General features: G+C 42.8%; 2 protein-coding genes across 2 annotated transcripts; one reads left to right on the top strand and one right to left on the bottom strand.

Moving 5' to 3' along the window:
* Positions 1 to 27,421: 27,421 nt before the first annotated feature.
* On the bottom strand, positions 27,422 to 37,033 carry LOC130852212 (GTPase IMAP family member 7-like). Its single transcript, XM_057733037.1, has 2 exons — positions 36,935 to 37,033; positions 27,422 to 29,296 (listed from the first exon to the last, which is right to left on the bottom strand). Exon 2 carries the CDS (start codon positions 29,258 to 29,260, stop codon positions 28,370 to 28,372), a length of 891 nt encoding a protein of 296 aa, XP_057589020.1. The 5' UTR covers positions 29,261 to 29,296; positions 36,935 to 37,033; the 3' UTR covers positions 27,422 to 28,369.
* Positions 37,034 to 47,717: 10,684 nt separating this feature from the next.
* Positions 47,718 to 53,155, top strand: LOC130852376 (GTPase IMAP family member 6-like). The gene is given in 4 exon segments (XM_057733372.1): positions 47,718 to 47,765; positions 47,767 to 47,880; positions 49,767 to 49,851; positions 52,183 to 53,155. Coding segments are annotated over 4 exon segments (1,038 nt in total). The 3' UTR covers positions 52,974 to 53,155.
* The last annotated feature ends 6,700 nt before the right edge of the window (positions 53,156 to 59,855 follow it).

Raw genomic sequence — 59,855 nt, 5'->3', positions numbered from 1 at the left:
GACTTCTTGGTTGTTTAATAGTGTATTGTTTAGCCTCCATGTGTTTGTATTTTTTACAGTTTTTTCCTGTAATTGATATCTAGTCTCATGATGTTGTGTTTGGAGAAGATGCTTGATATGATTTCAATTTTCTTGAATTTACTGAGGCTGATTAATGCCCCAAGATGTGCTCTATCTTGGAGAATGTTCCATGTGCACTTGAGAAGAAAGTGTATTCTGTAGTTTTTGGATGGAATGTCCTATAAATATCAATTAAGTCAAGATGGCCTACTGTCTCATTTAAAGCTTGTGTGTCTTTATTGATTTTCTGTTTGGATGATCTGTCCATTGATGTAAGTGGGATGTTAAAGTCTCCTAGTATTATTGTGTTCCTGTCGATTTCCCCTTTTATGGCTGTTAGCATTTGCCTTATGTATTGAGGTGCTCCTATGTTGGGTGCATAGATATTTACCATTGTGATATGTTCTTCTTGGATTGATCCTTTGATCATTATGCAGTGTCCTTCCTCTTGTAACAGTTTTTACTTTAAGATGTAATTTGTGTGATATGAGTATTGATACTCCAGCTTTCTTTTGACTTCCATTTGCATGGAATACATTTTTCCATCCCCTTACTTTCAGTCTATGTGTCCCTAGGTCTGAAGTGGGTTTCTTGTAGACAGCATATATAATGGTCTTGTTTTTGTATCCATTCAACCAGTCTGTGTCTTTTGGTTGGAGCATTTAATTCATTTATATTTAAGCTAATTATTGACATGTATGTTCCTATTACCATTTTCTTAATTGTTTTGGGTTTGTTCTTGTAAGTCTTTTCCTTCTCTTGTGTTTCCTACTTAGAGAAGTTCCTTTAGCAATTGTTGTAAGACTGGTTTTGTGGTGCTGAATTCTCTGAACTTTTGCTTGTCTGTAAAGCTTTTGATTTCTCCCTCAAATCTGCATGAGATTCTTGCAGGGTAGAGTATTCTTGTCTGTAGGTTTTTCTCTTTCAGGACTTTCAGTATATCCTGCCACTCCCTCTGGCCTGCAGAGTTTCTGCAGAGAGATCAGCTGTTATCCTTATGGGTTTTCCCTTTTATGTTATTTGTTGCTTTTCTCTTGCTGCTTTTAATATTTTTTCTTTGTGTTTAATTTTCATTAGTTTGATTAATACATGCCTTGGTGTATTTCTCCTTGAGTTTATTCTGTATGGGACTCTCTGCACCTTGTGGACTTGGTTCACTATTTCCTTTCCCATGTGGGGGCAGTTTTCCACCATGATCTCCTTATATATTTTCTCAGACCCTTTCTTTTTTTCTTCTTCTGGGACACCTATGATTTGAATGTTGGTATGCTTAATGTTATCCCCGAGACCTCTGAGACTGTTTTCCATTCTTTTTATTCTTTTTTTCCTTCCTGCTCTGTGGCAGTTATTTCCCCCATTCTGTCTTCCAACTCACTTACTCATTCTTCTCTCTCAGTTATTCTGCTGTTTATACTCTCTAGAGTATTTTTAATTTCAGTTATTTTGTTGTTCATTACTCTTTGTTTGCTCTTTAGTCCTTCTAGGTCCTTATTAAATGTTTCTTGTATTTCCTCTATTTTGTTTTTGAGATTTTCAATCATCTTTAGTATCATTACTCTGAATTCTTTTTCAGGCAGTTTGCCAGTTTCTTTTTCATTTATTTGGTCTTGTGGCTTTTTATGTTGCTCCTTTGCCTGCAAGATGTTTCTTCATTTTCTCATTTTGTCTAATTTATAGTATTTGCTGTCTCCTTTCCCTCTGCTGCCTAGTAGTATTTCCTCTTATCTCTGCTCTGTTTGGCTTGAGGTGTCAAGCACTGGAGCTTGCTGGCCTTTGGCTGGATTTGGAGCTTGATGTTGAGAATGAGAACTCTGGGGGAGCACTTGCTGATTAATATTCTATGGGATCAGGAGTTCTCTGGTGGTCCAATGTCCTGGACTCTGCTCTGCTGTCTCAGAGGTCCAGATTTGACCCCCAGCCGGGGCACCAAGACCCTGGAAGCTGTACAGCATGGAGAAAAAGGAGGTAGAAGGAGAGCAAAGAAAAAAAGGAAGAAAAAAGGGAAGAAGGGGAAAGGACAGACAGATCCCTAAGACTGGTGGTAAAAGCAACTCTAATCAGTCAAGATCACATAGGGAGTTGTGCACACTTGCACTTGCAAAAAGAGAAGAGGAAAAGAAACCAGAGAGAAGAGAAAAAGAGAGAGCAAAGAAAAGAAAGAAGAGAGTACTCATGCCAATTACAAGCAAATCTACATACAAATATATATATAGTAAAGATTTAACTAACAAATACCTAAAACCAGAAAGAAGACAAACATACCAAGAAGTCCTCCAATACCTCTAGGTAGGGCTCTGCACCTGCTGTGGAGAGGACTGTGGAGAGCTCAGACTGTAATCTAGTATTAGTCCTGTGTGTATTTGTCCCCACAGTCCCCAGTTGTCCCCTATGTCTACAGTCTCTATTGTAGAAACACTCATCTATTCAGGTGATCCACAGATGCAGGGTCTATCAAATCTATTGTGGGCATTAAATCTGCTCCTCCTGTGCCTGTTTCTCTTTCTCTTCTTTGGTCCTGCAGTCCTCAGGGATCAGTTTTGGTTTGGTCCCTACTTTGCATGTAGGTTGCTCTCATGAGTCGGTTCCCCACCCAGGCAAGAGGGGGCGAAAGAGGGTGATGGGGGCTCACTTGCAACTTCAGAAAGTGGGGTAGGGAGGGATATGGCAGTCTAACTGAAATCTGCAGGAGTGCTTGTAGCAGCAGAGGTCAGCATGAGCCTGAGGTGTGCTCTGCATTCTCCCAGGAAAGTTGGTCCTGATCATGGGACCCTTGGTGTTGGTAGGCTTCACCTGCTGCTGGGAGGGTCAATGACTTGCCTTACACAGAAGACCCTTGGTGGCAGTAGGTGGGTAGGCAGTGGGGCCCAGTGACACATGGTGGGGGTGGGGAGCAGAGCAGCGGGCAGGCTGGAAGGCAGTAGGTGGGGCTGGGTGGTGCATGGCAGGGCGGGGGCACTGGGCTAGGTGGGCGGGCTTTTCAATCCAGCAGCCATGGGTCGCACAGATTCACAGCCTGTGAGTTCGCAGAGAGGGAAGTTCCTCCCAAGCACTCTGAAACAAAAGTCTCCTGCCTCTCCATCTGGCCCAGGATTTTCCCCAAACTCACTCCTAGCTTGCTGGTGCACCTGCCCCCCAGGCTGTTCTCATGCAGCCAGCCCCAGCTCTCTCCCTGGTGTCTGTTCTCCAAAGCCCAAGCCTTGGCACCCGGCCCCCACCGCTACCACGGGTGAGCAGATGAGCTTCTCTGGCTGGGGAGTGCTGCCTGACTTCTCCGCGCAGGGATCTCTCTGCTCTGCCCTCAGCACACCTGCTGTTGCTCTCTCTTCTGGGACCTCCAAGGCTCCCCCTATCCTTCCCCACCAGTGAGCAGGCTCCCCAGTGTGTGGGAGCCTTCCCCCCCCCCCGCCCACAGCTCCCTCCCAGAGGGGCCAGTCTCCTCAGGATTCTTTGTCTCTCTTTTTCCCTTCTTTCCTTTGTGCTAACCAATTACATGGACATTCTCTTGCCTTTCTGGTGGTCTGAGGTCTCCTGCTGGCATTCAGAAGGTGTTCTGCAGGAGCCACTCCCCAAGTGGATGTATTTTTCATGTATTTGTGGGGAGGAAGGTGATTTCCACGTCCTACTCCTCTGCCATCTTTTTCGAGGTCTCTTTATTCATTTCTAAAACTAAGAAATTCTTTCCCTTTTGGTTGCCCTGGTTCTAGCTGTATCTGGTTTTGCGGTCTCATTTTCCTTCCAAACATATCAACCATGGTGTTTTTCTTGAATAGATACTTGCACTCTCCAGAAGAATTCTAGTTCTATCTTTTAAGAAAATAAGATTTTTACCATCACCACCTTTCCCCATCACATCTTCCTTTCTTAGGCAAGCCTGACATTGAACAAAGATATTAGCATAGTGAATGTTATTAAGGAAGGTGCCAGGGTGCATTAGGAATGTATAAAGGATAAGTTAAAATAATGGGAGGGGTGTAGCCGGGAAAGACTTCTGAGAATAAGTAACATTGTTTAAGTTGAACTTGAAAAGTGAGTGAGGGAGGGATTGGACGTGTTTCCAGGAATAAGTAGCAGCACATTCCAAGACAAGTGACAGATCTCAGGTATTTAAAGAAAGCCAAGGATGGCTAGAACCTAGAGGCAGGAAGTCAGATTGTGTAGAAATGAGACTGGAGATTGAGGCAGGGATTTGTTAAGTTTGGATCCTGAAAGTTTTCTTGAAAAACAATGGAAACTCACTCTGAGATTGACTTGGGGTTGTGGTGTCACGGCTCCAATTGTGAATTGTGTGAAGAATGGATTCGAGAGCCCTGTCCCTCATCCTGCTTTACATACACTTCATTTGGGTATCTTTTTTGGGGTCCTCCTCGATGTCTTCTTTTACTTCCTCTGCCTGCCCATCCAGCCCATCCCCTCAGTGCGTGCAAATAGAACTATTGTGATTCAAGTGAGCTGGAGAAGGACCCTGGCTGTGAAATTTGAGGTGAGCCCACTGAGGTCTCTGCCCCAACCTATTTCCTGACACCCTCCCCTGTGCTCAGGACTCTGTCCGCCCTTTGTTTCATTTCCAACCACTTCCTACATAAGACTCTTCCATTTTTTTCACTTCTGCATCTAAGTTCAACTATGTCTTGAGAAGAACTTGGTGTCTGGGTGCTTCTTTTTAACCAAGAGTGAGAATAACTGTTTGTGATTCTGTCTGTGAAGGGAAACCACAAGACCCAGAGCTGCTCCTGAGGCAAGTTCCATCCTCTGAGAGGGCAGAAAGCTGATTTAGCCAGTGTGATCTGAAGGGACTGAAACCCCCTGTGCCAAACATCACCTGCAGCTCACTATCCTTGAACAGTTGCTCCTCTCTTTTGAGTAAAGCTCTCCCACCAGGAGGGTGCTTAGGCAAAGAAGACAACACACACAGAGAGACTGAGAAGGAGGTCAAAGGGGCTGAATACAGACTGAAGTAGTTCAAGTGAAGATTTACAGCTTCAAGTTCTCAAACACCAGGTATATAGCCTGGAAGGTTCGGCTGGAAGATTTGGCTGAAAACCCATTGCTCTCAGATGTGCAGGATGTTTTAAAAGAGATGGGGACTTAGATCTAACTTGCTACCAGGTCCTGGGTTTGAATATTATCCATTGAAACTGTAGAGATGACTCTATTTGCTCTAGTTCTAACTTGCTGTCTTGCGTCTGCCCACCCCCACCACCCCCCTCATTTTAGTTACCCAGGGCCCATCAGTGACCACGGATGACTAAAACACATCCTCCATATATATACTCCATGGGGTTTTGGAATCTGACCATTTCAATTCCTGTTCAGCCACTGACCAGCTACATGTCCTTAGGCAAAACTGACTCTAAATTCCTTCATCTTCGAATGGGAAAAAACTTAAACTACTGATAGGGTTGTCAGAATTAAGTGGAAAAATGCATGTAAAGCATGTAGTCCCAGTGCCTAGCACCATGGTCTCCAAGCCTTAGCCTGCATCGGAATTGCCTGAAGAACTTGTGAAAACACATAAGGCTTGGCAACATCCCTGGAATTTCTGAATTAGTAGAATTTGGGTGGAGCCTGAACAGTGGGAGTTCTAACAGATTCCCAGGTGATGCTAATGCTGCTGGCCCAAAGACCTCACTCTGAGGACACTGCCCTAGGGCACTGTCATTATTTGTATTGTTGAAGTTGGGTTACCATCGTGTGCTCTGAACCCAACTATAAATAGAAGTAGGAGGTTTATCTCTGAGGCACCTTAACTTTCTGGCTTTTTCCCTACATAGGACATTTAGGATATTTCTTGATTGTCCAAAGCATCCTTATATTTTCTTTTAGGTCCATCTTAGATGAGAGGGTCCAATGCTGACTTTCTTACCCAAAACCTTTACATGTCAGATGTGCTTTGTCTATGCCCTTTAAGATCCCCTGTTAGCTGATTTAATCTGAGATGAAAGACCTTCAACAGAAAATGCCTCAGCCCAGTGGTTCTCAGGTTTTACCTTGCATCAGACTCACTGGGATGGTTTGCAAAAATACAGATTGCTGGACTCTACTTCCAGAGTTTCTGCTTCAGTACGTTTGGGATGGAGCCATGGACTTTGCATTTCTAACAAGTTTACACTTCATGCTGATGTTGCTGGTCCATGGCCCACACTTTGAGAAGCACTGGTCTAGTACACAGTAAGTCTGCAAAATAGCTCATAGTAGTAGTTTCCATGACTCTGGGTACCATCAGAGTAGGTGGCCATTTACATAAACTGTAAGTTGAGTCAGATGTCTCTCATATGCCTCTCATGTGTTAGAGGATATTGTAAGGGAAAAAAGAAGAAAGCAACGTGGCTTCATCTCTACAGGCATCCTCATATATTGATGAGAAGACAAGAACTGACACCTGTGGAAAAGTGGAGTCCAAGGAGGCAGTGTCTGATTGACAGGGGAGGAGGACTGATCGGTGATCTCAAGTTGCCATGTGGGATGTCATAGAGGAGGTTTTCTGAAAGGATGGGAGGATGGGAAACGTGGAGAGCTTTGGGAACAAATAGACGGGGGAAGGAAATGGCATGGATGATGGTTTGAAGGTGGAAGTAAACATTACATGGATGGGAAAAAGTGCACAGGTGTGCAGGTGAACGATGCTTCTGGCTAAACACTGTTTCATATCTTCTTCTCATTTACAACTTAACAGCCACACTGGGAAGGAAAGGTTATTATCTCCATATCTGAGGAAGTAAAAATAAGATTCAGAAAATTGAATAGGTTGAACAACGTTACTTAGAGAATGAGGGTGGGCCCAGAGCCTGGAAGGGAACTTTCAGGACCCCAAGCCTTTTGCTGTGTCCTTTATAAGGTAGCAAAATAGACGGAGATGGGACTGGAAGAAAGTTTGCAGCCTGATGTAAACCTGTGAATTCCAGGCCAAGAAGTATGAACTGTGACCTACAGTGGGGGGTCTCTTGAGCAACAGACACATGATAAAGCTGAGTTGCATAATGTTGATTTGGTAAATGGAGATTAAATTAAAGAAGTGATACTGGGACAAGAGGGAAGTTACTATCTACAGAAACTCCCGCATTTCTCTTCCTTCCCTCTTTTTCCCTTATTGCGCCCAATCCTGTGTTACCCAGTATCAGCCTGTGCCTTTCTTCCACTTCCCCTCCTTCTGTCTTTCTTGCACAATGATTTTTTAACTGATTATTGATTTACAATGTTGTCTTAGTTTCAAGTCTACAGCAAACTAATTCAGTTATACATACATAAGTATGCTTTTTCAGATTCTTTTCCATCATAGGTTCTTGTAAGATACTGAAAACAATTTCCTGTGCTATAGGATAGGTCCTTATTGATTATCTATTCTATACATAGTAGTGTGTATCTGTTCATCCCAAAGTCCCAATTTATCCCTCCCCCCTTCCCCCTTTGGTAACCATGTTTGCTTTCTATGTCTGTGAGTCTGTATCTGTTTTGTAAATGAGATCATTTGTACTATTTTTCAGATTCAACATATAAGTGATATCATATGGTATTTGTCTTTCTCTGACTGACTTATCTCACTTAGGATGATAATCTCTAGGTCCATCCATGTAGCTGCATAGACAATATTTCATTCCTTTTTACGGCTAAGTGGAATTCCATTGTGTATATGTACCACATCTTTATTCATTCATCTGTCGATGGACATTTAGGTTCATACAACGTCTTCTTAACACTCCTGACCCCAGTTCCTTACCCCACTACACGGGGGAGTCTGAAGTACCCAATCTTAGAACAGAACTTCCCTTCAGTCCTGGTTTGGGGTCCTGACACATTCCAGAATTGATGAGTCTGAGGGTCACAAAGAGTAGAGCAGAGGCACTAGCTTTTCTGGAAAGGCCATTCTAGACTCTGCCCAGGTTTCTGCTTAGAGACTGCTGCAACCGAAGTACACACACACACAGCCCCATGGTGCTCAGCCCCCAGCCCATGCCCAGCCTGTCCTGCTTTCAGGTCTTATCCTTTCTGAGGTTTAGTGCCACTATAGAGGAATTTGCTTCAGAGCTTAATTTAATCTGGACACGGGGCAATGATTTCCATTTGCAAGAGACAGAGGACTATTCAGGGAGCAGGCAGACTGTTAGGCTAGGGTGGTTAGAGATGGTTGCAGGGCCCTCTTTCCTATAAGCGTGACCTGCTGGCAGTGAGACATGCTCACACAATGACAGGAACTTAAATTTCTACCTAGAGAACTGTATTGGGGTTAACAAAGGGGAGTGTATTAACTCCAAAAGCCCTTGTTCCACTGCATTAAAAAATATAGGGGCTTTTTTCTAGCCTTCCCCTAAAGCCGCCTCTGCCTCTTCCTGCTAATACATTAGATCTTCCCTCTGTGAGTGTCACCACAGTACTCATTAGGCCTGTGAGTGACTTTAGGACTTTTCCATCAGCTCAGTGTTGCTGGTTTTCCCCTGTGAGCCCCCTCAGCGTTGGACTTTCCCATTCTCACCTCAGCACTTGTGCCTCCTGTTAATACACGAGTAGAGTGAAAAGAACTTGGGTTGAGGTCAGAAGATGAAGCCTGTGGGCACCAGGATGCCAAAGTGTTTTATGCGCAAGACTCTAAGGCCTCTGAGCGTCATTTGTTTAGGGTTAAAATGAGGGCTGTGGCTGACAATCTAAGGTCTCTTCCTACTGTGACATTAAAGCTCCCCAATACTTCTGACCACACCCAGTGAGCATGCGAGCCTGGCTCACCCAGGAGCACGGTCCCCAGCTCACAAACCCATCGAGGCTGCTTGATCCCCAGAGAGCTTGTTGGAATGCAGTTGTCACTCTGCAGGACTGGTTCAGAGGACTAGTGATCCCTGGTGGGAGACCCTAGGTGAAGACCAGACCAGGGGAGGGACCGTGACAAATCTGAGAGGCTTGGAGTCAGGAGCCCTGGCAGGCCAATATCAATAAAAGCCCCCTGGTCCTGGGGTTTTGACTCAGGTTCAACAGAGAAATGTTGAATTCAGACATTTATGGGTAAAATTAAGTCAGCATTATCCACCTTTAGGCACAAAATATCTGAGGAGGCAGGGTGTACACAGCCCCTTCCTGGTAGTCCAAGTCCCTTCTCACCTCCCCACAAAGCAGACTCTGCACTTTAATAATCCCTGAATTCTTACCTACTCCTCAAAGTCAATGGTGGGAGCTGACTCAGCCTAGGGGAGCCTGGTCAGGCATGGAAAGATCAACAGTCAGTGATGCTCCCTCCCCCAGGGCTCGACACTAGGTTTGGACAATGTCTCCTCTTGTCTCCAGTTCTCCCTTTTGCAACTTAACACCTTTGCTTGACACAGGTTCTCCATCACTCACCCAAGTTTGTATCCTTTTATTGGATAGTATCAAAAGTTCAGAGACAACAGGAGTAAAACCAATGAATCACTGAAGTAGTCATTGGTAAAGGTTTATCTTGCCCACCCCAAAAAGACAACTTGCAAGCCAGGAGCACTCAGACCAGAGCAGGGAGGGGGCTGCGGGGTACGTTGTTACAGGGCAGCTTATGTAGCAGGAAGGCAGTGGCTGTTTATTTTTCAACGTGATTGGTTATAAGATTAGGATTTTCTTACATCATAGGGAATTGGTGAGTGATTACCTCATAATCAGTTTTGGGGATCAATTTAAAGTTTGCTTGTGAATTCCAGAGGCATAAACAGGAAATGACCATTTCAAGTTAGTCTTATAAAATAAGCTAAGCTAAGCTTTGTATGACTACACTGGTTTTGTCTGCCCAGGGAATTTCCAAGCCTGCTCTCTGTTTTTGACTTTAACAGTATGAGGAGGGCTTTTGTTTGTGTGCATCTCAGCACATCCCCAGGAGGTCTGAGTATAAAATTGAGGTTAGACCATTTCTCAGAACTGTCTCACATGGTAGGAACAAGACTCTTGTCAATCAGTGTGTGCAGCCACTCTGCCTCCTGTCTCTGCCACAGCTGTTTTCTATCTCATCTCTTCCACTACTTGCCTTCCCCATCACAAAAGAGAGAGCTTCACAGGAGAGAGTTAGAATGTTGGACCATGTGCCCTACCCTTTGCATGAGATGGTGCTCAGCATGAGAGAAAGTGGGCAAGCTGGGGTGAGGAGAGATCTCACCATGGAGAGGAGATCTGATCTCACCATGGAGATCTCACTAACCTGTTTTTTTCCCCCAAATCAAGAATGACACCAAAGGAGGGGGATCAAGATTGCAGAGTAGGAGGACCTGGAGCTCCCTTCCCCCCACAAACAGATTAAATATACAACTACAGGTGGAATAATTAGCTACCATGTGATCCTGCAATCCCATTTCTTGACATATATCCAGAAGAGATGAAAACTCTAATTCAAAAAGATACATGCACCCCAATACTTATAGCAGCACTATTTACAATCATCAAGACACAGAAACAACCCAAAAGCCCATCAGCAGAAATAGGCTTAAGAAAAATATTCATATACACAATGAAATATTACTCAGCCTTAAAAATGAATGTAATGTTGCCATTTGCAACAACATGGATAAAGCTAGAAATTATCCTACTAAGTGAAATAAGTCAGACAGAGAAAAGCAATCATATGATATCACTTATACGTGGAATCTCAAAAATAATACAAATGAATCTATACACAAAACAGAAACAGACTCACAGACATAGAAAACTAACCTGTGGTTACCACAAGGGAAAGGGAGGGGGTTGTGATATATTAGGAGTATGGAATTAACAGGTACAAACTGCTATAGGTAAAACAGATAAACAACAAGGATTTACTGTATAGCACGAGGAACTATATTCAGTATCTTGCAATAACCTATAATGGAAGAAAATCTGAAAAAATATGTATAACATTGAATCACTTTACTGTACACCTGAAACTAAGAATATTGTAATCAACAGTACTTCAATTAAAAAAGAAAAAGAATAAACAAAGAAACAAGACAAAGCAAAACAAAACAAAACTAAAAAGAATGCTGCCCAAGATCTCAAAGTGACCTAAGAATATCATTGATTAAGAGCAGCATAAATGCAATCCCTATCAAATTACCAATGGTATTTTTCATAGAACCAGAAGAAGAAACTGTGCTTTGTATGGAAACACAAAAGACCCCAAATAGCCAAAGCAATCTTGAGAAGGAAAGATGGAGCTGGAGGAATCAGGCTCCCTGACTTCAAACTATACTACAAGGCTACAGTGATCAAGACAGTATGGTACTGGCACAAAAATACAAATATAGATAAATGGAACACAACAGAGAGCGCAGAGATAAACCCATGCACATATGGGCATCTTATCTTTGACAAAGGAGGCACAAATATACAATGGAGAAAAGATAGCCTCTTCAATAAGTGGAGCTGGGAAAATTGGACAGCAACATGTAAAAGAATGAAATTAGAACACTTCATAACACCATACACAAAAATAAACGCAAAATGGATTAAAGACATAAATGTAAGGCCAGACACTATAAAACTCTTAGAGGAAAACATAGGCAGAACATTCTATTACATAAACCAAAGCAAGATCCTTTATGATCCATCTCCTAGAATAATGGAAATAAAATAAAAAATAAACAAATGGGACCTAATGAAACTTAAAAGCTTTTGCACAGCAAAAGAAACCATAAACAAGACAAGAAGACAACCCTCAGAATGGGAGAAAATAGTTGCCAACGAAGCAATGGACAAAGGATTAATCTCCCAAATATACAAGCAGCTCATGCAGCTTAATAGCAAAAAAGCAAATAACCCAATCCACAAATGGGCAGAAGACCTAAATAGACATTTCTCCAAAGAAGACATGCAGATGGCTAACAAACACATAAAAAGATGCTCAACATCACTAATCACTAGAGAAATGCAAGTCAAAGCCACAATGAGGTATCACCTCACACCAGTCACAATGGCCATCACCCAAAAATCTAGAAACAATAAATGTTGGAGAGGGTATGGAGAAAAGGGAATTCTCCTGCAGTGTTAGTGGGAATGTAAATTAGCACAACCACTATGGGAAATAGCATGGAGGTTCCTTAAAAAACTAACAATAGAACTACCATATGACCCAGAAATCCCAGTCCTGGGCATATACCCTGAGAAAACCATAATCCCAAAAGAAACATGTACCACAATGTTCATTGCAGCACTATTTGCAGCAGCCAGAACACGGAAGCAACCTAATGCCCATCAAGAGAAGAATGGATAAAGAAGATGTGGCACATATATACAATGGAATATTTCTCAGCCATATAAAGGAATGAAGCTGAGTTATTTGTAGTGAGGTGGATGGACCTAGAGTCTGTCATACAGAGCAGAGTAAGCCAGAAAGAGAAAAACAAATCCCGTATGCTAACACATATATATGGAATCTAAAAATACGGTACTGATGAATCCAGTGACAGGGCAAGAATAAAGATGCAGATGTAGAGGACAGACTTGAAGACATGCGGTGGGAAGTGGAGGGGAAGCTGGGACAAAGTGAGAGAGTAGCATTTACATATATACACTACCGAATGTAAAATAGACAGTTAGTGGGAAGCTGCTGCACATCACAGGGAGATCAGCTCAATGATGGGTGATGACTTAGAGGGGTGGGATAGGGAGGGTGGGAAGGATTCGCACGAGGGAGGGAATATGGGGATATATGTATAATTACAGCTCATTCACTTTGTTGTACAGCAAAAACTGGCACAACAGTGTAAAGCAATTATATTCCAATAAAGAGCTTAAAAAAAGAAGAGCAGTATAGAGCTATTGAATAACTTCAATTGTCATTATGTTTCTATATTTAAAATTTAGGAGTAAGTTTTAAAAGAATAAAAATATAACCTATAATTTACAACATAAAAGGGGATCAAATATATTAAGTAATCTAATCTACAAGGCAGAAAGCAGAGAAAAAGAAAAGTCAAAGTCCACGCTTATTTTTAATTTGATGCTGAAACACCTGAAGTTTTCCGTTTAAAGTTAGCAATAAGCAATAAGTATACCATTGCCTTTATCCAATATTACACTGCAGGTCTTAGCCAAAGCAACAAGGCAGGAAAAATTAGTCACAACATTTGGAAAAGAAAAAACAAATCTGCTACTACTTATAGATTATATAACTACCTGAAGACCCCCTTAGGCTGCCGGTGGCCCAAGGGTGAAGCAGGAGTGTCTTCCTCTGAGTCTCCAAACCCACACCAGGGCCTCACTGAGAGCAGGCACAGCAATGAGCATTTTGGACTCTCTCATAGGCAAGCAGACGTCCACTTAGTTGGAATGAGTTCTGCCTTCATTCTGCCTGTCGGCCTGAGCTAGAAGGGCCTGAGCTCAGGTTGTGGGCAAGCATACTGAATAGGGGTGTATAGTTTGGTAAACGTGCACCATCAGCTCTTCCTGTTAAGAGTTAGTGATGGAATCTTTCAGCCAAGCTGCTGGGTGTTTATTGCTTACTAGCAGTTTGGGAAACATCTATTCCTTTGGTTTGGGTTTGTTTTAATTCTTTTCCTTGTTTAATCATTTAAAAATGTTTACGGTCCTTTCCATTTTTCACTTGAGCCTCATGAAATAACACAGTGCAAAACAGGGCAAATACTGAGAATATGGGTAAAACTGGGCGAATACCACTGGAAGACCAGAAAGCAGAATCCTTAATAGCCAGGTGGGGCGATAGGGCGCACTTTTCCCCATGTAGCACCTCACCACTTAACCTTTAACCCTGCATATCAAGTTGGACTGGAGTTGGTAATGCCTTCATAAGGTCTCCTTAGGGCCATGTGGGCAAGGTGGCTCTCCTATCACTCTGCACAGAGATCCAAACCCGACCTTCTCATGTGCATCATTCATTTTTCTCAGGCCCATTCCTTTCTCTGAGAGACCCCGTGCCCCGTTCCCTGAAACCCTCTCTCTGTGTGTTAGTAAATGTTTCGCATGTGCTAAACCAGGGGCTTTATGGAGTCATAATTTATAAAACCCTAATGAGTGATTCCTAAGAATTAAAAATGTAAGCACGGGAGCATATTTGCAGAAGAGTTACTTTTGAGGGTGAAGGTGGCAGGTTAAAAAGTTTGGCTCTCAAATCCTGCATAAATCCTATATTGTCTTAATGCTATAGATGACTTACTGTTAGACTGAAAGCAGAATTATGAAGTATAAAATAAGAAAGCAAATTAGCATTCATTTACATTAGTCTCCTATGCAAGCCCTAACCTTGTTTTACAACTGGTTAAAATCACCAGGCTTATAAGGTGGCTGTTCAACTGTAAACTTCTCTCGCTGATGGTACCCTCTTCCATTTTTGAACACCTTATTTAGATTTTCCTTGTGGTGGAGAAATTCTGAAATACGGACCCATTTGTTTTCTGCTTTACACGTCAACCGATAGCAAATGTCTTCAGATCTGCCTAATTGCCGAGTATGTTCTTGAAACTCTTATTCAGTTCCTTCCTTATTTTTCATAGTTATTTTAAACACTTTAAAAATATTCTTTGCTACACTCCCCTGAATACTCCAAATTGTCAATACTGTCCAAGATCTAGTCCCTCGAATTCTCTGTGTGTTTCTATTTGTTGTCTGGTCAACTCAAAAAGTTGGAAGTATCATTTCCAGTCAGATCTGGACTTTTGATAAAAAAATCTGGGTTAAAGGGGCTTATTTTTGATGAAAACTTTTGCCTCACTGGTTCATATTCAGTTTTAGCTCACAGAAAATTTCCCGGTTATTATATAGTGAAAATATCCTATTTTTAACATCTCCAGTCTGTTCTTGTAAATTTATTTTTTGAAGAGCTATCATTTAAGAATTTTCAAAATAGCTATTCAGCTGGTTTTAGTGCAGAGGTCTAGCTTGTCAATACCATGGTTTTTTTTTTTTTTTGGTTTGTTTTTTTCCTGGCCTAAGGATGCCTTCTTGCAAATATGTAGAATAATAGTAGTTTTCTGGAGAATTAAGGAGAACATACGAAAAATGGAAGCCTGGACTAGGTATCCACTCCATAACTAACTATGGACTTAATACATCATTTGAACTTCAGGCTCCTAATATTTTAACAGAAATTGCAATACCTAATTGGACCATATCACAGAGATCTTGGAAGAACGATTACAACAATGGAGATAAGATAATTTTTTTCCCCAAATTCTTTATTTATTTATTTTTTTGGGGGGGGGGTACACCAGGTTCAATCATCTGTTTTTATACACATATCCCCGTATTCCCTCCCTTCCTTGACTCCCGCCCCCTCGAGTCCCCCCCACCCTCCCTGCCCCAGTCTTCTAAGGCATCTTCCATCCTCAAGTTGGACTCCCTTTGTTATACAACTTCCCACTGACTATTTTACAGTTGGTAGTATATATATGTCTGTGCTACCCTCTCACTTCATCTCAGTTTCCCCTTCACCCCCCGCCCCCTCCCATACCTCGAGTTCTCCAGTCCATTCTCTGTATCTGCATCCTTATTCTTGTCACTGAGTTCATCAGTACCATTTTTAGATTCCGTACATGTGAGTTAGCATACAATATTTGTCCTTCTCTTTCTGACTTACTTCACTATGTGTGACAGATTGTAGTTCTATCCACCTCATTACATATAGCTCCATCTCATCCCTTTTTATAGCTGAGTAATATTCCATTGTATATATATGCCACATCTTCTGTATCCATTCATTTGTTGATGGGCATTTAGGTTGTTGCCATGTCCTGGCTATTGTAAATAGTGCTGCAATAAACATTATGGTACAAGTTTCTTTTGGGATTATGGTTTTCTTTGGGCATATGCCCAGGAGTGGGATTACTGGATCATATGGTAGTTCTTATTTGTAGATTTTTAAGGAACCTCCAAATTGTTTTCCATAGTGGCTGTACCAACTTACAGTCCCACCAACAGTGCAGGAGAGTTCCCTTTTCTCCACACCCTCTCCAACATTTGTGGTTTCCAGACTTTGTGATGATGGCCATTCTGATTGGTGTGAGGTGATAACTCATTGTGACTTTGACTTGTATTCCTCTGATGATGAGTGATGTTGAGCATCTTTTCATGTGTTTGTTGGCCATCTGTATGCCTTCTTTGGAGAAATGTCTATTTAAGTCTTCTGCCCATTTGTGGATTGGGTTATTTGCTTTTTTGGTATGAAGCTGCATGAGCTGCTTGTATATTTTGGAGGTTAATCCTTTGTCCGTTGTTTCATAGGCAATTATTTTTTCCCATTCTGAGGGTTGCCTTTTAGTCTTGTTTATGGTTTCTTTCTCTGTGCAAAAGCTTTTAAGTTTCATGAGGTCCCATTTGTTTATTCTTGATTTTATTTCCCTGATTCTAGGAGGTGGGTCCAAAAGGATCTTGCTTTGATGGATGTCATAGTGTTCTGCATATGTTTTCCTCTAGGAGTTTTATAGTGTCTGGCCTTACATGTAGGTCTTTAATCCATTTGGAGTTTATTTTTGTGTATGGTGTTAGGAAGTGTTCTAATTTCATTCTTTTACATGTTGCTGTCCAATTGTCCCAGCACCACTTATTGAAGAGGCTGTCTTTTGTCCATTGTATACTCGTGCCTCTTTTGTCAAAGATAAGGTGCCCATATGTGTTTGGGCTTACTTCTGAGTTCTCTATTCTATTCCATTGATCGTCCTTTCTATTTTTGTGCCACTACCATACTGTCTTGATCACTATGGCCTTGTAGTATAGTTTGAAGTCAGGAAGCCTGATTCCACCAACTCCATTTTTCCTTCTCAAGATTGCTTTGGCTATTCGGGGTCTTTTGCGTTTCCATACAAATCGTAAGATTTCTTGCTCTAGTTCTGTGAAAAATGCCATTGATAATTTGATCGGGATTGCATTGAATCTGTAAATTGCTTTGGGTAGTACAGACATTTTCACAATATTGATTCTTCCAATCCAGGAACATGGTATGTCCCTCCATCTGTTTGTGTCGTCTTTGATTTCTTTCATCAATGTCTTAAAGTTTTCTGCATACAGATCTTTTGTCTCCTTAGGCAGGTTTATTCCTAGGTATTTTATTCTTTTTGTTGCAATGGTGAATGGGAGAGTTTCCTTAATTTCTCTTTCTGCTCTTCCGTTGTTAGTGTATAGGAATGCAAGAGATTTCTGTGCATTAATTTTGTATCCTGCTACTTTACTAAACTCATCAATGAGTGCTAGCAGTTTTCTGGTAGAGTCTTTAGGGTTTTCTATATATAGTATCATGTCATCTGCAAAGAGTGACAATTTTACTTCTTCTTTTCCAATTTGTATTCCTTTTATTTCTTTTTCTTCTCTGATTGCTGTGGCTAACACTTCCAAAACTATGTTGAATAATAGTGGTGAGAGTGGACACCCTTGTCTTGTTCCTGTTCTTAGAGGGAATTCTTCCAGTTTTTCCCCATTGAGAATGATGTTGGCTTTTGGTTTTTCATATATGGCTTTTATTACGTTGAGGTAATTTCCTTCTATGCCCATTTTCTGGAGAGCTTTTATCATAAATGGATGTTGAACTTTGTCAAAAGCTTTTTCTGCATCTATTGAGATGATCATATTGTTTTTAGCCTTCAATTTGTTGATATGATGTATCACGTTGATTGATTTGCATATATTGAAGAATCCTTGCATCCCAGGGATAAACCCCACTTGATCATGGTGTATGATTTTTTTAATGTGCTGTTGCAGTCTGTTAGCTAGTATTTTGTTGAGGATTTTTGCATCTCTATTCATCAGTGATATTGGTCTGTAGTTTTCTTTTTTTGTGACATCTTTGCCTGGTTTTGGTATCAGGGTGATGGTGGCCTCGTAGAATGAGTTTGGGAGTGCTCCGCCTTCTGCAATATTTTGGAAGAGTTTGAGAAGGATAGGTGTTAACTCTTCTCAAAATGTTTGATAGAATTTGCCCGTGAACGCATCTGGTCCTGGGCTTTTGTGTGTTGGGAGATTTTTAATCACCGCCTCAATTTCCGTACTTGTGATTGGTCTGTTCATGGTTTCTATTTCTTCCTGGTTCAGTCTTGGAAGATTGTATTTTTCTAAGAATGTATCCATTTCTTCCAGGTTATCCAATTTATTGGCATATAGTTGCTTGTAGTAGTCTCTCATGATGTTTTGTATTTCTGAGGTGTCCGTTGTGACTTCTCCTTTTTCATTTCTAATTCTGTTGATTTGCATCTTCTCCCTTTTTTTCTTGATGAGTCTGGCTAATGGTTTATCTATTTTGTTAATCTTCTCAAAGAACCAGCTTTTAGTTTTATTTATTTTTCTTATGGTTTCTTTCCTTTCTTTTTCATTTATTTCTGCTCTGATCTTTATGATTTCTTTCCTTCTGCTCACTTTGGGGTTTCTTTGTTCTTCTTTCTCTAGTTGTTTTAGGTGTAAGGTTAGGTTGTTTATTCGATCATTTTCTTGTTTCTTAAGGTAGGACTGTATTGCTATAAACTTCCCTCTTAGAACTGCTTTTGCTGCATCCCATAGGTTTTGGGTTGTTGTGTTTTCGTTGTCATTTGTTTCTAGATATTTTTTGATTTCCTCTTTGATTTCTTTAGTGATTCCTTGGTTGTTTAAGAGTGAATTGTTTAGCCTCCATGTGTTTGTATTTTTTGCAGTTTTTTTTCCTGTAATTGATATCTAGTCTCATGGCGTTGTGGTCTGAGAAGATGCTTGATATGATTTCAAATTTCTTGAATTTGCTGAGGTTTGATTTGTGACCCAAGATGTGATCTATCCTGGAAAATGTTCCGTGTGCACTTGAGAAGAAAGTGTATTCTGTCGTTTTTGGATGGAATGTCCTATAGATATCAATGAAGTCGAGATGGTCTAATGTGTCATTTAAAGCTTGTGTGTCTTTATTGATTTTCTGTTTGGATGATCTGTCCATTGATGTAAGTGGGGTGTTCAAGTCTCCCACTATTATTGTGTTACTGTCAATGTCCCCTTTTATAGCTGTTAGCATTTGCCTTATGTATTGAGGTGCTCCTATATTGGGGGCATAGATATTTACCATTGTGATATGTTCTTCTTGAATGGATCCCTTGATCATTATGTAGTGTCCTTCCTTGTCTCTTGTAATAGTCTTTACTTTCAAGTCTAATTTGTCTGATATGAGTATTGCTACTCCAGCTTTCTTTTGACTTCCATTTGCATGGAATATCTTTTTCCATCCCTTCACTTTCAGTCTATATGTATCCCTTGGTCTGAAGTGGGTTTCTTGTAGGCAGCATATAGAAGGGTCTTGTTTCTGTATCCATTCAGCCAGTCTGTGTCTTTTGGTTGGAGCATTTAATCCATTTACATTTAAAATGATTATTGACATGTGTGTTCCAATGACCATTTTCTGAATTGTTTTGGGTTTGTATTTGTAGGTGTTTTCCTTTTCTTGTGTTTCCTACTTAGAGAAGCTCCTTTAGCACTTGTTGTAAGGCTGGTCTGGTGGTGCTGAATTCTCTTAGCTTTTGTTTGTCTGGAAAGCTTTTGATTTCTCCCTCAAATCTGAATGAGATTCTTGCTGGGTAGAGTATTCTTGGCTGTAGGTTTCTCTCTTTCAGGACTTTGAGTATATCTTGCCATTGCCTTCTGGCCTGCAGAGTTTCTGTAGAAAGGTCAGCTGTTATCCTGATGGGTTTTCCCTTATATGTTGTTTGTTGCTTTTCTCTTGCTGCTTTCAATATTTTTCCTTTGTGTTTAACTGTCGTTAGTTTGATTAATATGTGTCTTGGTGTATTTCTCCTTGGGTTTATTCTGTATGGGACTCTCTGTGCTTCTTGGACTTGGTTAATTATTTCCTTTCCCATGTTGGGGAAGTTTTCCACTATAACCTCTTCAAATATTTTCTCAGACCCTTTCTTGTTTTCTTCTTCTTCTGGGATGCCTATGATTCGAATGTTGGTACACTTAATGTTATCACTGAGGTCTCTGAGATTGTCTTCTAATCTTTTTATTCTTTTTTCTTTTTCCTGCTCTGTGGCAGTTATTTCCCCCATTCTATCTTCCAACTCACTTATTCGTTCTTCTGCCTCAGTCATTCTGCTGGTTATAGCATCTAGAGTATTTTTAATTTCAGTTATTTTGTTATCCATTGCTGTTTGTTTTTCTGAGTTCTTATGAACTGTTTCTTGTACTTTCTCTATTTTGTTATCAAGATTTTGTATCATTTTTACTATCATTACTCTAAATTCTTTTTCAGGCATTTTTCCTATTTCCTCCTCATTTATTTGGTCTTGTGGGTTTTTTTCCTGCTCCTTTGCCTGCATGGTGTTTCTTTGTTTCCTCATGGTTGTCCAAACTTTTGGGGTTGCTTGTCCTGGCGATAGAGGTGTTTATAGAAGACTGTCCAAGCCTCAGACTAATGTCCAAGTATTGGATTAAACGAATATTAAGTCTAGGAAACACATACATGTATAAGACACACAATTACTGAATCCGTGAGGACATAAGGCTCTAGAAACACCTGACAGAACCCCAGTGTGCTATCAGATATTCAAAGAGAAACCCAGCAGAAATTGACAACTGAAACAGAAGAAATCAGAGACAAAAGCAAAAGCAAGCAAACAACAAATAACACCCTACACATGCAAACATAAATCCAGGGAGATTTTGTAAGCTAGGATCAAATATAGAAAAGAGCTGGAGTACCACCAGAGAGAATGGAGATTCTCAGAATGTAATTAGATAACTGTACTAAGAACTAAGATAAAGACAAAAACCTAATATTAAATACCAAGGCAGTGCGTCATCTGGAGAATAGAGCAAGGAGTCTGAGCAGACCAATAGTGTTGCTTATAAGTATGTTAAGATAAAATAAACTTAAAAAGGCTGGAAGAAAGGGGAACAGAAGAGCATAATGTGGTTGGAAATATGCAAATAAAAAGAAAGGAATAGAAATGTATAAAAGATAGGGATGAAAGGAAAGTATGAGAGATATTTTGTCCGTACTATCAAAAACTTAGCTAGATATAGAAGCATATAAAAAGGCAAAAAAAAAAAAAGAATAAAAAATATCATTAAAAAATTATGTTATAAAACTTGTAGATCCCTTAGGGCTAAGATCGTATTTAATAAATTAAAAAAAAAAAAAAGAAAAGAGAGAGAGAGAGAGAGAAAGAAAAAAAAAATCCAGAACTGATCCCAGAATGGACTAGTTCAATAGGTACTGATACTACTATTTCTGTTTCCTTAGCGTCTCAGCTGTAAGTGTCCTTCTCCTTGCCTTGGGTTTTTTTTGCGTTATTCTGTGACCAGCAGAGGTTCCTTTATTGTTCGTCTGTAAGCTTCGGTGTGTGGAGAGGGAGAGGGTACAATAGTGGCTCCTTCTCCTGGGAGTGAGTGAGCAGTGGTGCACTGTTGTTTCAGTCAGGCTTGGAGGTGCCTGTTGCAGAGGGCGCTGGTGGCTCAGGCGTAAACAGAAAGTCTTAGAGTTGGGCCTCTCTCGGGGTTTTTTTCTTTTTGATGCTGTTGTTTTTTTTTTTTTTCTCTCAGCAGCCTCCCTGCTCCTGGCATTGCAAGGGGTTTTAATCTAGCCCCACCCGAGTGCCTGAGGGTGCTTGTTATCCCTGAGTGCCTTAGGTGGCCCGCAAGGCGTCTCTCCACTGCCTGTTGCAGAGACACGGAAAGAGAGGGAGAGGCTACGTGTGCGGCTCCTCCCCCCGCCCGGGAGCCTGCAGCCTCCAGCCGCCATCATGGCCGGGCAGCTCTCAGGGACGGGCACTCCTCTCCGCGGACCTCCTCCCTCCTGTCCTCTCGGTCAGTCACCCTACCGGCAACAATGTTTCTCCCCCTGAACCAGCTCTCCGGTTCCCACGCTCCCGCTCCTGGACCCTCCGTTCAGCCGTGGATCGATGTCTCGGTCCGGGAACGCTGAGCTGCGCTGCGGACCCTCCGTATGTTTCTCACTCCCTCCCATCTGCCACAGCTCCGCCGCTTCACCCTCTTTGAGCCCTCGTAGATGCCTCCCTACCGGCTATGTCGGGCTCCCCACAGCCCTTTCTGGTGTCCGAGGCCATCTGCTGGTGTTCAGCTGGTTCTCTGTGGGAATGACTGCGTCCTTCCATGCATTCCCAATGCATCTGTGGAGAGGGATGCACTCCACGTCTCTCTACTTCATCGCCATCTTTTCTCTCTCCACGCTTATTTTTAATTTGATGCTGAAACACCTGAAGTTTTCCGTTTAAGCAATAAGCAATAAGTATACCATTGCCTTTATCCAATATTACACTGCAGGTCTTAGCCAAAGCAACAAGGCAGGAAAAATTAGTCACAACATTTGGAAAAGAAAAAAAAATCTGCTACTACTTGTAGATTATATAACTACCTGAAGACCCCCTTAGGCTGCTGGTGGCCCAAGGGTGAAGCAGGAGTGTCTTCCTCTGAGTCTCCAAACCCACACCAGGGCCTCACTGAGAGCAGGCACAGCAATGAGCATTTTGGACTCTCTCATAGGCAAGCAGACGTCCACTTAGTTGGAATGAGTTCTGCCTTCATTCTGCCTGTCGGCCTGAGCTAGAAGGGCCTGAGCTCAGGTTGTGGGCAAGCATACTGAATAGGTGGGTATAGTTTGGTAAACGTGCACCATCAGCTCTTCCTGTTAAGAGTTAGTGATGGAATCTTTCAGCCAAGCTGCTGGGTGTTTATTGCTTACTAGCAGTTTGGGAAACATCTATTCCTTTTGTATGGGTTTGTTTTAATTCTTTTCCTTGTTTAATCATTTAAAAATGTTTACGGTCCTTTCCATTTTTCACTTGAGCCTCATGAAATAACACAGTGCAAAACAGGGCAAATACTGAGAATATGGGTAAAACTGGGCGAATACCACTGGAAGACCAGAAAGCAGAATCCTTAATAGCCAGGTGGGGCGATAGGGCGCACTTTTCCCCATGTAGCACCTCACCACTTAACCTTTAACCCTGCATATCAAGTTGGACTGGAGTTGGTAATGCCTTCATAAGGTCTCCTTAGGGCCATGTGGGCAAGGTGGCTCTCCTATCACTCTGCACAGAGATCCAAACCCGACCTTCTCATGTGCATCATTCATTTTTCTCAGGCCCATTCCTTTCTCTGAGAGACCCCGTGCCCCGTTCCCTGAAACCCTCTCTCTGTGTGTTAGTAAATGTTTCGCATGTGCTAAACCAGGGGCTTTATGGAGTCATAATTTATAAAACCCTAATGAGTGATTCCTAAGAATTAAAAATGTAAGCACGGGAGCATATTTGCAGAAGAGTTACTTTTGAGGGTGAAGGTGGCAGGTTAAAAAGTTTGGCTCTCAAATCCTGCATAAATCCTATATTGTCTTAATGCTATAGATGACTTACTGTTAGACTGAAAGCAGAATTATAAAGTATAAAATAAGAAAGCAAATTAGCATTCATTTACATTAGTCTCCTATGCAAGCCCTAACCTTGTTTTACAACTGGTTAAAATCACCAGGCTTATAAGGTCACTGTTCAACTGTAAACTTCTCTCGCTGATGGTACCCTCTTCCATTTTTGAACACCTTATTTAGATTTTCCTTGTGGTGGAGAAATTCTGAAATACGGACCCATTTGTTTTCTGCTTTACACGTCAACCGATAGCAAATGTCTTCAGATCTGCCTAATTGCCGAGTATGTTCTTGAAACTCTTATTCAGTTCCTTCCTTATTTTTCGTAGTTATTTTAAACACTTTAAAAATATTCTTTGCTACACTCCCCTGAATACTCCAAATTGTCAATACTGTCCAAGATCTAGTCCCTCGAATTCTCTGTGTGTTTCTATTTGTTGTCTGGTCAACTCAGAAAGTTGGAAGTATCATTTCCAGTCAGATCTGGACTTTTGATAAAAAATCTGGGTTAAAGGGGCTTATTTTTGATGAAAACTTTTGCCTCACTGGTTCATATTCAGTTTTAGCTCACAGAAAATTTCCCGGTTATTATATAGTGAAAATATCCTATTTTTAACATCTCCAGTCTGTTCTTGTAAATTTATTTTTTGAAGAGCTATCATTTAAGAATTTTCAAAATAGCTATTCAGCTGGTTCTAGTGCAGAGGTCTAGCTTGTCAATATCATCTTTTTTTTTTTTTTTTTGGTTTGTTTTTTTCCTGGCCTAAGGATGCCTTCTTGCAAATATGTAGAATAATAGTAGTTTTCTGGAGAATTAAGGAGAACATACGAAAAATGGAAGCCTGGACTAGGTATCCACTCCATAACTAACTATGGACTTAATACATCATTTGAACTTCAGGCTCCTAATATTTTAACAGAAATTGCAATACCTAATTGGACCATATCACAGAGATCTTGGAAGAACGATTACAACAATGGAGATAAGATAATTTTAAAAAATATAAATTGCTTCATGGAGAAGGATAAGTAGGAAGGTGATGAAGATGGTGATGGAGACACTGATAGTATTCATCACCATCATAACCATCCCCTGCTACATGGTCCTGCATGGATTCCTAAGCCCAGAGAAAGCAGTCCAAGTTAGAAGAAATGTTTAGGAAATAGAGAGAATACCACTGGTCACGGAATAGGACATTGTAAAACGTATTCCATGCCTCTGTAATGAGGACTCCCATATCTTGGCCTGTGACAGGAACAGCCCATGGGGGAACTTTCTAGAAGGTATGGCTTATCGTTTCATCCTCCCTTCTGCACTTCTGTTCTTGATGGTGACACCTCCTCTCCCAATCTTTACCCCTGAAAACCCAGAGCTCACAAGTTCCCTTTTGGTGCCCTGGTTCCCAAAGAGAGAGGGTATGGAAACTATTGTTGGTGTCTTCTTAGAGCACCTGAGGTAGCCCTTCTAGAAGGAGTGACTCTGGAAGAGAGAGGGAGGCTGGTCCTGAGATCCTGAGGCTTTAGTCAGAAAACCTTGGATGTTGAGGCCAAGAAGGGATGTTAATACATCACTTGAACCTCAGTTCAAAAAGCCCTGGGGACAGGGTGCAGTGAGAGGAGAGGAGGCCCTGGGGACTGTGTGTCGTGTAGGGGTCCTGGTTAGACCGTAAGGCAGGAGGGATGGGGCATGGGTGCAGTGGGCGCAGCCCAGAGGACAAGATCCATGCTCAAGACCAGCATTTGTCACCTTGCAATTTGTTGTCCATGGCTACTCTTTGTTGGCAAGTTTATAGCTCATAAGGGACACTGAGGCCATAGTGTCAACACAGAACAGTCCTCATGAGCAAGGTGCTCCCTGCAGTAGTCAGTGTAAAGTCATGCCTCTGCTCACGGATGGGACTGGCTCTGTCCATCCCACCCTGTCCCTCCCCTCTCCACGTTATCCCATTTTATCACATTCCTTCATACAGTGCTTCACCAGGTACCTTCTAAGTGTTCAGCTCTGAGTCGTGATGTTTGTAAGAGAAGATCTCAGTCCAGGTGGGTGGAGGAGTGTCACTCACAGGACATAAACAGAGGATAAAATAAAGCAGTGATATTACATGGATGAATGGAACATAAATCAAGGGCTAGGGGAGGGTACCGCAGGACGTGGCCTGCAGTACAGGGGATGGGTGAGGTGAAAAGGCAGCTGATAGTTCTTCAGGGAGCAGGTCCTGTTGGTGACTTTGAGAATCTCAGACTTGAATCCCCCCCATTCTCTGTCTTTCTGCACATCACCCTGCCCTGGCCCTGCAGGAAAGGCTAAAGGGAGACCACCCCAGTTAGAACATCTGTGAAGTTCCAGTCAGTGTTGCGTGTGAATAAACCAAGGCTTCCACCCCATTCTGTGCCTCCCCCACCCATTCACACCCTATATACATCTTTAAACCACTATATGTCTCCTGGTAATTTATAAACGTCTCGCTGAAAATTTAAAGATATAACTGAAAATGGAATAGAGGGAATTCATGTTTTATCAGAAATCAGAGCAGAGTAGTTTGTAATTCCCATAATGAATGATATATTGAGAACTGAATAACAATGAAAGAATCAAAAGTTTGGACCAAGCTACAGTAGTATTTAGAGGGAAATTCATAATCTTCAGTATGTATACTTGAAAATAAGAAGTCAAAAAAAAAGAAAAAAAAAGAGCAGAATAAAACCAAAGAATGCAGAAGAAAGGAAATAATATAGACAGAAATTAATGAAATAAGAAAAAAACCAAATTGTACACTTTAAATATATGCAGTTTATTGTACGTCCATTATATTTCAATAAAAGTTCTAAAAAAGAAATTAATGAAATATAAAAGAGCACAAATGAGTGTATCATAATTTAAAAACTAAAGATGATTCTTTGGAACGACTAATGAAGTTTTGCTAATCCTCACTGAAATCAAAAAGAGAATGGGACCTCCCTGGCTACCCAGTGGTTAACACTGTGCTTCCACTGCAGTGGGTGCCGGTTCGATCCCTGGTTGGGGAACTATGACCCCACATGTGTGAATACAATAAAAATACCGAGCATTAAGAAAAGGGATGAAACTATATATTCAAAGATGATTTTAAAATTTTTAAGAGAGTTCTATGGATAAGTTTATGCCAATAAATTTGAAAATATAGATGAATGGATAATAAAAAAGATACATAAATAAACTATAGAATTTCAGGTAACAAAGAAAGCAACAGCATTTTTAATCCCGTCGGAAGAAATCCTTTTTTGCTATTTCCCAAACTGTGTCCTTTAAATATTTGATTCCTTTAAATTTTTCTAGGAATATAGACCTACTGTAAACAAGACCAATGTGTTAAGAAACGTACCAGAGACTATGCATCCATAATCAACAACTACTTTCTTTTTACAAGGTTTTGTTTTGTCAAATTATTATCGTCGCTCAGATTTGCCCCCTTTGAGCCAAGGCATGTGTTCTAATACTCCTTCCCCTTCTCACAATACATCTGGAACTCTTCCAGTAGCACTGACTTTAGAGTTAGGGATCCAAAAAGAAAATTAGTCTCTTTATTTTATGGGTACCTGTTACAGCTTTACCATTTACCCTAATCACCAGACCGGGGCACTTTTGAAAACTAAAATTCATTCTTAGGTCCAGCTGTGATCCCTGGGAACAGTCCAAAGTTTTGCTGCAGACACACCACAGGCTTGGCATGACAAGTCTCCTACACAGGTGTATTTTACTGGTCAGATCTGAGAGTCACTGATGCCTGTGGCTGGACCTTTGGTTGGAGGTGGCAGCTGGTCAGATAGGACCAGGCAGAGAGGGATCCAGGAGACACATTTCCTCATCTAATTCTCTGGCTCCCACAGATCCTCTGCTGGCCTCCCCTCTGGTGGGGCCCGAGAAGGAGTCAGAGGACAATGGAACCCACTGATGTGGCCCCTGGCAGGGCCACAGAAGGACCAAAAAGGGAAGACCGTCGATCTGCAGGGGGAAATGGGACGTTTCTGGCACAGAGCTATTTAAATTTGTAGGCAGGAGAATTTAAAGTTGGCTAGAACAGGAAAGAGGAGAAAAATAAGAGACTTGGTCAATTGTTTTTTGAAACAGGCCTTTGGAATTATTGTTTATTGGAGGATGTTACAAATGTTATTATTTGTCTCTACGTTCATCGTTGAATAAACAATATACTGAAATAGATCAAAGGACCTATAGTAAAAAGTAAGTTTCCTCCCATCCCTGGTCCCAGAATCTGAAGTTCCCTTCCCCAGTGGCAAGCACAGTGGCCAGTATTTAAAGCAATATTTTGCATATATGCACAAACATCTTGTACTAGTTATCTACTGTTGTGTAACAAATTTCCCCAAAACTTAGTGGCTAAAAACAGCATAGATTTATCATCTCATCCCTCACAAACCAGATAACACTGCTGCTGGGGAACGGACACTTAGTTGACGGTTATGAAATGCTCACGAGGGGCCCGTGTAATGGGCGTCACAGGTCGTGCTAACGTTCAATATGGGATGCGTTCCAGCCTTGAAATTCCTTCCATTTGGGTCTTTTGGTTTGTTTGTTTGATTTAAATTTATTTATGTATTTATTTAGCTGCATTGGGTCTTTGTTGCTGCCAGCGGGCTTTCTCTAGGTGCGGTGAGGGGGGCTATACTTCCTTCCAGAGGGCGGGCTTCTAGCTGCGGTGGCTTCTCTTGTTGCAGAGCAGGAGTGGAGGGATGTGGGCTTCAGTAGTTGTGGCATGTGGGCCCTAGAGCACAGGTTCAGTAGTTGTGGCACTTGGGCTTAGTTGCTCCCAGGCATGTGGGATCTTCCTGGACCAGGGATCTAACTTGTGTCCCCTGCATTGGCAGGTGGATTCTTAGCCACTGTGCCACCAGGGAAGTCCCCCACTTGAGTCTTAAAACCATGTCCTATAAACTAGTGCTCAAACAGCAATTTTGTAATTTTTTAAATATGTTGATGTTTGCGGGGAAGGACAGGCATGCAGAGTGGTTGGGAGTGAGCTGCACAGATGCTTCACTAACCATAGTAAATTGCAAAAAAAAAAGTTACATTTTGAAGAAAGGAAATATTTTTGAAAGCAAACTCATACGTCCATCATATTTATTTGAAAAGACATTGTTTTGGGCCGCCTTCCTAACATTTCTCAGTTTTTCTTCATATTCCATCTTTAGTAATTGAATTTTTCTCTCCTTTTTCTGTATACTCTCCTTGCATGCCTGCTCACACTCCATTTCCACTTTTTGGATTTCTATTTCTAACTTATCAGCGTAGATTTTCTTCAAGACTTCCTCCTGCCTTCTCAGCCTTTCCTCCGTGTCCTTGTATATGTTGTCAGCAAAGTAAGTCCCTTTGTTGTTCTGCACCATCTTGTCTACCAACTCCACCAGCTCCTGCACCTGAGCTTCATTTTCTGCCTGGTCTGTACTCCTGTTATTGAAGGCACAGCATCGGTCTCTACACTCCTTAATGAGGCTTTGTAGCTTTACACCCCCATTCCCCACAAAGTCGCTTAGACTCTGGTCCTCCAGCTCCTCTTTGCAAGTGAACAGGATGAGCATGTGCTTCATGGCTGCTTCCCCAAACACAGCCTTGATCAACTCCACGGTTTTCTGCTCTTCCTCCGTGTAGCGGCCCAGCCGAAGGACCAAGACGATGGCGTGGGGCCCGGGGCAGGAGAGGAGGACACATCGGCTGATTTCCTTGCACGTGGTGTTCAGGCTGTCCTTGGTGTCAAAGAGCCCTGGGGTGTCAACAACGAGAAGGTCTCTGCCCTTCCATTTCCGGGATGCTGTCTGACAAGTTTTAGTAACAGCCTGGGCAGCAATCTTAGATTCGAATACCTTTTCCCCGAGGATGGTGTTTGCCGTCCCACTTTTCCCACTTCCGGTTTTCCCGACCAGCACAATCCTCAGAGCGTCGTCCTGGGCGTCAGCCATGTTTGTATCAGAGGCTGTGGGGTGTAGGCAAGTCAGCTGTGGTTCACAAAGGAAAGCAAAAATGTGATTAGATAAAGTTGAAACCTTCCCCAGCCCTTCCTTATTTCTTACTCTCCTGAGTATAGAAATCATTCCAAGTCTTCTCAGCCGGGTGACGTATTTCATGTAGGATTCGCTCCCTGATGTCTTCTACTTATTATTCTAGTTCCCATCGCAACCCCCCTTGTGTTGCTGTGATGAAAGCAGCCTATACCATTTTAAAATCTGTTTTTTGTTTTTTACTGTTTTTCTTTTTTCCATTTAGCAAAATAAAATACATTTTGTTCTAGAACAGGTCCAAGTTTGTTTAAGACATGGAATCTGAGGAGTCCCAGTGGAAGATGTTAGCAGCCTGTCCTGTGAAAGAGTGCTCACTAAAAAGCACTAAGATTCTGGACAAAAACAGAAAGGAAGTGTGGACGGAGGAGACAGCACAACAGTCCCACTATAGGGGCTGTGAACATGGAAGGAAAACAGCCATTTGGTGAGACAAGTGAAAACTATCCTGAAATTGGTGTATGCCACACAGAGCCAAATTAATCTTATTTCTCAAAGTGCATGGAGAAAGGAGGATGAATTTGATGTTCTTATTTAAGAATATTTTAATATTTAGAAAGCATAATGGGTCCCTTATGATCTATGGTAACAAAGTATTTGAAGTGGGTTTGATGATCATCTGGCTCGATATTTTAGATGATAATCCTGCATCAGCTGAGAAAATAGATCCAGTAATGTGTAAATTTTAAATTATGTTCCCCTAATGTAGGTAAATAGAGCTTATCAATATTGACCCCATTAGAGACAGAAAATTGAAGTAGACCAGTGATCATGGAGAAATAACAGAGAAAGTAGTCAAAGGGCTTCCCACAAAACAACATCAGTCCCAGATGGTTTCACAAGAGAATTCATTTAACCCTCAGTGATCAGAGAATCCTAATTTTACTTAAATTATCCCATTATATAGGGAAATAAGGTAAGCCTTAAAATTCTTACTAAGAAGTAAATGTAACTATGAGCTGGAAAGCTTACAAAGACTACACCAAAAAAGAAAACTAGAGATGAATCTCACTTATGAATATTAATACAAAATCCTAATAAAATATTAGCAAAAACAGAATCTGACAACATTTAAAAAGGGTTACATTGTGACCCAATGGGATTTACTCTAGAACACTAGAGTGAGGGGGGAGGTTCAATTAGAGAAAAATTATTAATGTAATCCACCAATTGCCATTCATGGTAAAAAATTCCATAAAACATGAATTGGCACATACATTCTTATCTATGTCTCTACTTATCCTGAATGCCAGCAATTTTTGTAATGGGGAAATACTTTCTCACTAAAACCGAAACCATCTTCGCCTTACTTTCCTGTGGTATTTGAGAAACCAGTCAATGCAAATAGAAGAAAACAGTTATTATAGAAATGAGAGTTAGAAAAAAACAAAAGGGGAGGCCAGAGAGTAAATAATATTGCCAAGACCCTTAGAGTATTGGCACACAAATAGAAAGGCCAGTGGAAAAAACAGATAATCTAGACAAATACTCATTTGCATAGGGAAATTTAGTATGTAATAAAGGCCACATCCCATATTGGTGGAGAGCAGATGGACATTGTAATGAGAAATACTGAAATAACTTAGTCATCATTTGAAAAAGTATAAAATTGGATTCATTCCTCATACCTACCCAGAAGAATGCCAAATGCATCAGGTAATTATTTAAAAATTAAACTATGTACTATTAGAAGAAAACAGACAAATTCTTTCAAAACCTGAGAGTGAGGAAAACTTTTCTAAATGGAACTCAAAATATAGATGCAATATGGAATCCAAATGATAAATTTGACTTCCTGTTTTCAATACATGTCAGGAGCTTGGAAGTCACTACTCCATCCTAACAATAAGTGAAAAGCTGAACAGACTGAAAAAATCAACTTTTCTTAAATCCTTGAGATCCCTTTAAGGACATAGGGCAAAGTGCTGCCCCCAAGGCTGGAGAACAGACAGGCAAATACATGGGGTCCTGGCTTAGCAGAGCAGACTCACTGTGGGTACCAGTGCTGGGGCATGAAAACCTGAACTGTGATTGAAGAATTGCTCAATGGTCGGGGGACCCAGTCATGGGGCATCCCCACACTTTTGTGAGTTTTACTTCTAGGAGCTCCACCAGGTTCTCAGATTAAATATCAAAAAAAAAAAAAAAAAAAAAAAAAAAAATCCCCTGGTGCTCCCTGCAGGGGGAGGGGAAAAGGCACCAGCAGAGCCTCCTGTGCTTCTCAACAAGGCCTGGCCTCAGGGGAAACCAGGTAACCAGAGCCTGACCTGCTGGGGTTTCATCAGAGCCTCAGTCGCCTGGAGAAAGAAAAGTACACAACCACAGTCAGCTCTAAGTCTTTCATGTAGGAAAAGGGACATACCCGCCTCCAATCCACTGGAACCCTCCTGTCCCACCCAAGTGGGGAGAAAAAAACTGAAAAACATTTGTGAAGTTCGCAGTCCAGAGGCAAAGGGTCACCAAAACTGAGATGTAATCATAGGACTATATAATACTTCTCCTCTCCGACCCCATGACTCCATTACTAAAGGCTTCTTTACACCAGTTCCTTTACCCAGTGCATCATGTCCAGCTAACAAGAAAAATTACAAGGCAGAGAAAGAGCCAAAAACAACTTGCAGAGGCAGACCAAGCATCAGAACCAGACAGGACAGGTGTCGACTGAGCAAAAATGCACAACCTCAAAGTTGAGAATTGTGTTTTATTTGAGGAATTACCGAGGACTATAGCTGGGGAGAGAGCCTCTCAGAGAGCTCTGAGGAACTCTTCCAAAGAGGTGGTGGAGGAGCCAGGAGACATAGGAGGTTTTGTTGAAAACTAAACATACAAAACAAAACATATAGTCAAACATCAAATTATTACTGCTAATCACAAAAAATCCCCAGACATGCCAAGTTAACGATTGTAGTGCTTTTCGATGTATGGGAAGATGCAAGAGTCTGGGTTCATTGAAACCATTCCTTTGATAGGCATCTTAGCTATCTAGGGCCAGTATCCTGTTTTTCTCCATTCTGAGTTCCCCTCAGGGCCCACTGTCCAGGGGCTGCAGTGTGATGGCTTGATGGTTGGGCAACATTCACGTCTATTGAAGTGGCAGCAAGATGTCTGTCCACACAGGGATCTTGAAATTATTAGATGAGGAATTTCAAACAACTAAGATGAATATGCCAGGGCTCTAATGTAAGGACAGATGGGCCCTGTAAGCAGAGACACGGAAATCCTAGGAAAGAACCAAAACTAAATGCTTGAGATCAAAGCAGCGCAACAGAAATGAAGACTGCCTTTGATGGGCTAATTAGACCAACCGGATTAGAGTCTTCAGGACCCGTTTCTGCTCAGAGATACCAGGGATTCTTGGAGAAATGACTGATTCAAAGTCTGAGGCAGGAAATGCATAAAATGACCTGGGGTCATCATATTGGCCTTGTGTTTTTTGCATCCTGATTCAAACAAACTAAACTGTAAATAAATTATGAGATAACCCATGCAGTCTAAACACTGATGACAGGATATCTGATAAAATAAAAGATTTATGGTACCTGTGATGCTGTGGTTATGTTATTTTGAAAATAATCTTTATGTTATAGATATGCATAGTAAAATATTTACAGGTAAAATGATGCAATGTCTAGTATTTGCTTCAAAATAATCCAGGGTTGGGATGGGCAGTAGGTTGGGGTATACATGAAACAGGAATGGTCAGAAGTTGGTAACTGTCAAAGGTAGGTGATGGACACGTGGGGTTTATTATACTATTGTCCTGTAAATGTCTGAAATGTTCTGTAGTAAAAGGTTTAAGATGTACGTATGCCTTTGTAGCCACTACGGAGTATATACTATGTTCCAGACACTCTGATAAGCATGTTTCATAGGAATATTTACTCCTTGTAAATACTCCTGGGTGAAGATACTATTATTCTTTTTTTTTTTATAAGATACTATTATTCTAGTGTTATAGGTAAGGAAACTGTGGTTCAAAAATACTGAGAAATTTGCCCAAGGTCATGGTACTAAAAGGTATTGGGTTGAACAGGGTTTTGATTCAAGGTCTGTCTGACTACCATGGTCACTGTTAACCACTGCACACTATGGCTCTTCGGGGTTCCTTCTCTGGCCCCTCATTCTACACTTTACATCAGGTCAGAGGCAGATCAGGGAAAAATGTCCACACTCTTTCCCAAATGGTGATCTGGTAAGACACCTGTAATTAGAGAAGGCAAGGAGGAGGGTTTCACATTTCAGAGATGTTTCTTCTCACTCTTCCAACCTGGGAAGCTGAAGGTGGGAGGCATAGTCAGGCGAAAAATCATTAAAAAAGTTTCTCCAGTGATTCTTGGAAGACCTAGAGGACTTGCAGCTGAAAGAAAGGCTGCACAGTGAAAAAGGCATGTGCTTCAGAAAAGAATCAACTTATACTGTGAGCCCAGATCCTCCCTTTCTAGAAAATTCCTTCATCTCCCTGAGGTTCAGTTCCCTATGCTATGAAAAGGGATAATAAAACACATCTTGCAGGGTTGTCATGAGGCTTTCATACAATAATTTCTGTCAAGATCTCTTATGTTGCCTAGAGCATGGCAGCTACTCAATAAAAAGGTAGTGCTACAAAAGGCGTTGAGATGTACGAAACATAACCGAGTGACTTAGAGACACACTGCAACTCTAGAGATTCAGCCGGATTTACAGGTTATATTGTTTCTTCAGAGTAGCTTATCTTCTCCCTATAGCACCCCTCCTGCACCCCATACCTTGCACCTTGTGGGACACAGCCTCCTTCTTGTGAAGTGTTGGATGAACCTAGATGAGATGTCAGTAGGCAAGGTTCTAATCTTCTTGTCAATGTCTGCAAGCCCTGGAGAGTCACCAATTCTCTGGAATTTGATTGTTTTTCTGTGAGTAAAGGGAGTTAGAGTAGGTTTAATGGAATGCTCTCTAAATTGCCTTCCAGTTCTGAAGGTCTGCCGTGGGGACACTAACTTCCTATTAAAGGAAAATGACAGGTTTCCAGGTAACACTATCACAACAGACACTGGCTAGAACATGCACTATTAAGACAAGGTCAGCCCCTCCTAACAACATTGTAAGTGTACAATACCTTCCCTATCCCCCAGCCTCTGGCAACCACCATTCCACTCATTGATTCTATGACTTTGGCTATTTTGTATATTGGTGGAATCATACAGTATTTGTCTTTCTGTGACTGGCTTATTCCACTTAGCATAATGTCCTCACGTTTCATGCATATTGTGTCATAGGGCATGATTTTCCTCTTTTTTAGGGCTCAGTAGTGTCCCACTGTATGTAGATATCACTTTTTTTTAATCCACTCATCTGCTGAGGGACATTCAGGTAGTTTCCACATCTTGGCTATTGGGAATAGTGCTGCAATGAACGTGGAAGTGCTAATATTTCTTCAAGATCCTGATTTCAATTTTGGGGATCAATGCCCAGAAGTGGAATTGCAGTATCATATAGCAAGCCTAGTTTTAACTTTTGAGACACCTGCAGACTGCTTTATCATTAGATCTCATCTTAAGTGTTCTAACCACAATAAAATAAAGTTAAAAAAATTTAAAACCATGATTAGTGTAGTAGTTATAGCAATGGCTATAGAACCATAGGACTGAGGGGGAAACAGATCACAATATTACATAATAGAAAACAAAGTTATCAGGATAAAGAAAACCGAGTGCATCAAGTGGGCAAGCACCGCTCAAAAATGAGAAAGGAAGAAGTTACACAAGATGCGGGTGTGCCCCTGTACACCTGCACACATGCACCTCTCTACATGTGCTCGCATATGATACATAAAATGGGGCCCAATCACAGGAGAACGTGACCCAAAGTGGAGAGCATTCTCAGAAGTGCTTTACACTATGAAACACTGTAATAAGAGCACAGACCCAAGAACAAAAACAAGAGTCCCAGGAGGAGATGATAGAACAAAGAATAAGAAAATGCAGACTCAAAGAAACAAAGTGAAGACAAAAACATTAACAATACAGGACCCATGAGTGAGTTAGAGACAACGGTTCAGAAAAGATATGATTCAAAAGTAAATTTCTTATTAATAGGAGGGGCTTAATAACAAGCCCAACAAATGCAAATCTGAAAGACCAGAAGATACCACAGTTCGAGAAAAACTAAAGAATGAGTAGGACCAACAAGAAATCCAACTTAAAAAGGATTGACATTGCTGAAGTAAACAAATCAGTAAATACAACCCAGGAAGTACAATCCAATAAAGAATTTCTCTGAAATGGGGAAAAAATCCCCCCCCCCCAAAAAATCTGACTCTTTAGAAATAAAGATCACATTTCATTCCCTGGAATCTTGATAGAGAATATTCTGCACTGAATTCTCATTAGGCATTACATATCACATTCCCAACACAAGGAAGGAGTTCTTAAGTTATTGAAAAAAAAAAGTAAATAATGAACTGGGGGTGGGGGGGTCAGGTTGGCTTCACAATTTTCCATAAGCAACATGGAAACAGTAGAAACAGTGCTTTCATAATAGAATGTTAACATTCTACACTGGGAAACTGTAAAAATAATACATAACAAAATGTAGGACTTTGGAGAGAGGAGATTGAAAGGTCTCTGCATTATTTTTCATTGTCTAATATCTAAAAGGGAACCAGTTCATGTTTTGCATAAGTTCTTAGTCTTTGAAAGATCTTTCAGGAATAAATAAATCACGAGTTTACCAAGGACCAAGGTCTGGCTCTGAATACAAATGTGTGCGTGGTACAAACCGAGGATGATCTCGAGCTTGTCCTGTTGCTTTTGGGTTGCATTTGCTTCCAGAACATGCATATGAAAGTGGACATTTTTAAGAGAAAGAGACTGATATTAGTATAAAATCATTCATTAGAGTTGCACTTATTATTGTTGAACAGGAATGGCAAATTTGGAAAGGCCCAGCAGTAAGTATTTTAGACTTTGCAGTCATAGCCACTCAGCGCTGTTGCTGGAACACAAGAGCAGCCATAGGGCCTAGTGGGTGACGAAGGGGCGAGGCGGCTGTGCTCCACTCAGACTTTACTTACAGACAGGGAGCAGGTGCTTACAGCCCCTGGAGGGTAGATTGTGCACCCTTGCTCCAGAGTCACACTTTCGTGTATATCATGCCAGAGAAAAATTTTTTAAGTGTTAACTTTTCTAAAAACACACAGCTATTGTGTACATTATATGATAAATATTTGTCATTAACATATGGGCACATTGTTGAACATTCAGTACAAGAGAGAGCAGTTTGAGAAGAGAATAAAAGTTACACACAGTTCCGCTCCCAAACTAGAGGCTGTTTAATATGCACATCTTTCCTTCTTTTTTCTGTCTTGTTTTTCCAATGGTAATATATTAATGATTTTATATCCTGATTTTTATACCTAACATTATACTATAAAGAGTTCTTATAACAACTCACACTTTTGAAAGCCTGTCCTGTTAAATGTGAGACATATGGACATCACACAAATAAATCTCTCAGCTTCCCCTTCCACAACCTTTCCACTCCTGTGCCGGCCCCTCATTCATTGCTCTTTCCTCTGCCTCCCTCTCCCTTCAAGCCACTCACAAGCTCCTTTGGCCCTCTTCCTGGCCAGTTTCACCTTCTCTTGCAGAAATGATGAGATCTCAAGTTCTCTCCAAGAAAGCTGGCTGAACTGGTATTTGCTTTCATTTGAAGAAAAGTGTGTTTGCTCTCTCTGAAACCTCTGACCAGAGGAAGCTTAGACTGGGTGGAGCCGATGAAGACAACACTTTGTATTTAAATAGAAAAAGAAAGCACTTCCTGGTAACTTGATTGGTGCTTCAATGTTGCCTAGCTGAAACCTTTTCCTCCATGCACCTGCTGTACTACTAAGGTTTCCAAAATCTTAGTTATTGCTTTGAAATTTACTGTTGGCTCCAGAAAACCCTGTGAAATGGCCCCAATGCTTTTAAAACACAACTGCAGTCAATTTACAATGTTGTGTTAGTTTCAGATGTACAGGAAATTGATATATATATATTAGATTTTCAGACCCTTTCCATTATGTATTATTATAAGATATTGAATATAGTTTCTCTGTGCTATACAGTAGGTTCTCGTTGTTTATCTATTTTATATGTAGTAGTGTGTATCTGTTAATCCCAAACTCCTAATTTATCCCCCCTGCCCCCATCCTCTCTGGTAACTGTTTTTTATGTCTGTGACTCTATTTCTCTTTTGTGAATAAGTTCATTTGTATTTTGGATTCCACATATAATTGGTATCATATAATATTTTTTCTTTCTCTGACTTACTTCACTTAATATGATAATCTCTAGGTCCATCCATGTTGCTGCAAATGTCATTATTTCATTCCTTTCTAAGGCTGAGTACCACATCTTCTTTATCCATTCATCTATCGATGAACATTTAGGTTGCTTCCATGTCCTGCCTGTTGTGAATAGTGGTGCTGTAAACATTGGGGTGCATGAATCTTTTCGAATTAGAGTTTTGTGTTTTCCAGATATAGGCCCAGGAGTGGGATTGCAGGATCATATGGGAATCCCATTTTTAGTTTTTAAATGAACCGCCATACTGTCCTCCACAGTGGCTGCACCAATTTACATTCCCACGAACACTGCAGGAGGGTTCGCTTTTCTCCACACCTTCTCTAGCATTTATTATTTGTAGACTTTTTGATGCTGGTGAAATGCCCCACATTTTGCTCCCCAGTCGAGTGTATGCTCCAGTCTGCTTCTGAGATCCACCCCCACCACCTTTTCAGGACTGAAGCCCTGGTTTCCCAGCTGATAGGAGTGTTGATGGCTGGTAACTCACAGCTGACCCCCTCCCCATAACCTTAAGGCATCCCCTCAGGATTACTCTCAGCTGAGGAGATTCAGCTCCTCTAAGATCATTCCCCCATTCCCAGGGCTGTCCCATCTCATGCCTGCTCCATGCAGAGGTATAAAGGCCCCAGTTTGGGACAGCTCTGCACTGCCATCGTAACTCCAGCTCCTGGTGAGGTTGACTGAGGCCTTCACCGTGATGCATCACAGCCCAGTGTCTCCTTCTGCCCCGTCCTGCTTCCTTCATCTCTCACAGGTTTTGACCCCAAGAGCGCTCCTGAGTACATTTCACGCACGCACGTTTTTATCTCAGAACCTGCTCCTGGTGAACTCAGCCAGCGACACCCACAGAAGCACTCAGCGCAAACTTCCTCCCTGAGTTGAGTGGGAAGTGGGGAAGAATTGGGGAGGAGGGGTCCTGGCTTAGCATCGTGTGGACCCAGGTTGTGGAATGTAGGGCTCTGGGCATTTCCTGGTGACTGCATCCTGTGGGATTATTTTAGTTCCTCTGGAAGCTGGCTGTCTTTCCAGGTATATTTTCATCTGTACTTTAGAACCAACTTCTCTATCCAGTATAAAAAACCAAAATTACAGGCACCTTTAGAAAAATCGGCCTTGAAGGAAATGCATCAGCAACTGAGGAAGAGCGAACTGACACTTTCGTGATAGCTTTCTTCCCAGGCACGCTGCATACACTTGCATTTTTTGGTCTATGTGCTTGCGTGTGTTCATTAGTCACTTTCTTCTTTTTGTTTTCATTTTTAAGTTTTTGTGAAGTATAGTATTAACAGAGGAAAGGGCTCATGAAAGTTCACAGCTCACTAAATTGTCAATTGTCACAAACTGAACACATCCAAGTAACAAGCACTCAGCTCAAGACACAGAATGTTGTTGGCGTCCCAAAGGCCCTTATACCCCCTAGGGTGACCTCTCGCTGAACCTGTAGGAGCTTAGATTAGTTTTAGCTGTTCTGGTACTTTATGTGGATGAAATCATGCACTATGTATTCTTCTGTAACTGGCTTTTTTTAGCTTAATGTTATGTTTTGAGATGTATCCATGTGGTTATTTGTAGCAATAGATCGTGCATTTTCATTGCTATATACTATTCCATTGTAGGAATATAATGCAATATACATAATTTATAATATGAAGATATAATGTATATATTTAACCCCATTAAGTTGGGCCATACTGTTTTTGCTTTTTCTTTTTAAAACCATTTTCTCAGCTATTTTATTTTCCAGGCTTTATTGGGCTATAATTGACAAATTTTAATTATATATATTTAACATATAGAACTTGATGATTTGATATATACATTGTAAAATAGTCACCACAATCAAGCTAATTAACATATCCACCACCTCAAATGCTACCATTTTCCTTTCTTTCTTTCTTTTTTTCTTTCTTTCTTTCTTTCTTTTTCTTTCTTTCTTTCTTTCTTTCTTTCTTTCTTTCTTTCTTTCTCTCTCTCTCTCTCTCTCTTTCTTTCTTTTTTTCTTTTCTTTCTTTCTGTGGTGAGGGCATTTACATTGTTTCCAGGTTTTTGCTATTCTGTGTATACAACTATAAATATTGTAGACATTACCTTTTGTTGGTATACACACACATTTCTGTTGGATATGCACCTTGGGGTAGAATGGTGAATGTTGACTCTGCGTATGTAATATTCAGGTTTCTGAGATACCACAGAGGTTTCCAAAATGGTTCTACTAAAACACATTTTCACTAAACATGGGAGAGTGCCATTTGCTTCATCTTCTCAGAAGTTTCTCAAAGTTTTCTTTATTAGATTTTTTACACAAATTAAAATTTTATTCTCAGACTTTTTATTTTCTTGTTGTTTTAAAAATCACAAGTTTTACCTAATTGGCTATTGTTTGTATGTTAGACAATTTTTATGATTTTTATTTAATTTTGCATCCATCAATTTACCATATTCTCTTATTGTTTATAGTAGTTTATCAGTTTAATCTCTTGATTTTTCCCAAATATATAATCATAGCATTTACAAATAATAACAATTTCACATCCACCTTTACATTTCTTATACATGCATCATTTTTTGTTGTTGTTATTCCTGGCCTTTTAAAGAATTTAATGTTAATTTTTATACCATCTAGAGTATTTTTAATTTCCATTATTTTGTTGTTTATTACTGTTTGTTTGCTCTTTAGTTCTTCTAGGTCCTTATTAACTGTTTCTTGTATTTTATTTTGTTATCGAGATTTTGGATCATCTTTGCTATCATTACTCTGAATTCTTTTTCAGGCAATTTTCCTATTTCCTCTTCATTTATTTGGTCTTGTGTATTTTTACCTTGTTCCTTCATCTGTGACATATTTTTTTGTCATCTCATTTTCCCCCTGCTTTGGATGGGCAGGATTGTGATCCTGTCCCTCTGGGTGTTTGGCCTGAGGTTTCAAGCACTGGAGTTTGTAGGCTGTTGAGTATAGTTGGGTCTTGGTGTTGAGGTGAGGACCTCTGGGAGACCTCACTCTGATGAATATTCCCTGGGAACTGGGGTTCCCTGTTAGTCCAATGTTTTGGACTCAGAGCTCCCACCTCAAGAGCTCAGGCCTGACACCAGGCTTGTGAATCAAGATCCCACAGCTGTGTGGAGCAGGAAGACAAAACAAACAAAAAAAGTAGGAGAACAGCAGAACAAAAAATATGATAATAATACGAAACTAACAGATGTGTTAGAAAAAATTTTAAAAAAAAGGTGGAGCAACAACTGGAAGGTAAAACAATTGCAATAGCCAAAGTGAGGAGGTGGGAAAAAGAGAAAAGGAGAAAGGAAAAAAGAAAAAAATAAAGCCAGAAAAGGCCTTGGCTGTGGGGGCAGGGCTTAGACAAGGGGGTAGGGGTTAGGCAGTGGGCAGTGCCTATGCTTAGAAAAGGCCCTAGGGATGGTGGGGAATGGGTCTTAGGCTCAATGAGGCAGAGGAGCCCAGGAATGCCTCCGGTCCTGGGGGCAAAGGACCAGGTCCAGGTACCCAGCAGGCTCCCTGGGCCTGAGTTGGTGGGAGAAGTGCTAGGCACCTCCCCCAGTCCTCCAGTCTTGGAGGATCCCTCCCCCTTGGGTTCTCTTCTTCCCCTACCCCTCCCTCCTACTCCCTTAGGACCCTCACAGCTGCAAGGGGCACTGCAAGGCAGGAGACCAGACTCTGATGCTCAACAGGCTTCCCAGGGTCAACTGGGCTAGGGATACACCTGCAACACTTCCCTAGATCTCCTAGTTTCATAGGGTCCCTGTCCACCTCTCTTCCTCTCCCCCACCCTCACTCTCCTAGGTCCCAAGTGGCTGGAGGGGGCCCTGGAGTGTGAAAGACCAGGTCTGTGAGCCTAGTAGGCTTCCCAGAGCTAGTGAGCAGGGGAAATACCTTCCACGCCTCCCTTGATCCTCCAATCCCAGAAGGCTCCCTTCTGCCCACCTCTCCTCTTCTCCCCTGCTTTCCTCCTACACCACTAGGACCAGTGAGACCTAGAGGGGCCCTTGGAGGACCGAAGACCAGGCCTGGGGGCACAACAGACCTCCTTGTGCCAAGTGGGTAGGGAGATTTCCCGCAGCATCTCCCCTGATCCTCTGGTCCTACAAGGTCTCCACCACCCTCCACTGTCTGCCTCTCTTCCTCTTCCCCTCTCCTCCCTCCCTCCCTTGCCTGTAGGATCCATGCAGCTGGAGAGGGCTCCAGAGACGGAGGGACCAGACTTGGGAGCCCAGCAAGCCCGCTGGGCCCAAGTGGTCAGGGAAAGGCCCGCCGCACCTCCTGTGGTCCTCTGATCTTGGAACGTCCCACCACCGGTCTGCCTCTCTTCCTCTTCCCCTGCCATGCTCCTATGCCCCTGGGACCAACATGTCTGGGAGGGGACCCTGGAGAGTTGGAGATCAGGCCCCGGAGCCTAGCAGGCTTCCCAGGCCAGTGGGCAGTAGAAATGTCTTCTGCTCCTCCCCTGATCCTCTGATCCCAGAGGGTCCCTGCCCTCTTCCGCCTCTCCTCTTCTCCCCCCACCGCTTCCTTCCTCTACCCCTAGGACCAATCTCCCCCCACTGCTTCCCTCCTGTACCCCTAAGACCAACAGCCCAGAGGGGCCTTGGAGGGTGGAGGACGTGCCCAGAAGAAATACCTGGCAGTGCCTCCCCTATTCTTCTGACCTGGAGAAATCCCTTCCACCCCCACTGTCTGCCTCTCTTCCCCTTCCCTCATCCCCCTCCCCCCATGCCTCTAGGACCCACGCGCTGGAGGGGGGCCCCGGAGAGTGAAGGACCAGGCCCGGGAGCCCGGGAGCCCTGTCAGCTTCCCTGGCCAAGAGGGCAGGCGAAACGCCCTCTCGCCTCCCCATCCCCCAATCTCAACGCTCACCCACCAACCAGTCTCTCCACCTCTTTGCCACTCCTCCCTCCCTCCTACATCACTAGGACCCAGGCAGCCCGGAGGGGGCCTTGGAGGGTGGAGGACCCCTCTGGGGAGCCTAGCAGGCCCCCAGGCCAGGGAGCTCAGCAGGCCTCCTGGCCACCTGGGCAGAAGAAACCCAGATGCGGTCTCCTGATCCCCCTAGACCCCAAGGGTGTCTCCAGGCGGGAACCTCCCCCCTCACCCAGCCACCCCCTGGGGCGCCAGTCCTGTCCGGCTTCCACTTCTCTGCCCCTCTGACTTCCCCCAGGTCCTACCCAGTTACTCTGGGGTTCCTCTGGTCTCCTTGGGCCTCAGGTACCCCACCAGCCTCCAGCAACTGATCTAGTTGTGGGGAGACGCGATCTCTGTGTCTTCCCATGCCACCATCTTCAATGTTAATTTTTATTGGAATAAACTTGATTTACTATGTCGTCTTTGTTAGGTGTACAAAATCTTGTTCAGTTATACATATACACATATGTATTCCTTGTCAGCGACTTTTTTTTTTATCTTTATTGGAATATAATAGTTTTACGCTGTTGTGCCAGTTTCTGCTGTACAACAAAGCCAATCAGCTGTATTTATACATATATCCCCATATCCCCTCCTTCTTGAGCCTCCCTCTGAAGATTCCCTCCCACCCTCCCTATCCCACCCCTCTAGGTCATCACAAAGCATCGAGTTGATCTCCCTGTGTTACGCAGTTGCTTCCCACTAGCCATCTATTTTACATTTGGTAGTATATAAATGTCAATGCTACTCTTTCACTTTGTGCCAGCTTCTCCTTCCCTACATCCCTGTGTCCTCAAGTCTGTTCTCTACATCTGCGCCTTTATTCTTTCTCTACCACTGAGTTTATCAATACAACTTTTTTAGATTCCATATATATGTGTTCACACATGGTATTTGTTTTTCTCTTTCTGACTTACTTCACTCTGTATGACAGACTGTAGGTCCATCCACCTCACTATAAATAACTCAGTTTCATTCCGTTTTATGGCTGAGTAATATTCCATTGTATATATGTGCCACATCTTCTTTATCCATTCATCTGTCAATGGATATTTAAGTTGCTTCCATGTCCTGGCTATTGTAAATAATGCTGCAGTGAACATTGTGGTACATGTATCTTTTTGAATTATGGTTTTCTCTGGGTATACACCTGGGAGTGGGATTGCTGGGTCATATGGTAGTTCTACTTTTAGTTTTTTAAGGAACCTCCACACTGTTTTCCATAGTGGCTGTACCAATTTACATTCCCACCAACATCGCAAGAAGGTTTCCTTTTCTCCACAGCCTCTCCAGCATTTATTTTTCCTAGATTTTTTTTAAAGCTCTTTATTGGAATGTAATTGCTTTACACTTTTGTTTGTTTGTTTGGCACACGGGCTTAGTTGCTCCATGGCATGTGGGATCTTCCTGGAGCAGGGATCGAACCTGTGTCCCCTGCATTGGCAGGCGGATTCTTAACCACTGCGCCACCTAGGAAGCCCTGCTTTACACTTTTGTACCAGCTTTTGAGGTACACCAAAGTGAATCAGCTGTATTTATACATATATCCCCATATCCCCTCCCTCCCGCGACTCCCTCCCACCCTCCCTATCCTGGCCCTCTAAGGCATCCCCCATCATCGAGTTGATCTCCCTTTGTTATACAGCAACTTCCCACTAGCTATCTATTTTACAGTTGGTAGTGTAAATATATCTATGCTACTCTCTCACTTCGTCCCAGTGTTGAAGGAATCGGTAGAGGTAGGCAGGACACCGAGGCTTGCAATACAGGAAGCAATGTTTATTGTACCGGTACAGGCCCAGTGGACTCACATCCAAAGACTGAGCCCCGAAACAAAGAAAAGTTTCCCCTTTTATAAACCAGTTCCCGCACTTTTTTGGGAGCCTATAGCTATGTTTATTTAGGCAGGGGCAAGGTACGGAGGCCAGAGTGCAGAAGTTAGGTTTTTCCTTATCTCCTTGACTCAGATGTCTGGGCTGTTTATGGCAGGATCTTTGTAAAAGAGGCCATAAGTTACTTATTCCCTGAGGCTTGCATTCTCTTCTGTTTGCCTCTTCCTTCCCTGCTTTTGTTATTAACCTGCCTCACCAGCTTCCCCTTCGCCCCTTGCCCCCCAAACCTGTGTCCTCAAGTCCATTCTCTGCATCTGCATCCTTATTCTTGCCCTGTCACTGGGTTCATCAGTACCACTTTTTTTTTTTTTTAGATTCTGGATATTTGAGTTAGCATAAAGTATTTGTCTTTCTCTTTCTGACTTACTTCACTCTGTATGACAGACTGTAAGTCTATCCACCTCATTACATATAGCTCCATTTCATCCCTTTTTATGGCTGAGTAATATTCCATTGTATATATGTGCCACATCTTCTTTATCCATTCATCTGTTGATGGGCATGTAGGTTGTTTCCATGTCCTGGCTATTGTAAATAGTGCTGCAATGAACATTACGGTACATATTTCTTTTTGAATTATGGTTTTACCTGGGTATATGCCCAGTAGTGGGATTACTGGATCGTACGGTAGTTCTATTTTTAGTTTTTAAAGAAAGCTCCAAACTGTTTTCCATAGTGGCTGTACCAACTTACATTCCCACCAACAGTGCAGGAGAGTTCCCTTTTCTCCCCACCCTCTCCAGAAGTTATTGTTTCTAGATTTTTGGATAATGGCCATTGTGACTGGTGTGAGGTGATACCTCACTGTGGCTTTGACTTGCATTTCTCTAGTGATTAGTGATGAGCATCTTTTCAGGTGTTGGTTGGCCATCTGTATGTCTTCTTTGGAGAAATGTCTGTTTAGGTCTTCTGCCCATTTGTGGATTGGGTTGTTTGTTTTTTTGATATTGAGCTGCATGAGCTGCTTATATATTTTGGAGAGTAATCTTTTGTCAGTTGCTTCATTGGCAAATATTTTTTCCCACTTCAAAGGTTGTCTTTTCATCATATTTATGGTTTTCTTTGCTGTGCAAAAATTTCTAAGTTTCATTAGGTCCCATTTATTTATTTTTGTTTTTATTTCCTTTACTCTAAGGAGATGGGTCAAGAAAGATCTTGCTGTCATTTATGTCAGAGTGTTCTACCTATGTTTTCCTTACGTTTTATAGTTTCAGGCCTTATATTTAGGTCTTTGATCCATTCTGAGTTTATTTTTGTATAGGTATTAGGGAATGTTCTAAATTCATTCTTTTACAAGTAGTCGTCCAGTTTTCCCATCACCACTTATTGAAGAGGTTGTCTTTTCTCTATTGTATATTCTTCCCTCCTTTGTCAAAGATAAGGTGACCATATACATGTAGATTTACCTCTGGGCTTTCTGTCCTGTTGCACTGATCTATATTTCTGTTTTTGTGCCAGTACCATACTGTCTTGATTACTGTAGCTTTGTAGTATAGTCTGAAGTCAGGGAGGTTTTCAGTATCTATTTCCTCTAGTAGAAAGTTTAAAATAGTGTTAATAGTGAATATTTTGATCCTCCAAACCACCATTAAACCTCCAAAATCTTTTTCAAAATCTTTTTATTGACAGAATACACTCCCTGAGAAATATTTTGGGTCCAGCTCTTTGCAGCAGTTCCAGAGAACAAAGGTAGAATGAAGCATTCAAGTAACTAAAAAAAGTTCTTCCAGGTCAGGGTGTAGAAGAAAGGAAAGATCCTGGATAAAATGAGGTGGGAAAGGTGGGAAGTGACCATACTTGGCCATGTTACCTAAAGAGAGGGAAGAGAAGGAAAAGGTAAAAAAATGAAATTGTGATGCTCACAGCCCAGGAACACAGTCAAGACCCACTGAGAGAGTGAGATCAATCCCACGATGATGCTTCCCCCACTTCACTCCCTCCCCGTCATCAACAAGACTCCAGTATGAAAACAGTGAGTTAAAGCTGAGACAACAGCAAGGCAGAAGCTCTGTTTAAGAAGGGGTTTTAGGGAAACCCACAGACAATGGGGGAGACAAAACAAGGGCACTAGAGGAAACTGAAGCTACAGCAAACATTGAACATGGCCCAGCTCCGAGCCTCATCAACATAAAATCTCCCACCGCAGGCCTATTCACCTCATTCCTAATATCTGATATATCATGACCTGCCTTCAACAACATAACAGGGCGTGCCAAAAGGCAGGAGAAAACACACAACGCAAACATTAGAACTAGACTCAGATGTGACAAAGATTTTGGCATTTTCAAACACAGAATGTGTGTGTGTGTACACATGTATAAGGAGAGACTTATTATAAAGAACTGGCTCGTATGGCTCATGATATTATGGAGCTGACAAGTCCGAAGATGTAGGGTCAGCAAACTGGAGACCCTGGAGAGCCAGTGGAGCGGCTGCAGGAGGAGCTTGGGGAGAAGAGACAGTGAGTATCTGTCATGACGGGGAAGGCAGAGGATGTGTGTAGGAAGTGGGAAATTCTCAAAAAACGGAGTTAAGCAGTAAAAAGTCATTGCCCTGGCACAACATTTTCTGAAAGATCTGCTGCTTTGCTTTAAGCCTGTGAGTTCTAGTTGTCCTACTTCAGGATAAACAAATAACAATATGCATGTTCCAGTTTCTTCTGTCAATGTTATCAAGGCTGCAGACAACATGCAGCCGGCAGAGCTTTCTGAGCCAGCAGGGAGGGGTGGGGGTGGGGGGGAGCCTGGCGGTGTCCCTACCACCTCCTCTTTCTTCTCCTCACAGCTGACAGCTGCATTTTCATGGCGACTTTTTATTTTTTAATAAATTTATTTATTTTACTTATTTTATTTATTTTATTGGCTGCATTGGGTCTTCGTTCCTGCATGCGGGCTTTCTCTAGTTGAGCGGGGGCTGCTTTTCCTTGCAGTGCGTGGGCTTTTCATTGTAGTGGCCTCTATTGTTGTGGAGCACAGGCTCTAGGCACGCGGGCTTCAGTAGTTGCGGCACATGGGCTCAATAGCTGTGGCTCATGGGCTCCAGAGCACAGGCTTAGCAATTGTGGCACACTGGCTCGGTTGCTGTGCGGCATGTGGGATCTTCCTGGACCAGGGCTGGAACTCTTGTCCCTTCACTGGCAGGTGGATTCTTAACTGCTGCGCCACCAGGGAAGCCCTCAAGGCCAGTTCTTGAGCTGAGCTTTCAGATCACGTTTGGCTGAAAATACATCAGCTATGTCCGTTCTATATTCATACACCTTCGACACTTTCCTTTACCTCCTGCCATTTAGCCTCCAATGTGTTAGCTCTAAAAGGAAAAACAAAGAATTCACCAGAACATGCGACGTCGGGAGACACAAAACATGGCCATTCCTCCTGCCCAGCGGGCAGTGGGGTGGTGAGTCCCAGCGTGTGCTGACTGTGCGTGTTGTGTCTGTGTGTGTTGTGTGTTTGTGTGCTGTGTGTGTGTTTGTGTTTTCCTACGTTTGTGAGTATGTGTGTGTTCATGCATGTTGTGTGTGTGCGTGCTATGTTTGTGTGTTTGTACCTTTGTGAGTGTATGTGTGTAAGTAGTGTGTGTGTAAGTAGTGTGTGTTCATATGTTTGTGAATGTGTGTGTGTGTGCACGCACATGCTTGAGGCACAACAGGAGGAACCAGGGCTACAAAGTCAGGAGAACCTTGTACCCTTTGTGTTCTACCTGGAACCCACTGCTTACTCTTGGGCAAGACGCTTCTCTGAGTTTCACTTTTCTCCTGGGAAACCTCACAAGCGTGACATAGCTGCTCCGTGTTGGAGACAAAAAATGTGGCATGTGGCACACGTGTGATGCCCTGTCGGGCAGGGTGTAGGGTGAAGCGGCCAGGGGCCGGCAGACTCGCTCTTTGGGTGCGAGGGTGGAGCCCAGGGTCTGCCTCACCCGCCTGCCCTGGTCCCGGCCGGGTCTGTATCTGCTGCCTCACCACCCTTCTCTCTAAAGGAGGAAGGAGGTTTCCTGGGTGAGGTTCTGCCTCCGTTTCCACCAAAGATGTAGAGGTACCAAGGACAAAGAGATTCTCTCCACTTTGCAGGGACAGGAAGCCCTTTCAAGAAGTAAAAGCCTGCGTCCTCACAAGAACGCTGCTGACCAGTCTGGGTGAAGATGTTCACCCGGCCTGGTCACTCTCGTCCTGGAAAGTCACCAAACCTACTGGCTGGGTCCACTCTCCGCCTGGCACGTTAGAGCCGACATCACTGAACCCCAGTCCTGCGGCCACAGCCACACGGCCTCCCCCGACCTTGGTGCTGCCAAGGACTGTGGTGGTGGCCAGCTTAGCAGAGAGCCTTAGCCCCCCAAAGGTGTTGTGGCGACGGCAAAGCTACGTCTACGGAAGTCTCCCCGGAGTTAGGTTTCCCTACAACTCAGAGCCTGTATCTGGCGACAGTCATCTGGCTGTGATTGTCTCAGAGTGTCCTACACATTCCAGAAAAACAGTCAAGGGGCCATGCGGTTGCCTCCCCATCCCACAGAGAACACCAAGCAGCTATAACATGACAAGCTCCTGAAACAGGGACCCATGTTGGTCCGCGGGGTGGCACGGATGGAAGGCAGGATACACTGCTCTCTGCTTAGGATGACGGGAGTTCCTGGGTGGGTGACAGGGCCCTCCTTTGCTAAGAGGACTAGGGATTGCTCTAGAAAATGTCATAAAATGTGTTGGACTCTTCTAGAGGGAAGAGATCTCAGGAACATGTAGCTCGGGCCCAGCGTTCACACCACCGGGGACACTGATGTCCAGGCAGTGCGACCACCCTAGGCCGTGGTCTGGAGATGAGTGCTGAGGTCTCGGGGTCCCAGCAGGACCAGGACTGGGCCCCAGGTGGAGAGGGAGCCTGTGCATGTCTGCCGTCCTCCTCACCGCCCAGCTCTTGGCCTCTGCAGCCCTCACTGCCAGGCTCTCCCCACAGATCATTCTGGCCCTAAGAACCCCTCACCAGCCCCTCCAGCAACTCCCTGCTCACATCCCCAGGCATGCTGGCCACTGCTCCAGGACAGTATCTGTCAGGACGCGTCTCTGATCCTTTGTCCCCATCACAGAATCGCCCCAAAGGGAGACCAGAGTGCATGGGGAGAAAGGGGGAAACAGGGTCCCTAGGGGAGGTAGAGGGTGTCTTAGACTCCCTCTTGGTCAATCTGTTTGCCCCCCAACCAATGCAAGCAACTTCCTTTTGGCAAGAGAAAGGCAAATGTCAGGTGCCTCTGAAAACTTAGTGGAAAAATCAGTAAGACATTTTTTTTTCTAGTTGGAGGAAGTAGAATTGGAACTCTGTCTCCTGGAGAATCCCGAGGAAGGGCTGTCTCAGGATGCTACACAAGGCTGGTTAGGAGGTCAAACAACTTTCTAGCAGACGTGAACTTGAGAGAGGCATGGATGTGGGATGTGTGAGGGGCAAGGGGTGCGCTGGGCTAGGTAGCCGTGGTCCCCCCGTCAGAGATTTGCCCACCTGGCTGGCCATTGGAGGGTGTTTGGGTTGGGCCTCTCTTCAACCCGGCCAGATAGGAAGGAAAGGTCCCTGATGGGCGCCGTAGGCCAAAGGGGGCTAGAGACCACCAACTGCCCCTTCACTGAGTCTCAGGAAGGATGTGCTGAGTGGGTGTGACAAATGACTCGCCCGAGGCCCTGGTGTGGGAGTCGTGCTGGCTCAAGCGTGAGAGCTCTCGGGGTCACTAGGGCTGCAAAGCACTAGGGAACCCCAGCAGGATGCACTCAGTTGCCCCCAGGACCCAGCTCTGTCTTCCCAAGGGGCTCTGTCCCCCCAAAAGCTGTTGCATCACAGTTTAACTTCTGTGGGCTCCACTTCGCCATCTAGCCTGAGGAGCCAGAATTTAGGCATTTAGGAAGGCTGGAAATCATCCACTTTCCTGGCCAGAAGAATTGATTTGTGATTCATCATGCATTTCAACAGGACTGATGTTTTTTTACTATGAGAACTTCAATGACCTGAGCCATTGGGAGAAAGCCATATTAATAAGCTGCATAGGGCAAGTACAAGTGCTGACACCTGATTTCCCCTGTTTTGCAGCAATCGAGATTAAGCATTATTTTAAAAATCCTCTTCAGAGTTCAAGGGATGTATTTGGTTTGAAAGTCCAGTGGCATGGGTGCCTCCAGGCTTGCCCAGATGGGAGACCACTGTCTTCCTCCAGCTTTGCATTGGAGGGAAGATCAACATCGCACCTTCCCTGCTTCTGCGAAACTCCCACCTATTCACTCAAATTCCTTTCAAGCCACCTGAGGGAAGCTGGAGGGAGCCAATAGCATCCAGTCAGAATTGGTCGGTGAGTCAGCCAGCCAAGGGAGAAAGGCAGGAAGAACATGCTTCTGGGAGATTTGGAAGAGGGCTGTGCCAATCCTGCCTTCAGGAGGCTGAGGGCTCTGTCACTGAGACACATCAATGTCTTCAATGGGGACAGACTTGGAAACCAGGTAGGGTTTGGCCCTCCTCTACCTGCTCTGGGTCCTGGGACCTGTGAGGCTGGCAGAAGGGAATTCCTTTCCTGCCCTCCAGCTCCAGTCATGTCTAAAAATCTGGACATGGGTTTCTGAGTGCTAGATGGGCATGACGAATCTTCTCTCCGCTGATGGTTCTGATGTGCCCGTGGGTGAGAATGCGTAGCCCAAACATCAAGGGTGCAGCTGAAGAACGTGACCCCAGTGTGCAGCTGGGCTGTGGAGCTGGGCGTCTGGCTGAACAGACCCCAGCCTCACAACACTCCTTGTTGGGAACACTGAAGGTACTGGGACGCGGTCGATCACGTCAGGGAGAGGACAGACACGGAGGCTGCATGCTTTCAGTTTCACTACTCTTCCTGAGAAGGGTCTCCAATCACAGGTATTCGAGAAGCTCAGGGTCCCAGGTCATGATGGGATGATTCCTACACGAGTGAGAACAGGTGACCCTGAGGAGAAGTTTCAAAACCTAAACATGAAATGTAGCATTCTACTATCTGAGTCGGCAAGTCCACTTCTGGGAATACATCCCATAGAACTGAAACAGATCTTGAACACATGTGCACTAAGCTTCATAGCAGCATTGTCCACAGTAGTAAAAAGGAGGAAACAACCCCAAAGTCCACATATATGTGGATAAACAAAATGTGGTCTACACCTACAGTGGAGTATTACTCAGCCTTAAAAAGGAAGGAAACTCTGACGCCTGCTACAACACAGGTGAACCTCGAAAACATTATGCTAAGTGACATAAGCCAGACACAATAGGGCAAATATTGCCTGATTCCACTCCTATGAGGTCCCTGGAATCGTCAAACACATAGAGACAGAAAGAATAGTGGTTATCAGGTGTTGGGGGAGGGAAGAATGGGAAGTTAGTGTTTAACAGTGAGAGCGGTTCAGCTTGGGAAGATGGAAAATTCTTCTTTTGCATAGTGGTGATGACTGCACGACAATGTGAAGTACTTAATGCGACACCTAAAAATGGTTAAAATGGTAAATTTTATGTTGTGTATATTCTACCATAATTTTTTCCTAAAAGTTAAAAAAGGAGACAGGGAAAGAAAGAAGGTGAGGCTAGGGCACGTCTCTGAGGCAGACACTGGTCTTCCTTTCTCCTGCCCGCACCTGGACATTCTGCCTCTGGTGAGGCTAAAGCGGGTGGGTGGGCTCTAACTCCGCTCCCCACCTTCTCTTGATGCTTCCAGGGCTGAGGGAGGATGCAGGGACCCCGCAGAGGCTGAGGCTCATCCTGGTGGGAAAACCCGGAAGCGGGAAAAGCGCGACAGGAAACAGCATCCTCGGCCGGAAAGTGTTCGAGTCCAAGGTCAGCGCTAGACCGGTGACCACGGCCTTCCAGCGGGGGTGCCGAGCGTGGGCGGGGAAGGAGCTCGAGGTCATTGACACCCCCGACATCCTGTGCCCTCGGGCGGCGCTGCAAGGGACCGCTCAGGGCATCTGCGAAGCCATCGCCTTCTTGCTGCGGCCCCACGCGGTGCTCCTGGTGACCCAGCTGGGCCGGTTCACCGAGGAGGATCAGCAGGCGGCCAGGCGCCTCCAGGAGGTCTTCGGGGAGGGCATCCTGGCCCGCACCGTCCTGGTGTTCACGCGGAAGGAAGACCTGGACGGCGGCTCCCTGGAAGAGTACCTGCGAGGGACCAACAACCGGGAGCTGGCCAAGCTGGATGTCCTCTGTGAGCGGCGACACTGTGGCTTCAACAACAAGGTGCAGGGGGCAGAGCAGGAGGCCCAGCTGAAGGAGCTCATGGCACAAATCGAAGGCGTCCTGTGGGAACACGAAGGCCGTTCCTACAGCAACCAGGCTCACCGTTACTCCCCGCACAACCTTCTGCTCCAGCAGGAGGGAGAGGGGCAGGTCCTCCAAGGCCAGGGCTCCGCGAAAGGGCCCAGCGAGGAGTCCTGGCTGCAGGGACTGTGCCAAATCCAGAGGGAATCTGAGCACACTCACAGGCAGCTGCTGGAGAGGGCGCCCATCTGAGATGCGCTGGGTTTCAGCAAGCCACTGCTGCTTCCTCCAGCCTAGCTCAGCCCCTGAGTCTGGCTTCCAGCCCCTCACTCGCTCTCCCCATCGCAGGGGTCACTGGCGCTCCCAGGCTCCAGGGCAGCGTCTGGTGTGGCGAGCGGTGTGTGGGCTCCCGAGTTCCCAGGTCCTTCATCACACCTTCCAGAACACGCGGGCCTTCCCTGCTCTGTGAGCCTCCATCCTCACTTCTCATTTGCATTGTGTTCCTGCAAAAGAACACTGATAGAACCAAAGCTTCCTGAGGGCAGGCCCGTGCCCCATTCGTCTATGTAACCCGCACAGCATCCTCACCACTGGAGTCCCTGCTTAAACTTTTGTTTTGTTTTGTTTTGTTTTAGAACTTTTATGGAGATGTAATTGACATACAATAAACTACATATATTTAAAGTGTACAATTTGATATTTTTTTCTTGTTAGTAATATATATATGGTAATCCCAATCTCCCAGTTCATCCCAACACCACCCCCCCCAACTTGGTGTCCATATGTTTATTCTCTACATCTGCATCTCTGTTCCTGCCTTGAAACTGGCTGATCTGTGCCTTTTTTCTATATTCTGTGTATATGCATTAATATAAGGTATTTGTTTTTCTCTTTCTGACTTATTTCACTCTGTGTGACAGTCTCTAGGTCCATCCATGTTTCTACAAATGTCCCAATTTTGTTCCTTTTTACAGGTGAGTAATATTTCATTGTATATATGTACCACATCTTCTTTATCCATTCGTCTGTTGATGGACATTTAGGTTGCTTTTGTGTGCTGGCTGTTGTAAATAGTGCTTCAGGGAACACTGGGTTCATGTATCTTTTTGAATTATGGTTTTCTGTGGGTATATGCCGTGTAGTGGGATTGCTGGGTCATATGGTAATTCCATTTTTAGTTTTTTAAGGAACTTCCATATTATTCTCCATAGTTCCATTTTCTCCAGACCTTCTCCAGCATTTACTGTTTGTAGATTTTCTCATGATGCCCATTCTAACTGATGTGAGGTGATACCTCATTGTAGTTTTGATTTGCATTTCTCTAGTAATTAGTGATGTTGAGCAGCTTTTCATGTGCCTCTTGGCCATCTGTATGTCTTCTTTGAGAAATGCCTATTTAGGTCTTCTGCCCATTTTTTGATTGGGTTGTTTGTTTTTTTGGTATTGAGCTGCATGAACTGTTTATATATTTTGGAGATTAATCCTTTGTCTGTTGATTCTTTTGCAAATATTTTCTCCCCTTCTGTGGGTTGTCTTTTCATCTTGCTTATAGTTTCCTTTGCTGTACATAAGCTTTTAAGTTTCATTAGGTGCCACTTATTTATTTTTGTTTTTATTTCCATTACTCTAGGAGGTGGATCAAAAAGGGTCTTGCTGTGATTTATGTCAAAGAGTGTTCTTCCTTTGTTTTCCTCTAAGAGTTTTATAGTGTCAGCCCTTACATTTAGGTCTTTAATCAATTCTGAGTTTATTTTTGTGTATGGTGTTAGGAAGTGTTCTAATTTCATTCTTTGACATGTAGCTGTCCAGTTTTCCCAGCACCACTTATTGAAGAGGCTGTCTTTTCTCCATTGTATATCCTTGCCTCCTTTGTTGTAGGTTCATTGACCATAGTTTATCTCTGGGCTTTCTATCCTGTTCCATTGATCTATATTTCTGTTTTTGTGCCAGTACCATGTTGTCTTGATTACTATAGCTTTGTAGTATAGTCTGAAGTCAGGAAGTCTGATTCCTCCAGCTCTGTTTTTTCCCCTCAAGATTGCTTTTGCTATTTGGGGTCTTTTGTGTCTTCATACAAATTTTAGGATGTTTTTGTCCTAGTTCTGTAAAAAATGCCAGTTGTAATTTGATAGGGATTGCATTGAATCTGTAGATTGCTTTGGGTAGTATAGACATTTTCACAATGTTGATTCTTCCAATCCAAGAACATGGTCTATCTCTCCATCTGTTTGTGTCATCTTTGATTTCTTTCACTAATGTCTTATAGTTTTCTGAGTACAGGTCTTTTACCTCCTTAGTTAGATTTATCGCTAGGTATTTTATTCTTTTTCTTGCTATGGTGAATGGGATTGTTTCTTTAATTTCTCTTCCTGATTGTTCATTGTTAGTGTATAGGAATGAAGAGATTTCTGTGTGTAAATTTTATATGCTGCAGCATTACAAAATTCATTGATTAGCTCAAATAGTTTTCTGGTGGCATCTTTAGGATTTTCTATGTATAGTATCATGTCATCTGCAAACAGTGACAGTTTTACTTCTTTTCCAATTTGGATTCCTTTGATTTCTTTGTCTTCTCTGATTGCTGTGGCAAGGACTTCCAAACCTATGTTGAATAGTAGTGGTGAGAATGGACATGCTTGTCTTGTCCCTGATCTTAGAGGGAATGCTTTCAGTTTTTCACCATTGAGAATGATGTTTGCTGTGGGTTTGTCATACATGGCCTTTATTGTCTTGAGGTAGAATCCCTCTGCGCCCACCTTCTGGAGAGTTTTTATCATAAATGGGTGTTGAATTTTGTCAAAAGCTTTTTCTGCATCTATTGAAATGATCATGTGGTTTTTATCCTTCAATTTGTTAATATGGTGTATCACATTGATTGATCTGCATATTTTGAAGCATCCTTGCATTCCAGGGAACTGCTTAAACAGCTGATGTAGCAAGTCAGTGTGGGATGTCGACCAGGTGACTCTGCATCTCTTGGGCTGTGTCCTTGCCCATTAAAAGGGGCAGGCATGGTGACTTTTAAGGCCCTGCACCATGTGGTTGGGGACAGGCAGTGGGCTGGAGAGGAGGAAGCAAGTAGAAACAGGCGAGGGGTAGAAGGAGCAGTCCTTTTTTTCTCTTTTGAAAGGGGCCACCCAATCACAGCCAAGGAGCCCTATGGGACCCTCTTGGGGGGAAGATGAGCAGAGTGGGGCCAGGGTATCCAGGGGGCCAGTTCTGGTCAAGAAATGGAGCCTAAACCTGGCTGCAGGGCATGGAGGCCCGCAGAGGTGCCACGTGGGCTTGGGCAGAGGAGGAGCACTTCCCCGAGGCCGACTTGACTAGGGAGGTCACACACCCGCTCCTGCCCCTTGTGACGTCTGCCATTCGGCATCAGAGAGCAGAGGCGACTTTCAGCCCTGTCGCTGCCTCACCTGCACGCCCTTCCCTTTTCCCTTGAGAGTGGGGAGAAAGTGTGGGTGGGGTGTGTCTGGGTGTGTAGGTGGGTTCCCCAGCAAGGTATTTTGGGGTATAGGATGGAGGGAGGCAGAGAAGAAAAGCAACCTGCAAAGAAAGGAAGCTGGTGAATGATGTAAACGTCCCAGGGAACAGGCTGCCTGGCTGATGGGGAGAGCCCTGCAGTGTGCGGGTGTCATCTTCTTCAGATGCAGTGGCCTCCTAAGAAAGCTTCAGCATTTCCTTTGTTAAAAGATTCAGAAAAGTGTCTCGAGGCAGAACAGAGACTTATTTTGGTGTGTGCTTAAGATAGCCTCTGTGCCAGACCCTTTATTAAGTGACCTATTTCCCGCTGAACTGAAACACAACATTTATCATATGTTAAATTTTCATATTCCCTAAGATCTCCTTCAGGACTTTTGATTCTGTTCTTGTCTTCTGGCTTTTCTATTCCTATATGAATAAAATGATTTGATTAGAGTGGTTTTGATTATAACGTGACACACTGATTTCCTCTCCGGTCTACATTTTTGTATTCCCTTTGTTATTTTCAGGCATTTATTCTTCTATGTGAGAATTAAAATCACTTGTTTAATTTTCATAAAAGAATCTTATTGGGATTCCAGTTGGAATTGTCTTACATTTATGTATTAAATGTGGGAGAATTGGAAGCAAGGTAAGTCAGACAGAGAAAGACAAGTAATGTGTAATATATACCACTTATATGTGGAATCTAAAAAGTCAAACCTGTTTAAAGAAAGAGTAGAACCATGATTACCAGGAGGTGGGGGCCCTAGGGGTAAGACTGATGGTATTTAAGGGTATAAACTTGTAAGAAGTACTAAATAAGCCACAGAAATCTAAGGCACAGTACACTGAATGTAGACAATAATATTGTACTGTAAGTATGTGACGTGAGAAATATTGTTCCAACAGCAACCATACTGCAATATGTAAATGTACCAAAGTATCACGCTGCACACCTTCAATTTACACAGTGTTAACAGAAGACTTTTGTTACATTAAAAATCTAAAACATAAAATAATTAGAAGAATTGGTAAATGCTTCAAGGATAAGTGAATTAAGGCCATCCTGTTTCTAAGTGAGTAGACTCATGACTGCAGAGCTATTGAAGTAAAAGCTGAAACCATTTGCATTTCCTTTAGGAGAAGATAAATTTCTTTAATTTAGCTACTTTAGTTTGAACTCTGTTGGCTGAATTGATTTTATAATAGAAAATACAAGCACATGACCAAATGACACCCACCCAGTGCCTCTACATGGCAAGTCACTCAGAACACGTCACTCGTAAATATTCTAAAGGAATTATTTTAAATTAAATAGAACATGGGGTTTTCTCTCCTTTATTACCAAAAATCAGGGAAGAAACCTCCCACGCCATTTCCAAAGGAGGGATAGATGTTGCTTCATGTCATCACTCCCTCAGCATCAGGGAATGGGGAAGGCATGTGTGGGTATGTTCTAGAAATTCCATGGTCTGTGTACCAGTAAGAAAGAAGTGGTGTGGGTGAGGGCAGGGGTGGGGGAGGAGAGAGGGTTGTCTTGGTGGAGGCTGTGAAAATAGCGAACTTTGGAATTCATTATTCTCAAAAAATACCTCTACACTAGAGCAAAGCATAAGAAACAGAGATTTGGACATTCCGAAAGTCCCAGTGAGTACATGCGCTGCTTCCTCCTTGGTGGGTCAAAGCAGCAGCTTAAAATCTCAGGGAAGGTTTCCAGCTCCCAATCCTCCTGTAATAACATTCATACACTATGTAGAGAATTCAAACTAATGAGAATTTTGGAACAACGGTTGGAAGATACTTAGAAGTGACCAAATACAGGGAGACACTAGAAAATACTTGACATTTACATAAGGGGACCATGCAGCTGCCACACTTATATGGCCTTCCCCCTGAGAGCAATTCCCCTTCCTGCTGACCCAGGGCTATTGCTCAAGCAGAAATTCACAGTGACCTGAGAGTAAGAGGATGGAGTTTGAAGGCAGCCAGAGAGGGTAGAAGTTGATGGAGAACTCCCCAAAAGAGCCCCAGAGGGGGTTGGGAGGGAGCGTTAGAAATTCTGCATATAAACTCCCTTCAATCTTTGACTGACCCATGCACTGCAGTCTCTAAAGGGTCCAGGGGAAACTTTTTTTGGAAGGCTGAAAGAGTTGGTTAGAGATTTCAGCAGTTGCCCTCAGCAGCAATGACAGATTATGAGATTCCGGTCCACAAAGTATTCCACTGAAATGCCAACGGGAGTAAAAATCACACTAGGACTAAGGGACTTGCCGTAAAAGAGCAAAATTGAAATAGCCCCTTGTTGATGACATCAAAAACCAAGCCTTCCCAAGTTCAAAGGGATCTGCCAGTAATTTAAGCGTCTGCTGGAGCAAACGCAATACTCTTCCAAAGAGCATAATAATATCCAGAGTCTCTATAGCATTCTATCCACAATATCCTACAAACTAGTAAAAATTCTTCTTGCCTAAATTTCCCTCTTTGCGTGTTTACCTACATCTCACAAGGTTTTGTGTTTTCTGTTTTAACTATCACTCAGTTTACAATATTTTGCATATTCTCCGTGGTGTCTTTGTTCACTCATGGATTATCTAGGAGTATGTGTTTAATTTCCAAATATTTGAGTATTTTCTAAAAATTGCAGTATTCCACATAGTAGCCACTGGCCATATGTGGTTACTGAACATGACATGTAGCTGGTACACCTGAGAAACTGAATTTTAAGTTTTCTTTCATGATAATTTGTTTTAATTTAAATTTAAAAACTGAAGCCCTGTAAAATATTATGCCATGAAACACACCTTTGTTGTTTGGGTAGAAATACACTTCACTCTAACTGTTGTATCACATATTATTGCTGTATTGCAATGTAAATTTTGGCCACATTTGTTTCTAGTATGAGCACATACGCACATCATTGATCTAGTCCCTGTCAGAAGATTAATCTTCCTAATACAGTGACGTAATACTTGTATTTGAATACTTTATGTAGACTGCATGAGTTACAGTGATTCCTACCTACATTGTAGTTGTTCATTCAATTTAAATACTGATTATTTTATTTATAACAGAGTTAAATTAATTCATAATTTAAAATTAAGTATGGACATAATTGCAACTTTAAAACAAAGGCATGCTATTGATGTAGAATGAATGGAGACGACTAAGCAGGTACTAAACCTGGAACAGGAGAGTGTAAAAGAGGCTGGAAGCTGTGTTACAACATTCATGATGAATGGCAAATGCAATTTACTGCAGTGCAGCAAAACCAAAATAAATAAATACGGCTGTGAGAGACATTTTCAGCAAATATAGTCAGGGTTTGATAAAATGTTTCCTCTCAATCATCAAAAGCAGACTTGGCAAAACTAGTAACTGAAGCTGGAATTAAATGTCCTATGAAAAAATTCCAGACAACTTTTAACAGGTTTTGAGCTTGAAACTTGGGCCAGCTATAAAACAGTTTGGATTATTGCTTGAAAAAGAAAAAACACTTTTAGTTGGAGAGATGGTGGAAAAAATTATTACTTTGATTATGGAAAGCTTTGTTGCAAATTTTTAAAGAAAAGACTAAAAATTCTAAATTATGCAAAACACGGAAGACCTTCCATTAAGGCACCAAACAATTGCCCAGAGAAGGCAAGACTTTTAAAATAATGTGAAAGATTA

The sequence above is a fragment of the Hippopotamus amphibius genome, chromosome 4 (assembly GCF_030028045.1).
Source record: "Hippopotamus amphibius kiboko isolate mHipAmp2 chromosome 4, mHipAmp2.hap2, whole genome shotgun sequence".
NCBI lineage: Eukaryota > Metazoa > Chordata > Mammalia > Artiodactyla > Hippopotamidae > Hippopotamus > Hippopotamus amphibius.
The sequence above is the reverse complement of the archived record's forward strand: the minus strand, read 5'-3'. Positions and strand labels throughout refer to the sequence as shown.

Excerpts from the sequence above, each read along its gene's own strand:
- LOC130852212 (XM_057733037.1), bottom strand. The coding sequence starts at position 29,260 with ATGGCTGACGCCCAGGACGACGCTCTGAGGATTGTGCTGGTCGGGAAA.